Raw genomic sequence first — 72,089 nt, 5'->3', positions numbered from 1 at the left:
TTCCTTTCAGCTACCACTGGCTCTGCACCACCACGGGTTTTCACATTACAACAGAAAGTTTAAAACAGTGACATTTCTCCCCAACTCCTCATATTTGGCTAAACTTGTTGAGGATTGCTCCAGAAAACATGCTCCATTGCACGTGTCTTGTGGATGGATGTATGTCCCCTCATGTCCAGCCAACCCAGCACCATTCCCACATGTGCTGAGCCTGCATACTCTCTTCCCCGATGCTCCCTCTCCTTCCAGCTGAGGCTCAGGTGGGATGGGGTCTCTGCTGGGGTGGAAAAGTGTGACGGGAATTATCCAGAGGCACAAAGCTCCTTTGAGGTGAGGAGGGTTACTGCCTGGCCCCAGCAGAGTCTTAGACTGTTGCATGTCCCCTGTGCCTTCACACACAGGGAGTGCTTGGAGTCCTCTCAGATGGCATGTCCCCAGCCTCAACAAATATGTGGGTACTGTTTTGGGCTGGGACAGAGTTGTTTTTCCTCATAGTAGGCTGCATGGTTCTATGTTTTGGATGTGTGCTGAAAACAGTGTGGATCCCACAGGCATGTTTTAGTTACCTCTAGGCAGTGCTTGCACAGCAAGTAGACTGTTATGGAAGAAAACAGGGACTTCGGTTTTGGGATCTAGTGGTCACTGGGGCCCAGATTCTGCTTTGTCCAGGGTTTGTAAGATTTTTGGGTAAAAAATTGTGGTTTGCTCTTTCCATTACCTCTTCCTATTAATCTTAAATAAGATCTACCAAGCTTGTTGGCCACAGACCCATGGATATGTCTTGTGGTGAATGGAGGAAAGGAGGAAACATAGTGTTTTGAACACACAGTTAAGATAGGAAGATTCTCAACAGACAGGTCTAGAGTTATTTATTTTGGCAAGCAACGATGCTGCTGGCTTTAGAGAAGTATTTTCCTTAGGATGTGAAGTTTGGTCAGTGGCGCGTGCAGTACACAACGCTCCTCATTTATTTTGATCAAACACTAGAGAAGACAGGAGGAGTGCTTGGACTGAATTATATACATCTTGTTTCACTTGCCTACGAAGACTGGCAATGTCTTTGTCAAGCTTCTGAAAATAACAGAGAGTCAATGTTTGACAACAGCTCTGATTGCTGAAGAGATGTTGGTAATTACCTTATCAGTTTATCACATTTTATTACATTAAAAATCCTTTCCATTATTCAAGACACACCTGTGCACATCATCTTCAGAGATGTCTCAGGCTTGTTAAAGTTTTCTCAAGTATTCCAACAGCAGACATATTCTTGCCTTCATATTTTCGTTGTTTCTACTTCACAGCTGATGATTAATGTTCTTATTTAGCATCACATTCAAATTAGAATCTGGGCTGATGAATGTTGCTCTTTGTAGTTTGCCTTCCACTCACAAATTCTCAGCTTGATCCTAATGCCAGCTTTAAACCTGAGGCTGCTCATTTACACACGGATCTGTTTACCAGTGCTTAATGGTTGCAGCAATTAATTTTCATTGACTTCTCCTGGCTACTGTCCTGCTTCAGTGCAACTTTGGCATGAGAAGATGCTTCTGTGTTTAGAAGTAGACTGGTAACGTGAGGCTATCTCTTCCTCTAAAATAGAAAATCATGAATGTCTCACAATCTTATGTACTGAGATTGCAGTCAGGTTAACATCACTGAAAAGCTATGTGATTACTGAAACTTTCGGAGAAGCCAGCATCTGTGCAGGCCCATTTGTGTGTCTCCTAATGTGCCCTCAAAGAAATAGAAATGCAGAAAAAAGGAGGAAAAACCCCTTTCTGTCAAATAACAGGGAAACACTCACTGAACTTGACATGTAACCTGCTTTCTCAGGGGTGAAGTAGGCATGTCTGTGAGAAAGGCTGAAGCAGGGAAGGAAAATGCAACAGAGCAGTGGCTGAGAGGTGCGGGTCTTTGACTGGTGTCCCAAGGACAGCGCATGGGACTGGGTGCTGGCTCAGCTCTGCAGCGGCACGCTGGGCCCAGCCACCTGCATCTCCTCATCAGACCTGACAATCAGCATCTCCTCACTGCTCAAAACGACCAGCATCCCCTCATCAGACCTGACCACCAACATCTCTTCCACAGACCTGACCACCGGATCTCCCTACTGGGGCATGGCATTTTCCCTGGGCCATGGCACAGCCGCAGTCATCTGCCAGGGCCTCACCACAGCCAGGTGCCAGCCTGTTCCCTGCCAGATGAGCCTGCCTCCTGCCTTTTTCCAGGATACAGTGGGAGGCCTGTGTGCAGGCAAAGTGACTTGTGTCTGCTGGCAAGAGCATCCGACAACCCTTCACCACAGTCCCACTAGATGGAAAAGACATTTTTATGCCAGATGATCTAAGGAGGAAGCCACGGGCTTACAGGTGTCCTGGAGAACAAAAAAGGCAGATTGATAGCCTGTGAAGACTACTGACTTAAGCTATAGGCTTCTCCATCATGAATAAATGATTGAAGATGTTAGAAGGAAAGCGTAGGACATAAGGGACCTAAGCTGCTACTGAGTGACAATGCAGAGACAGATAAGCTTCTTGGGGTGCTAGTCTGTGTTGGAGGTGAAGATGAAGCAGAACTTTTGTGTAACTGAGAATTAAATAAAGAAACCTAATCATTTCACCAAGACACTTAAAAATTGCCATGGGTGTGGAGAAAAGGACATCAGTATTTAATTGTTCAGGGGCAAGGTGTCCTATTGCTCTCCTATGAGGTAACTTAGATGTTATAATATTAGTTACTAATTATAATTTGTAGTAACCTATGTATGTTTTATGATTCTAATAGAAACAAGAGAGATAAAATCGCTAAAATAATTAATCACTTTGCAGTATGTCTTTGTTCTTTATTTATTCTAACTTCAAGAATGTCTCTAAGAAGATGCTATCAGCTAATCTATTTCTTCAGCATCATCTGAAAGGCAGAGGTTTGAGCAGCAGAGGCAATTTATTTCCTTTTCCTTGCAGAGGTCCCAGACACTGCCCATGACACCATGCGGCAGGGAGATTGGTATAATGTGGAGGTTGCCATACTGAATTCAATTACATTTAAGTTGGTGATAATAAGCATGAAATTCAGCAGGAGACAGTACAGAGGGTTTCCTTGGCCATGGAGCTGAAGCTGAGTTGGGGAGAGGCTCAGCCTTCAGAGGACAGGCACATCTCAGGGAACCCTAAAGTCAGTTCACAGGCTTTTACTAAAACAAGGACTGCCCACAGCTCTGCTTTCTTCTAGGAAGGTCCAAAGGTTTTACTTTGGCTACAGTAGAAGTTTGAAAGCAAGTGTTAATGTACATTTTATTGAAATTAAGGGCAACCTATGCATAAATTTCTAATTTTCACATGTGTTCTTTTAACCTGGTCAATAATCTTACACTCATTTTGCACAAATATGCAAGCAAAGAACATATATAGGGAGATGAAGAGCTTGTAGGTAACCTCCAGGTCCAAGCACTAAAATGGTCTAACATTTTTGTTTTAATGCATCAGAACACAGAGCTTCTTGGAGTAGAATCCTTTGATGCTCTTTCCTCTGGGAAAGTAGGTAACCAAATGCATATCATATAGGACATCAAATGCAAATGCTTAGTGCCCCACCTGCTCTGTGGAATTGGCTGCCTGTGCAGCATTGTTTTTACATCATGTTCAGTGCCTGAGCTGGGGATGCCTGCAGAAATGTACTGTCACGTCCTACTGTATGTCATGGCTTTTCCTTGTGGCTATCCCTGCTACAGATAGCTCAGAGACCTCAGCACATGCCCTTGTGCAGCTGTGTACACTTAGGATGGTGAAAAGGAATGATAAGGGTCAAGCCAACAATTTCCAGTTGATATTGGGCAGGCAGAGCAATTCTCACCTTTCTACCACTTACACAAGCTGCCAGGATGCTGATGCCAGCCAGTCTGACAGTGGGTTCCCTGGAAGAGGAGAGTTCCAGGGTGGTTGTTCCCAGGGGAATGCTAGTACCACCCCCACGTCCCTCAGTGCCGCTGTTCCCTGCTGCAGCCTCTTTCACACCTGGACGGTGCTGCTTTCTCCTGGGTGCTCGCAGGGGTTGGGCACACACACAGCATCTCACAGCACATTACATCTTTGATATTAAAGGCCTGTCTATAGCTTCCAATGAATGAGATGAAACAAAACCTCAGAGGGCAAAGAGGAAAATGGAATGCAAGAGGATATTGACTGTAGTATGAGGAGCGGAGGCTGTATATTAGTAGATAATACCAGTGTGGTTTTCACTGAGTTTTTTTGTGACACAGGACATAAGCAGCTTTCCTATGGGCATTTAGTCCTCTCCTCTAAGAAAGGAAGTTGTCTTTGCTTTAAAACTTGCTGTTGTTTAAGTCAAATCTGACTTTGCTGAAGGCTGTGTCCCTACATCAAACTCAATGCTGTTGCCTGTGCCATAGGTTATGACAAAGTGTCTATACAATGATGATTTGATGATAACTGGATAGATGAGTAATGCACGTGATGCAAGGGAATTGCAGCAATCCATCTGTGCACCCTGTTCAAACAGTAATGAACATAGATATGTGCAGAGAGCTTGGGATCCTGGCTGTCTTACCATGAAATTAATGAAATGGTAAGTATAGAGAGTTTGATTTCCTCATGACCTATTCCAAATGCATTTGAATTCTTCACAGCCTTTTCTGTTATCTGTCTAGCTCTTTACACTTTTGCAACATATGCTCTTACATTTTCTTAGAAGGGAGAAAATAAAATGAAATCCTCTTTCCCCCAGGAACTCATGAGTACAATTTTGCTGCATTGGTTTATGATAAGTTGGCTTTGGGAAACAACTGACGGTATATTTCTCCTGCTGTATTTAGGTGAAAATCATCTGTGTCTCTTAAATGAAATGTTTTAAGCTTGTCTTAGGTACTAAAATTGTGTTATTTTTTTTGTAACTAAATGTCTCGTGATATCTATTTCAAAGGCTGATATTTCTAATGCACTAACACCCTTGAGCAGAAAAAAGCTATTCAATTTAAAGTGTAAATTAATCCACAGATGTTTTAAAGATCTAAGAAAAGGTCAATAAGAACACTGGGAGAATGATGAGGATGCTCCATGCTAACGCTGTCCCAGACACTGTTTCAGCAGAGGAGAAAGGCGGCTTGACATCCACAGTCATTTAGTTAAACTAATAATCTTAGCCTTTCATACATAGCAGGAGTTTCCAGGCTGAAAGCAATCTCAAAGCTTGAAAAAGCAGTTAATTGTAGTAAAAGATCTCTGATAGAGTCTTTGGTTTTGAGCAATTTTCTGCTTTTCCTGCTTCTTCGGAGTCTGGGGCTGCTGCCCTTTGCTGGAATTCCTGACTACAGCTTTGATATTGTGATTTCACACACACCTTTCTTGTGAGGTCTGTGTTTATTTACATCTGAGTGAAACACTGCCAATACATTTTAATCTTAATTCTGACCTATGTCATCTGTCAGTTTTCAGTCTGCTGGTGTTCTTGGCCCCTTTGAAAGGTCTGTCTGAATGTTTAATACATTGTTTTTCCCCTTCAGATGTTGTCCAGACACTGACTTTACTTTTCTGAGGTTGGTTGTCTGAAGGGCCAAGGTGAGTCATGATTGTGGAGCCGTGGGCAGGCTGAGGCCTTTGCTGTTGGAGATAGGTGTTGCAGCTGGGAGCATCAGCTGAGGTGTGCTTTGTGGCTGCAGATAGAGGGATGGCTATCCCCCAACAGTCCTCCTTTGGTGGCCTTGGAAGCTCAGAGTAAAGACATCACCTTGATGTCTGAGCCTGATAGGACTGTGGTGGAATGGCATCCTCTGTGTGCCACACCAGATGACCACACTGTTACGCTTGGGGTCTGCTGTGTGGCTGAGAAGGGCAATTTACCTATAGTGTTGTCAGGTGGATCTGTGAAGAGACATTGACTTTAGGTCTCTGGTCTCTGTCATGGACAGGCAGCAACCAGCAGAGCCAAGCACTTGGAGGAAGTGGCACTTGATTAAACAGCTTTCTTGGACATCCCTAGCATCTAGAATCCTATCCCTTGAGATTCCTCCAATTGGGTCTTTCAAGAGGCCAAATTTAGCTCTCCTGAAGTCCAGGCTCTCAATCCTGCTTTCTGTCCATCTTCTTCCACACAGGATCTTGACGTCCAGCATCCCATGGTCACTGCAGCTGAGGCTGCCTCCAGTTCTCACATTCCCAACCAAACCTTCTTTATTTGTAAGTACAAGTTCGACAGCACACTCCTCTGTCAAAGGTCAGAGCCAGGCTCTTCTCAGTGGTGACCATTAGTAGGAAAGACTGAGATTCTCAGATGTGCTGGAAGAAGTGATTCCCCATCTTTTCTCAGCCCTCCAACACAGGACTGCCATCTGTCCTGCTGGGGCACTGGGATCAGGATTTGTACTCATCAGGGACAGCACAGATCAGGGTAAATAAAGCTGTGCAAGTGCTAAATGACATTAACAGCATCTGCCAGGGGAGAGACCTTGGCATCATTTTCTTTTTGCAGAAACAAATGGTTGAGGGTTTCTCTACAGTCTTGCTGTCCTGACAGGGGTGTGTAAGCTGAGGAAGAGTCGTGATCTTCCTCCCGGGTAGAACAGGCAAGTCTGGCAGCTGCTGGGACAGCTGAGCACTGTGAGGGCAGTTGAGAGAGAGGTTCTGCCACCCCATCCCTGGTCCTCAGTGGGAGGCTGTGACCCGAGAGCAGCTCCCTTCTTGGGGATGCAGGGATGCACAGGCTTCAGCCACACCATCCTGGGCATCAGAGAGGCAAACACTTTGAGGATCCTACTGCTGAAACAAGAACACCTCTCCTCATGGAGCAGAGCCTATTCTGTAAGATCTGCACAGTTTAATATCCCTGTCCAAGACTTCCTGAGGTTAGCACAACAAATTAACAACATGTGCAGCTGTTTACATGTTTGGGCCAATACATCTTGTTCCTAAGGGAGGGTGTGAAATGTGGAGGAGCTAAATGCAACAGAGTTCCTTTGGAGAAACATGTATAAAACATTAATTGCATCTGTCTACAAACAATAACAACTTCTAAAATCTGCTTTGAGTGTTTATAGTTTTACTGCTATTGGATGTTATTTTCTAATTTTCTTTATGGCATCAACAGAAAAGGGGAAAAGCAGTTTTCTAGCAGTCTATCTACAAGCTACAGAAAATACTTTGTTTAAAGCTTTTGCACCTCTATCTTATCTTTTCCTTTCTGAAGGATTTAATCATGAATTATACATTCCAGCACAACATGAAATATTTAAGTCGTGCTCTTCAATTTCAGTTCAACTTCCCAAACAGAGAAATGAGTTTGAGCACAGAAAAGACTGGGTATATAGATATGAATCCACTAGTGCTTTTAACAGCTTTCCCCTGCTTAGTGCCCAGATCAATAGGACTGAAGCCTCAGAAGGCTTCAGGTGGTCAACACTGCTCTGTGTGCCATTCGTTTAATTACAGGAGAAACTTGGCTTCAGCAGATGGATTGTGCAAATATGAATTCAGGCTTGATGCTCTGAAAATATGCCTGCAGGTTTCTAAAAGTTGGGAGGAAAATATGTAAGAAAAATGAAGTTCAAAAATTATTACTCACATGATGAAGCTATTCCCTTGTTTCAGGATTTCTTCAAGCCAGCAGGAAGGTCACAGCAATGTAACTGAATGGCAAACATTAAGGGAGGATACTATGTCCCTGTCCCGGTCTGCTCACTTACACCATGCTGCAGTTGTGCTGGCTTCTCCCTAGAGCTGTGCTAGAAAAGATCTGATACAAAGCAGACGTGAAGCAGGTCAAGGGTTGTAAGCATTCAGTTTAATTTTAATGAGTGTGCATAGAATTAGATTAAAAAACAAGAATTAGAAAGCAATCCTGATGTAGTTTTCAGTTGTAGGAAAGCAGATACTATATGGTTACATACAATATCATTTGCTCTGGTTGTTCATAGGGTGTCATGGTTATTGATTAGCTGGCTTGATGTCTAAGAAAAACAATGGAGGAAGCCATAAAGGTAACTGTTAATGGAATTACATAAATATTTGTGACATACAGTAATGGAATATATAGAAATGTTTTAATTCAATGTACCTTTGGAAAATAGAATTTGAGATCTAGGACAAAATAACAGTTTATCTTAACTAACCATAGCCCAGCATTTGCAACTGCATTAACAAACTTGCGTAGAAGTTGAAAAGCAAACTCCCTAAGACTTAGGGCAGAGAAGTGAATGCCATTAGTTGCTCTATTTTCTCCCCGTTGCAACATGTAACAAGCTTTCCAGAGCACGGCAGCGAGGTCACTGCAGCAAGTGCCACCCCACAGAGCCACTTTTTGCTGTGCATGAAGTGACACAGAACTTGTGGTCTTGCGGTCCTGGTCGATTGGATCATGCAGTCCCCTTCCCACTTCATTGACATTCCATCGTCTTCAGAAGCACGTGGAATTAACTATCTTCTGGTAGAACTGGAGCATGATGTCTGAAGCCACACAATTTATGCTACAAAAAATGAAACCCATATTTGTAATGGGTGAGTGTCAGTCAGTCTGCTCTGGCACACATAGAGCACAGCTTCCTGGTTACTGGAAATGCTGCATCCCCTGATTTGTGCTTTCAGACAAAACAAAACTCGACAGTCTTAGTAATAAAAAGCATTCATTCAGGCACCTTGAAACAAGCAATCTAGACTAATCCTCTCCCACCTGAGGATTCACCCTGAGGTGTGATTACACTATGTAAACGTTGCTGTGCTCACAGCCCTGAACCTGCAGAGAACCTGAAGTCCAAGCAGCAGGTAACCATGCACTCTAAGGAAGTGTCACAAAGTCCTCAAATTCTGCATGAAACCAAATTTTTGAGGGGAGTTGCTGTTTTTCTCCTCTTAATCTGCATGAGCTTCCAGCTTGCTGGGTGCTAGGGCCGGTGCTACTGCTGATTGTCCTGCTCGGGGGCTCCTCAGCCCCTGCTCCTCTCTCCATGGGGCAGCCTCGAGCTCACAATGCAGACCCAAGAAAGGCAGCCCACCACAGCTAGTGGTGTACTCAAAGGCGTAAGATTTAATACAAAGGATGGCCACAGCCTGAAAACACAAGCTGGCTTTCCCTGAAATGCTTGCATTGCTGCTGCTTTAAATTGTATTTTGTCACTTCTTAAATTCCCTTTGCAGTTTTGGTGATGGCATTTCCTAAGGTAAAACAAAGTCATATGAGAATTAAGGGATTCTAACACCATTCTGACCAGTCTTGCACTGTTGAAACTCGCAAACCCTAAATCTTCATAACATGGAGCAAGGAGAATAATTTTGCTCTGTGAAGAAGTTACCTTTCACATCTGCTTTGGGTAATATTACATGCAGCTTTCTTCTGTAACTGTAGATGTAACATACATGCAAGAACAGAGCTAATGTTCATGTTGATCTGCCAGTTTTCCTGCCCAGAAAGGTCCTCTTGGGAGCAGGAATGACACTTTCCTTCAGACAGTGAAAACCTCACACACTGACAGTCATCTCAAGAACAAAAGACCCACTCATAAACATCAGTCACAATAGAAAATTTGGTGAAATACATTTTCTACACACTCACCCTCTGTGAGGGGTAGGAAAGGATGATATGGTCTAAAATGCTATTGAGTAACAATCAGATTTCTCAATCATGAGCAACAATGCCAACAGAGCAGATCAGGGTACAGGACATCTGCACAGGGTAACTGTAGATGACCTGTTGGTGGATGAAACTGTAGGGAAGAGCTCAGGAGATCTATATTGTCACAAGTATTTTATAGCTCTCCTTCCATGGGTCAGTTGTAGGGATGTTGCAAGGAAACAGATCCCTGGCAGAAGGGTTGCCTGATGGGATGAACCCCATGCTTTTCTGCCAGGTAACATCAAAAGCATCACAACAGACAGATTCTTATGGGCTGATGATTTTCTTCAGTGAAGTTACCAAGCAAAAGGTCTTCTCTGAGACCCACACATCCCGTGAAAGTGAGGTCTATACCAGCTGAAGCAGCTGTCCCAGTGCAGACTGGATCACCTTGAGCTTTTCTAGAGGCTAATTTTAAAATTTACCAATGGTTTTTGCTTTTTGCTTTACCTAAAATTAATAGTGGTAAGGCCAGAAAGATTTTCATTGTATCCATTCTCCTGCAGCAGCCTTAAGGGAAGCTCACCCAAGGCCACGTAGCAAACATCTGTCAATTGGTACATATGTTTTGGAGGCCATAGCCCTTAATGTGAAATATCCAGTTAATGTGGCATCTAATTTCCTAACTACACTGCTTCAGTAGTTATTTACCCTTAGTTATAAATGTTAAAAAATATTAGAAAAAACAACACCTGCAAATTCTGGTTGAAGTCTGATTCGTTTCATCTTCTACCTCATAACATAAAACTTAATTGTCTTGTACTTTCTTACTTTGGCAAGGCTAAGCAGCAGTGTAGAATATCTAACTTCTCTGGGATGAAGGAATAAGCAGAGTCTTCTCCCTCCCTCAGAGCAAGTAAGGTTTTCCTGGGTTCACAGAACTCCTGTAGCTTTCTTCTGGATCCTGCACAGTTTATTCACTCACATTGCAAACATTACACCTTTTCACAGTAGTACCTCTGCATTGCACCAGAAGTGTTTTGAATTTCTTCTTTCTGTACCTACTGACTACTCTGCTGCCTGAACATTACCACTGATGTTTTCCTTTTTGCCTACAGGATGTTTAGTGCCTGACAGACATGGAAAACCTCAAAACTACACCTTCTGCATAGCTCTAGTCACAACAAGAAAACAGGTCTGAACTCTTCCTTCAACATCCTGTACTCTTACAAGAGTGTGCCTCTCTGAATCACAGTCACACTTCTCCCCTGGTTTTGCTCTGTTCCTTATATAGATTCCACCTAAAACCTGTAGGTTCCACTCCACACAGATTCCCACCCTAACCTGTTTTCTTGAACTTTCAGGGGAAGTTGTCCTTTTAAGGCTACCTTACAGAACGATTCCCACCTGCTGCAGCTCTGCTGGGGTTTAAAGAGAGAAAAGGAGGGTAAATGCCTCTCTCCTGTCTCTGCAGGAATAGCTTTAGCCATATGATGGGTATTTTTTTTTTTGGGAGGTTTTGCATGAAGATGCAAAGTAAAACCCCCAAAACTCTAGTTAAGACCTTGTTGGGTGCCTTCTGTACTGTGAGTGTACTGGCTGGGCAGGGCTTGGCTTGGCAAGACGCGTTGATGGATGGATGGAGCAGGGTGTGAGGCATGGCAGTGGTCAAAGCAGTGATGGTTTCATGGGAGGTGATGAGTATTGAGGCCTCCAGAGTGGAAGATTCCTCTGTCAGTGCTCAGAGGGGCTGGCTCTGCCCCACAGGGCTACCCTGTAGCTAAAAAAAAAAAAATCCCTGAAAACCAAACCACAAAACTTTCTCATATAACTGCATTAAAATGATATGAGAGTCTTAATCTGATCGCTAAGCTCCCTGAATCAAAATAACTTACAAAGCTTCTAAAATGCTAAACTCTATCAACCAAAAAGCTCCTCTACTAACTCTCCTCTGCATGGAAGTTGATGGCTTATTTCCAGATCCCCCTCACCTGTGGATTACTAAGTCCTTGCAAAGCATGTTAATGTGAGGCTTTCTAGAGAACCTAATTTATTCTCTATCTAAAGAACAAGGATGAATACACTAATAGATTTCTTAGGCTCAGCTATAATTGAGAAGACCAAACTTAGTGAGAAAGCTATGGAAAAGCAACTAATCATCATCAAAGGGCTTATTGTATAATTTACACTCATTCAGTACAAATTAATTCAGGCTTGTAAAGTCCTTAATAATTAACACACACTGGTCGTGATATTAATGCATTAATTTCATGTCTTCTCTAATATACAAAAGCTACAAAAAATAGTAGGAAACAAAATCAAATGCAGAAGATGGAAAGATATTTCCTAACCTCACTGCTTTTTGTGTAAATCTAAGCCTGAAGGTTTGGAGTAACAGAGGAATAATTTTTAGGGTTTGGTTTTTGGTGTTTTTTTTTTTTTTCCATGGCACAGAAATATCAACAGAAAAACCTGAAGAAAACAAAAGCTGAATAAAGGCATATTGATAGGTTTTTTTAACCTGGATTTTAATTTACAATGATCCATGCACTATTTTGGAAAGGAACTATTTGTGTTCTGAAGCTCAGTTCTTCAGTTAATCACCTGCTATGAAGTTTCTTTATTAATCTCTTTGAAAGAAATGTAGATATTTTGACAATAACAAATGCATCTGTCCATGGGAAAAGCCTTGTTCTTTACTAACAAATGTTAATGTAAGCCCTCTGCAGTATCTGAGCGGATGGTATTGGATAAAGGCCATCAGTCACACTTGATCTCAATAAGAAATGTTCTTTCCTCCATACTCCTGCTGTGTGAGGCTGAGTTTATTTTGATTTCAATTTCTCCCAGATGTGCTGTCAACTTGGCCTCATCCCAGCATGCTATCCTGTTGGAGGACTGTGTCTGACCCAATCATTGGGGGATGATGGCATCCACGGACCCTCTGGGTCATGGAGTAGGTGGTGAAAAACAGCATGAGAGCAGTGCCGTGGAGAAAATGGTCATCACCAGTAGCAGGAAAATATTGGAGATGTCAGATGAGTGACGAAAGAAGACTGTAAGTCCATGTCTGGAGCTCCACCATTTGTCCTCACTTCTTCTCCCTGTTGACTGTGATCATGAGGCTGCAGTGTGTTTGCTGGTCTGTACCCTGCATGGCAGCTCCTGCCAGGCTGTCCACCACAGCCCCTGCAGCGAGGCAGCTGCAGGGAGACACACAGCCACTATGAGTAGTGACAGTGGTGCCAGGCTCCTCTGGATGATGCTCCTCCAGTGTCTCATCAGCTCTTCCTTCTACTTTATGGCATTTCCCTGATTTAGTGTGTCATAAGTCATCAGAAGCACCAACAGCAACTGCATCTTATCAGATCAGGTGAGTCTCATTTCACCAGCTCCTTGCAGAGGGCAGATAGGATACTTCAAAACTGGAATGAGTTTTTCTTTTAAAAGTTTTCTGCATTCCTCTGAACTGTTGTAGAGCTGATGCCACTTCAGTTAACTCTCCAACAAGTGCCACTGCAATGCTCACACTTGCAACATGGTACTGAGAATAAGAAAATTTGCCCCCAAAACCTTGAGATAAGTAACCATCCTTTGGATTTATTCATTCATTTCCAGCACAGCCTGTCACATCTCCCTTTAGCTGGATCCCTACCTCCTTCATGTTTTATGTATCAGGTTCAGTCTTCTTCTTTGCTTGTCATTTCCCCCATGTAGCTGGTGACTGATGCCCAGAGAAAATTGCTGACCCTGCAGCAATTCCTTTTACAACTGTTTTATTAGGGTAACAGCTGCAGCCTTGGAGCACTATCCCGGCTGCTGCTGCTGCAGTGGAGGTCTGCTTTTACCCTGACTGCAAGAAGAACTGGATGAAATGTGGATTTCGGATATGTCATAGCCTGTGACCAAACAGAAGGAAAGATTGTGGATGTCAGTTTGTGATCCCTCTTCAGAAAGGCTGTCTAATCCCCCTGCAACTCATAGAGCTTGTGGATACCAACAAGCCAGGGTTGCTCTGGCTCATCACACTGACCACCTGGGAAAATGCACTTCTTACTTTTGGGAAAGCTGAAGGGAAGAGTGGCCTTTGCAGTATTAAACCAAAACCAAACTAAAACAGCCTTCAACAGCAGTAGTCAAAAGAAAAAGCACAAGCCATCTAAATAGTTACACCATTTAAAAGCTACCTCATCTACTGCTCTGGAAGAGGTTTAGCAAGAGTTGCTCATTTTGTGGTTATATTCTGTTGAGCATTGTTGATTTGGATGAGTCCTTGACTGCTTTGTCTCTTCCTTTCTGTGGCTTTTTTTTCAGTGACCACAGACTACTTAGTGTTTCTTGTTACACATCTGACTTCCCTTAATAATGAGGAGGCTTGGTTACAGCTGCCCTTCTCAAGTGCCATCGGCAAATGGATGACTCAATAGCACTGGTGATAGCTAAAGGAGAATGAAACCTGCCTTTTCCTCTAGCAGGGCAGGCTGACCTGCTTTGAACTTGAAAATCAGCTCTATCTTCAGAGGTTTTCTATTCCTTGACAGAAGTGAGTGTCACTTGAAGTAAGTGGCTTGGCCTTTATGTAGTTTTGCTTGAAAAGGACTTCAGAACAAAAGCATTAGCTCTGTTCTGTTTTCTCAAAGGTAAAAGATGTTGTTTGGTAAAGCTCCATGTTAGAGGGAATATAAGGTGTGTTTGTCAGGGGATTGTTTGTCTAAAAGTCAGTAACTTCCCTGAGTTTCTGAATCTGCACAATTCACCATATGCCATTGGCCTCTCAGCAGCCAGCTCTTGTCACCATATCCCATCTGATCTCTAATCCAGAAAAGATTTGTGAAAGGCTCTTGGAGGTGTGTACAGTACAAATTGATAGCACAGGATCACAGAGACAGGGAGGCAGGGAGAGAAAATGACTCTAATTCAGGGGGCTGTAGTGACCCACACTGGACCACGATCCTAGGGAAAGTTCTTTTCACTTCTGAGCTTGGCTCTGCTCCAGGTCTTCACCCTGCTTGTTCTTCTACAGGTTTCTAAACTCAGACAGACTTTTTCTTCTTTTCTTCTTTTTCTTCTTCGCCACTTTAATATGAGCGTATGAACAGCAGCATCATTATCCTTCAATGTATTTCATTTGTTAAAAACCTTATTTCTTACCAAGTTGTCTTCAGTGGCAGTCTACCTGATGCAGCAACAGCCAGGGACAAACTGCTGTCAATGCTGAAAAGCTGATATTGCAGAGATGCTTAAACACAGCACGGAGCTTTAAGTCCTTAAAGCACAAGAGCCAGTAAGGAGCCAAAACAGCTTTGATTTGAAAAACTATCCCTTCAGAAAGATCACCTTTCCTTCTGTGCTATTTTATTGCTCTCTGATCCCAAAAACAAACCTGAGGAAGCAAACCTGGCTCAGGATGTTCCCTCTGTTGTTACATTGACTGTCTTGAGGCTAGGAGTGTGGGAGAAGGACCCTCTTGTCTGGAGCTTACAGCTGCCTGGTGAGTAGCCTTGACAACACGCTGTGAACAAGCCTGGTTGCCTGTAACTTAGTCTCCAAATGGCTTGATATTGTGAACATAGGCTCATATCAGCTGTCATCCTCAACACAAGCAAAGAACAGGGACTCATCCTTTGGGAGGTTATAAAGAGGTATAATCATTTTCTGATCCCATTTGGCAATTGGCATTGCAAACCAGAGGGAGTGGCAGAAAGACAAACTTCTTTAATCATTCTTTACATTTCTGTTAGCCAAACTTCTGTATGCTTTTGAGATCTGCATGAGCTTACCTTGCATGTGTCTCTAGTGGTTTTTTCATTCCTTTAAGGATCACTGTAAACAAGAGAGCACAGAAATGGGGGTATACGGGAAAGTTTAAGATAGGAAATTAGGGAAGTAATTAAATTTAAAAAATGAAAAATCTAGATATTCTACAATCAATATTTTTTTATATGCAGATCTTACAACCAGATTTCTAGTAGTCCCTTCTGCTTACCCAGCTTTCAGGAAATCCAAATATCTTGTGAACTAGGAAAGCTGTAGTCATTCTTAGGAGACTGCCCTTGTGCTGCACCAGCCCATTCCACACTTAGAGCTACTGTTAAGTTTTCTCACGTAGAGTAATTGTTGTGATTTATGTCAGAAAATCTTTTAAAGAAGCTGAATTTGTTTTCTTTCCAGCATTTTTGCTCACAAAAATTGTACTTTGAGATGTATGCTGCAAATAGGTTTCCACTGAAATGTTCCCATCCTTGGGTAATGTTTATCAGTTTCCGTCAGTAGCTTTCTGGAATCCTTCTAAATCTGTGGATTCTGTGATTCGTGTCCCTTATGTAATTCAAACACTCCCACAAATGTGTGCTGAAGAGCATTGCCTCTGCAGTTGTTTTCAGGGTAATTGAAAATGGCTTTCATAGCCATGTGAAATGCTTGCTGCTGACAGAATTTTGTGGGCAGTGGACTCCAAAGTTTCATTAAATAAACTCCCTACTTAACAAGTGTTTGTACTTCATTCATGAATAATGTGGGGACAAAAATAGGGAGAAGAGGAACCCTTAAAATAGTAATTTCTCTTTGAAGAGTTTGCATAGCCAGCATAAACAGAAAAATCCAACAGGATCAACGAATATTAGAAGAGAACTCTTTCTAAAATTCAGTTTCCAAGCAGTCAGCTTACTTACATCTAAGAAGTTTAGAGCACTTTGGTTTGTACTGAGTACAGATTTGGTGAATGGCTGACGCCTCATCTGAGGGTTTGAGTGTTGTGATCCTGTCTCAGGATAGGAGGCTCTACATAGACTAGATGAGCTTTGGAAGCATCCTCCAGATTTCTACTCTCTGAACCTGCTGCCACAAGGCTCTTGCAGCTGCTGGTGCTGGTCATTTGGAGTGTGCCCTCTGCCTGGTCTAGACACACTTGCTCCCCTGTGCCTGTTCAGCTGGCAGGTTGAATGTGAGGAAATCCAAATGTATGGCAAGCTTGGGACTTCAAAGATTTGTTGAGATACTACAGTAGTATTTTTTTCACAGAATCTTTAAGAGTTGGAAGGGACCTCGGAAGATCATCTAGTCCAACCTCCCTGCCAGAACAGGATAACTTAGAGTAGGTCACACAGGAACTCACCCAGGTGCATTTTGAATGTCCCCAGAGAAGGAGACTCAACAATCCATCTGGGCAGCCCATTCCAGTGCTTTAAAGAAGCTGAATTTGTTTTCTTTCCAGCATTTTTGCTCACAAAAATTGTACTTTGAGATGTATGCTGCAAATTCCAGTGCTCCATCACCCTCAAAGTGAAGAAATTCTTCCTTGTAATTCTTTGCAACTTCTTATGTTCCAGCTTATACCCATTGCCCCTTGTCCTATCATTGGCCATCACCGAGAACAGCCTGGTTCCATCCTCCTGACACCCATCCTTTACATATTTGTAAACATTAATGAGGTCACTCCTCAGTCTCCTCTTCACCAAGCTGAAGAGCCCCAGATCCCTCAGCCTTTCATCATAAGGAAGATGCTCCACTCCCTTCATCATCTTGATGACCCTGTACTGAACTCTCTCCAGCAGCTCCCTGTCTTTCTTGAACTGAGGGGCCCAGAACTGGACACAAGATTCCAGATGTGATCTCATGAGGAAAGAGTAGACTGGGAGGAGAACCTCTCTCGACCTACTGTCCACAGCCCTTCTAGTACACCCCAGGATGCCATTGGCCTTCTTGGCCATGAGGGCACATTGCTGGCTCATGGTCATTCTGCTGTCCACCAGGACCCCCAGGTCCCTTTCCCCTACACTACTCTCTAACAGTTCATTCCCCAGCCTCTATTGGTACATGGGGTTATTCTTTCCCAGATGCAAGACTCCACTTGCCCTTGTTGAATTTCATTAGATTTTCTCCTGTTTAGTATCATCAGCAAACGTGCTGGCAGTGCCCTCAATTCCCTCATCAAGGTCATTAATATATATATTGAACAGTATTGGTTCCAGCACAAACCCCTGAGGGACTCGACTAGATACAGGCTTCCAACTAGACCTTGCCCTATTGATTACCACTCTCTGCCTTCTTCCCTTCAACCAGTTAACAATTCACTTCACTACCTGATCATCCAGCCCACACTGTCTCAGTTTTGCTGTGAGGATGCTGTGGGAGATGGTGTCAAATGCTTTACTGAAATCGAGATAAGCCACATCCACTGCACTATCACCATCTATCTGCCTAGTTACGTCCTCATAAAAGGCTATCAGGTTGGTCAAACATTGCTTCTCCTTGTTAAAGCCATGTTGAGTGTTCCTAGTGGCCCTCTTTTCCTTTAAATATCTGGGGCAAGGCTTCTTGGTATGTTCCTTTTCCTTCTTTCAGTGTCAGGAAGACTGAAGGAGCAAATTGTCCCCTTGGATTTTATGGCAATCGACAGAGGTTGACAAAAGGACCAGAAAATTAATGAGGAAAGTGAAGGCAAGACTTTTCAAAACAAAGCTTTTTCTGAACCAAATCCAGACTGTACTTTTAAAATTATTATTTTATGCAAAAGTGAGCTTTAGCTGACCTCCTTCTTCCTATCTTTAAGCCTATTAGGGATGTGTTGTGTGTCTGTTTCCCTGTGCATTTGTTTGGCTGGCTGTCAATACACTGCTGTTCAGATGGCTTTGAAGGCAGAAGCATTTTGTAAAGTTATACAATGGCCTAGTATTAGGCAAAATGAGGCTTATTATTGCCTGATGGAAATGTAGATTACATGAAAGCTACGGTAAAGTTTAGTTGAGTTCATTGCATTCATTAGGTCAATATTTCGATTTCCCACACACAAACTTTTCTGAGATATATGAAGATAAGGAATCTGGAGAAAAGATAGATATCTGAAGATTAGCTTGGTGTACAAGCAGTGTGTGTGAGTTTAAAATTCTTATTTGCAGGCATGTAGTATCTGGAACCTAGATTACTATTTTTGACAAAAAGGATAAATCTCAGGATTTTTTTTTGGCAGTTAATTTATTTTAAATTACTTGGCAATTTCACTGGTGATGTAGGATTATGAAATCCATTTGAATTTGAGGGAAGTGGAGAGCATAAGGAATCAATTTAATCTTCTCTGTTGAACGGAAACCTTGTCAAATCCCCTTAACAACAAGTTTTCACTAGCTCTGTGTCACATATTGGGTAATCCAATAAGGAATTCAAAATTACATATTTTGCTAGAAATAAGATGTATGGAAATTATTTCAGGTGGATTTCCAGCAGTTTTAGGGTACTAACAATAAAGTCTAATAAACTAAAAGGGGTTTGTTTTGTCACTGTGATGTGTGACAGTGTAGAGGAACCCATGATTTGAGTTCAGTGACCTGTTATGTTCACTGGGGCTGGATCTGGCAGGTACAGCTCAACCTCTGTCCACTGGCTCTTGCTCAGAAAGAGCTTGATGACAAAATGTGATGAATCTCAAACTGAGATGCTCTGAAGTAAAAAAGGTAGGAATGGAGCTGTTTTAGGAGTGAATTACAGTCACATTAATTTCATCAGACTTTTTCTCATTTATAAATTGCAGGGAGAGGCTCATAGACTGGAGCTCAGACTCCTGTTTTAAAACGGAGGCACAAGCCAGGGCTTGCTTTAGATTGCACTGGGGAAGTAGATAATGGGACAGTGTGGCCCGTGTCAGAAGTGTGGCATGAGGACTGACAAAAAAGTTTAATCTCACTCAGTCATGCTTTTGTAGTGATCCATTCAGGGAAAAGGTGAAAATCAAATCATATGTCTCCCAAAGATGCACAGTGTAATGCTAACGAGTGCTGCAACTGTGTTTTCAGTCAGAGAAAACTGCAGTAGGTTTGCCCATCATCAGCTGGCACTGCAAAGACAAACTCAGGGTTGGATGTGTCTTTTATATTTTTCATTGAATGTCCCACAGGCAAGTGGAAATATGTCAATATGTTAGGCCTAACAGATTTGTTATAAATTGCTTGTAAATCCATTGGCTTGAAAACAGCAGTTGTCTTTCACTGTTATGTCTCCTATGGCAAATTTATTCCTGTAAGTGGGTTATGGTATCCCTTCTACGTTTATATGGAAATTGTACTTCCTCCTCATATTTTTCCCTTGAATATTTCACATTTGGGAACCCAAACACAGATGTATTCGTTGGGCAGCACTGCACAGGAGCTTTCTGCACGTAAATGTTTTCATCCCAGGGCATTAATCTTGCACAATGCCCAGCTTTTGGAAGTCTATGGGGAATATATACCACCATGTTGGATTTTAGTTTCCTGACATAACAAAATAGATGTGGAAATCAAGAACAAAATGTTTCCAAGCTTTTAAATAAATTTGTGCTGCAGAGGAAAATAACCTGTTTGGTTTTTTTTATATATATATTGGTGTTGGATGCTTTTTTCCACCACTCTGAGAGTTTGCATCTTGTCTTTCATTTATACATCTGAAAATTGAAATGCAGAATTATTCATAATGGTGTTGCAGCTAAGATCATCTAACTGATGTGGTTGTGTGTATCAAAGGGGTTCACAATAACTTCTGCCTCTTGAATACTTGTTCCACGTTGCCTCTGCAGAAGTGCAAAGACTTATTGATCATGGACATATAAACACACTTTTCATTTGCGTACCATCATTTTAGCCAGTGGCAGTATAATTACTCAGTTAAACAAGTATGTGGAAAATAAATGGTATGTGCATACTTTCATACCTTTATATATTTTCTAAGGGAACTGACCTTTTGGTATTGTTGTAGAGGTTTCCAATCAAGCTTCTCCTACTGAGTCATGAAGACTGGACTGGACCCTCTTGCTTCCTAAACTCCTGGACCAATCTGGGTACATCTGGATCCAATCTCAACCCTGACTGTAGGCAGGAGTTCAGACTCTGTTCTGACACAGAGTCAAACTGGAACAACTCAGTTGGAGCCCCTTACAAACAGCTTCATGAACTAAGAAATCCTGGGTCATTATACTGTTACAATCCAAGATTCCCTTCCCTCTTTGAGAGCTTGGTCTAATAGTAGCATTTGAGTCTGGGGTTTTGATGCTTTCCCTGTCTCCAGTGGTTTCTGCTCTTATCTCAGAAGTTATAGTTTTATGCAGATTTATAATCCTCTTATCTTTTCCTCACTTGAGTGTTGTCAGGATCCCCCATATTTTGCTAACTTCAGGCAGGACAGCTTCTCCCAGTTTATCTCCTTGTTTAGCACCAGATACTCTCGGTGTTTTGTCATCCTGAAGTTTGTGGCCTCAGGTCTCAGTACTCAAAGTTGTTCAGCTTTAGCAAGTTTAAATTAATCCCAATTTTGCACAATTAATTCTAATATTTTACAATCAAGTTATTTTAATTTCCAAAAAGTATACAACATTTACAAAGCAGTACTTAGTTGCTACTTATTTAATCAGAGTGTATTCCTTCTTTCTATGTAGAATTTGAATATCCTCTTTCTGCTTTTTTTTCTGAAGGCAGAAGGTTTGAATTTAACTGTTAACTGCAAGACTCTTAACATTGCAGTAAGTGAAGGTTGTTTTGTGGCTGGCTGGCAGAAAGTGTGCAGGCAGCTGCCAACTGAATGCTGGTGGGCTGTGTTATAGAGGTTATATAGCTATGTAAGTCATGGTTTGCTTCCTGTGTTTTCAGGGGGAGAAATGACATAGTAGTACTAAACATATCTTATCCTCAGATCAGTCAGCTTCATGATGGGGCCGTGGGGTAGCAGCTTTCATCACAGCACGTTGCTGAAAGGAGATATTTCTGACCAGGGAGGGGCAAGAGATGTTCAGGACCAGAGGATAAAGCCCCATTAAACTTTTCTCATGCTGCTTTCTGTCATGCCAGTGCCAGTGTGGTGTATCTAGTACATGAAGATAGGCAAAGCATCCTCACAGATCTGGGAGAGTGGCTCCCCTGAACGGGGTGCTGGTCTTGCCTTTGCTGGAGCGTGAGGGGAGAACTCCTTTTGCCCCTCTGCCCTTTCTTGCATTGCTTTCTGCCCAGCAACCTTTCCTTGTAAGCCTGAGAGCCCCCTTGCCTGCAAGACTTTGATTCCTTTTCAAACACTAACTGAAATCAATGAAGGAGTTCACAAACTGTTAGGAGCATAGATTGCAGTAGAAAACAATGGAAAGTGTTTTGGATTCCATTTTTGGTCCAGCAAGGATCCAAAGTAAATTTCTGCCACTTGGCTTGTCACAAGGGCCCAGGGAGTTGTGGTTTTCTCCACAGCCAGCTTCCAGCAAGTTGTTCTGCTCCCCCATGACCATCACCTGTGCTCCCCTGATTATCACTTATGCTGTATGATGATCTTAAGATGACCTTTCTGTGCAACTATGACCAAGTTTCCTTGTGTGAGGGCAACCAGCTCAGGTCACGCAGTTTGAGTAGGTGGCTCCTTTCAGTATCCCTGTGGTATAAGAAGTGTGGCATCAGGGACAAGGCAGATGGTAGCTACAGAGGAGTCTGCTGTCACAGGAGGAATGTCAGCAATGCTCAGAGCTGTCTGGTTCTTGAGAGCTCACACCATGTGTGCAGGGTCTGGCCGAAAACAGGCATTGTCTCTGGAGCCTGGCCAACCACTCAGTCACTGCTGGGCAAGTGCACTGCTGGCAACAAGCTACTCTCTCTGCAGGACAAAGTAACCTTTCAAAGAGTAAAATCCACTGTGAGGGCAGGGAAAACCTCAGCAGTGATGCTAGGAGATGTCCTGGCTTTGTTGAGATAGTCTTGGGAAAGCAGAGGCTGACTTGTCCTTCCTGGTGTCCCAGTACTCAGCGGCTGTGCTCCCTGCTTCCAGCAGCATGCTGTTCAGAGGCAGCCTCATCTGCACATAGCTTTGAGGCGCCGGTGACCGGGCCACTTGCCAGGCAGGCGCTGCTCTGGGCGGTTGGCAAGCAGGCGGTGTGAGGGCAGGGCTGCTCCTGTTGCGCCCAGGCTGAGCAGCACTGACGCCTGAGGGCTGGGGAGAGCGTCAGCAGGTGGCGCTCGTGCTATGCAGCAGGTCTCATTTTTTGTAAAGAGAGGGAAAACATACTCTTGTGCATTTTGGCTTGCCCCCACTAGACAGCTTTTGGTTCGGCTGCTGGCGTGTACGGCTTAGCGGGCGGTGAGGGCAGTGAGGATGCTGGCAGGTGCAGGATGGGGAAATCCCTTTTTCCTGATACTGGCAGCACTCCTGGCTAGGACTGGGGGTTCTGGGTGTTGCAGCGTGGAGATGGGTGCCTCACACACCTGGACATGCAGCTAATTCCAACCTGAATGAATTTCCAAAGAACATCCTTGCTCATGCATTCCACTTGTGATTTACTCAGCAAGAAAATCCATTTGTGCTGAATGTCACTGGAAAGGTGAGTCTGTTTTGGTATGAGGTCAGTTCAGCTTCTAAACAAGTTACTGGGCGACTCATTAGTCTACTTGCATCCTCTGTGACTCTGTCCTTGTCTGTAGTTGCTGTATTTCACACACAATAGTCTCAGGGACTGGGCTTGTGCTTCAGCGGAGTGCAGCTTCAGGCCTGCTACTGGCATAACACAAACTTTCCCAAAGCCTATTTCAAATTCTTTGGAGCTGACATGTGGTTTTCCAGTCTTTGTAGGCAAAGTCAGTGAATGAGCTGCTGGGAAAGGCACAACTGATACTGACAGCACAGCAGTTTGAGAGCTGCATGGAAAAACAGGGTTTGTACAAATGTGGGGGCTGGCAGGAGCTCACAGAGGATGACAAAAGAGTTGGTTGATGTGACTAGGATCTATTGTGTATCCCTTGTGAAAAATCACAGTGACTGGGAGAGGACTGTGACTGGAAAACAGTAATATATCCCTACTCTAATGATTAGGGGAAGGGGAAAGAGTCTCCTCTTTCTTTCAGGTCTTCCTCACCTGACCTCAGTCCCAGGGAAGGTTATGGAGCTGATCATCCTGAGTGCTATTGTAAGGCACATACAGGACAATCAAGGGATCAGGCCCAGTCACCAGGACTTTATGAAGAGCGGGTCCTGTTTGGCCAACCTGATCTCCTTCTATGACAAGGTGACCTCCTTAGTAGATGAGGGAAAGGTTGTGGGTGTGGTCTTCCTGGACTTTAGTAAGACCTTTGACACAGTCTATGACTTCTGGGTGCAATGAGAACTGTCTGGGCTCACAGTGTGGCTAGCCAGTCCAGAGCTGATGCTGGGACTTATGGGGTTTCACATCTTTATTGCATCGTGGATGAGCAGACAAAGTGTACCACTGGGAAATCCATAGGCAATACTAAATTAGGGGAATGGGTGGCATAAAACCTAGCAGACCTTCAGTACAAAGCAGCCATGAGGAAACTTCTGGGGTGACACAAGTGTTTCAGTTCAAAAAAGAGAAGAGTTAAGTCCTGCCCCTGAGGAAGGACCAGTCTGTCCGTTGGTGCAGGCTGAGCAGTGACAGCTGCATGAGGTCTGGAGATACTAGTGGATGCCAAGGTAGATAGCCAAGGGACCATTCCACCACAAGCAGGAAAGCAGCTGCTGAGCAGCATGAGAAGGTGTGTGTCCAGCTAAGAAAGGGATGTTTTTATCTCCTCTACTCATAACAGGCAAAACCACCTGGGCAACCACGTCCAATTTCAGTTTGCTGGTTTAAGAGGGATGTGGAGATTCTGGAGTGTGTCCAGCAGAAGCTGCTGTGATGGTGAGGCACTCTGGATCTGTTGCCATGGGGGAGCCAGAGGCTTGTTGAGCCAGGCTATGAGAAGGTGAAGGGCTGGTCAGAGTACAGCCTGAGTCTGCTGTTGGCCCTAGGAAGTGTCTGGTAGTGCTGGGACAGGCACCCGAGAGGCAGTGGAGTCCCCATCCCTGGAGATTTTAGGCTGGACAAAGCCATGTCTTACCTGATAGAGAGCTGATGAGAGCCCTGGTGTAGGCAACTGGACACGCCAGCATCCCTTCTAACCAGAAGGGTCCTGTGAAATATCCAAAGGAAATGAGAAAAGAACTGGTAGATTTTTCAGGGAGTGAAAGACATCTGAAATGCCAGATTTCATATATTCAGTGCTTTGATCCTTTTTTTTCGGTTGTTTACTTTGTGTAATAAATAACTTATAGCATTTAAGTTACAAAACATTCTAATATATCAAGAGTGAGGATATGCAATATGTCCAAAAGCTATATTTTACTATGAGAATTTCTGTTCTGTCACTCCTGGTACAGACATCTAGAACAATTGCATTAAAGGTAGAGCCACTACTAAATAAGTTGTTTACAAACATTTGAAGCTTGTGGAAGACACTGATGTGATGACACAATTTAAATCATGTGCATACAATTTTTCAAGTGATGCACACTCATAAGCCAGTTGCTCCTTTACAGATGACAAGAGGGTGTGTTCTCTGCATAATTCAGGCTCTGCTGAAATATTCATGGCATTCCCGAGAACGTTCTACAAATAATGCCCATGAGAGACAATTGATAATCCTCTGGAAATAGGCTTTAGCTGAAAATTACAGGACTATTAGGAGACTGGAATCCTATGCATAAGCAGACATATCTGTCTTGCTCTTTGTAGATTAGTGCTATGCCTTGTAAGTCAACTAGTAATACCTTATTAAAATATTTACTAGTGTTTTGTGCGTATACTTCAGAGCATTTGTGTCTTTCAGATAACCAGTGTTCTTCCTCCAGGGCTCACAGAGTGCATGGCAGTGGAGGTTTTGCTGCCTTAACCTGGGTGTATTAAAATTCAAGCCCAGAAAAAAAAATGATATGACTTATACAAAAACCACTTGGCAGGTTAGTGGCAGAGATGGGGACAGGGGGCAACTCTCCTGATCCCATAAAACTTTAATCATAGAACCAGAATGCAGTATAAGGAATGAAGGATAATAAAATATTTCATGACAAGTTGACAGTACAGTCACTGACCAAAGCAATCCCTCTCCACACCTTGGAGGACATTAGCACAGGCACACAGCATGCTGGTCACTTGCAAGCCTTTTCTTCAGGTGCTGGGCTTTGAGATTCCCTTTTGTACCCAGAAGGATCCCTGCAGTCAGGAGACACATTGTGCTGCCCACACTGTGTCCTTTCCAACCTGAAATGTCAATGAAGACTGAAGATGAGCCTGAAGAGCACTGTCTGATCTTCAATAAATGTCCCCGGGAAGTGCGTCTTGGACATCAGTCTCCCAAAGAAGGCAGGCATGGTGGTGGCAAGACAAGCCATGAAGACCAGAGTGAGTGACATTTTTTTACTAGAAAGGTCTGGAGTTTACAGAGGGGGAGAACAGCTTATCTTCTCTCACTTATGACATACAGTGTCCAGTGTCTCCCTGTCCATGAATACAAAGCAGTCTGACCCTGTAATGGCAATTTCATGGCCATGTCCCAGGAATTTGCACAAAATGCCCTTCGCTGTTGAGCTGTATTTGTGTCCCTGAATTTATATTTGTGTTCAGGGTTTATTCCCATTTCAGAGCTTGACATTGTCAACCATGCTTTTATTTGTAAATAGAACAGCTAAAGTTCTGGAGCACAAGGATCATGTGGTTATTGCTTTTTACTTGGTTTTAGGCTACAGCTGTGCTGTAGTAAAAGTCACTCATTTCCATGAGACTCCACCATGGCTGAGCACAAGCTCTTCGGGGCCAATACAGGTGTCTGACTGAAGATTCTCTCAGAGGGCTGGAAGGCCCCTTGTGGCCAGGAGCTTGGCGAGCAGCGCAGGTGTCCTGTGGACAATGTCCAGCTGCATGGCTGGGGAGCTCTGCCTGCCAGCCTGTGGGCACCCTGATGCCTGGCAGCGGGACCTGATGAACTCAAATGCTGCCCAGGACCAAGATATGGGGAAATGTAGTGTTTGTCTCCTGGAATACGTCCTAGCAATTGTTCTGGAAAGTGATTCTTTCAAATGGATGATTGTCTGATTTTCTTGCAAACACTGATGGGTAATGAAGGTATTTAGTCAGAATACTCGTTTTCCTCTCTATTCCTGTTTCTCCCTCAAAAAAAAAAAAATCATCCAGAACTCCATGGAAAGAAATCAAATGAAGTTCTTGCCTGAAAGCATTTTTTTTTTCCTGGTGCATTTTAATGGTTGATCTGTAAGGATTCAATTTTGTCAGCAAGTTTCAATGGCATCTTAAAACTCATTTCCTTGGTATGAAACGAGCATTTTAAAATTACAGCTTATAGGTTAGAAATGGTTCTGTGTGTTGATCTTGTGATATCCTCACAGATACATGAGGATAATAATAGATTTTGTAGGTTCTGGCACTCACAGAGCACAGTAACAGTCACAGACTAGAGCAGAAGAGGTGCTGCCTGGATCTAATGCCACTGAAAAGTAAGTAATGGAGTAATTTACTGTTATTACAGCTTGAGACACATGAAATATCCATGAAGCTAGAAGGGAATAAACGTGTTCACCAGCTCCTCAATGTTGCCCTATGACTAGCATTGCAAGCATGCCAGAGACAGAGGGTTCAGATGCAGCCCTGAGAAGGTAAAGCCCCAAGTCCCTGGCTGTGCAGGGTTGCTGCAGCAGGTGGTTTGAAGCCAGGGTGTGCCCCTGCTCCTGCTAGACATGGGTCCAGGGGTGGGAGGCTGCCAAGCCTTCAGGTTCTTTCCTACTCCATCTGTACCAGGGATGGTAACAATGTCAGAAATAGTTTTAGGAAGAATTTTTAACATGCATAAAATCAAGACTGTTTTAGGAAGAATAAAATCAAGACAGTTTTAAGAGTAGAAATAAGAGACTCTCTGTGTTCATAATTTCATTCCCATGAGCACTGCTCTGCTTATAAATACCTCCTATGTGCATTGAATTGTTTATTGTTAATAGCTTTGGTGTTTAGAAGGTACAAATAACATCTCCACTGGGAAAAAGAAAATGTCTTTCCTGACATATAAAATATCTACTTTGTCTACTTTTGAACTAAGGAGGAGTATTTTAAGAACAATTAAATAGTTCTTAACATCTAATGGGAAATGATGGTTTGTCTTCCAATACCACCCTCTTGCTGGTGCCTTGGTCCAGAGCACAAGTTTAGGAAGGGTGAGGCCACATAGGCCATTGGTGCTTGTTGCACGGTCACCCGGCTGAGGGACAGCCAGCCATGTCCCTGGCACTGCCCAGGGAGGGTGGGCTGTGCCTGGCCTGAGCTCTGGAGAGTTCTGAGCCCTCCCCAAGCTGCTTTGGAGGCTGCCTCTGCTTGTGTGCAAAGGTAGCATCGTGTAAGAGTCTGTGCTTATGTTCTGGGAGGTGTATCTATACAATCTATACATGTTGTGGACTCCGTCTGAGAAGCATCACTTGACCTTGTTCAGTGAATGATTTACAGGTACTGGTGCCACCAAACCAGCGATATGGCAATGAACATGTATTTAGTAAACCAGTTTTCCACTGCTATCTGTTGGTGTATGTTGCAGTATTAAGTGAAGAAATTGCCTAGTAAATGAAATTATTTTTCCCCTCAAAATCTAATAAAGGAATTTATCAGGCATTAATTTACCTGGAAAGATAATCAGAGAGACCCTTTGACTGAAGCAGGCAGTCTGGACAGCATCTTTAAAATTAATGGTCTATAAACCAAGAAGCTAAGGGTCTGTGTAGTTTCAGTCTCTGTTAACATCTCTTTGTTGGTGGCCTGCAGCAAGAAGTAGCAGAATATTGATTTCCTCCATAAATGCCCTATAGTCCTTCCCAGTTCTCAGCTCCTCCCAGCAAATGAAAACTCCCATGGGAGGGAGGATTTTTCATGGCTCTAACAAGGTAGGGTGAAGCTGGGACCCACCCCTCCTCAGTCAGAGATGGTTCTGAGCTGGGGGTCATGGCTGGTGGAGCGTTATGCAGCATGAAGAAAGCAACAGGAATCAGCAAGTGTACAGGGACTAGCCTGGTAACCCAGGAGATACGGCTCCTCACTGCAAAAGTGAGCTGCCATAGCACTGATCCAACCTCAGCCTCTAGGTAGGAGGTGCCAGTCATTCTGCACAGCTGCCTGTCTACACAATGGTGCCAAGACCTCTCAAACCTCAAAGACTTACTAATTAAACAATGAGGAACCATCCTTCTGTGATCTGAAAAAAAATATGATTTCTATGTTACACAAAAACACACATTCTGCTCTCTTACAGCAAGATTAAGAAGCATCACACCTTCACTTTTAGCCTTTCCATGCTGGTGCTGCTCTCTGTAATCAGTCCTGTGGCTCAGAGACCCTTAGTGTTTGCCTTGCAGAAGTGGAGATTTTTCAAGGAGTGCAATGATGTCTTCATGAAGAAAAAGTTTTCTTCTTGAAATCTATTATATGTTGGACATATCAACATTTCTTGGATTGTAGGACCAGACCATCCAGGACTGTGAAAGGACTTTAGGAGTCTATGCCTCAGCCCCTGCTTGATGCAAGGCCAGCTCTGAACTCACATCAGTTGCTCTGGGCCTCACCCTGTCATCTCTCAAAAATCTCCAAGTACAAAGATCCCACAGCCTCTCCATGTGCCACTCTGCTGCTCAGAGGGATAAAAGGTTTCTCCTCACATCTGCTCAAGCTGTCCCAGCTTTGATGTGTGCCCTGGTCTCCTGTCCTGCTGCTGGGCTTTGTGTGAGGAGGTGATGGCCTCATTTCGTTGATAACCCCTCACAGTGCAGGATGATGCCTGTTGGCTCTTGCCTCTCCTGGGGCTGGTCCCCATGGGCTGACCCCCCTGCAGCCTTGGCTGGCTAGCCAGGCAATCGCCTCCATATTGATCCCTCCCATTTGGTGCCATCTGCAGACCTGATGGACTTGTACTGCCTCATCTTCTTCAGGTCATTTACAGAGGTTAAGAAGCCACATTTTACTTGTCCTCTCCTCACAAATGCCAATCCGTTCCTCCACGGGAGCATGGCAGAGAGACTATTGCTGCCAGTGCTGTCGCACATCCCTTTTCTTGGTGAAGAGATATCCTGTACCAAGCCCACATCTCACTGCATATGGCTTTACCAGAGTTTGCTTTAGGGGAAAACGCCTTTGTTGGTGCCTTCCATGCACCTGTTGCAGCAGTGAGCACTTCCTCAGAGGCCTTCCTTCCAGAGCGGACAGCCATGGCAGTGCCGTGCCAGCCCAGTGGGCCCTGTGGGATCCAGGGGGGTTCCTGGGCTACCCGGGCCTCCATGGCAGGATCTTGGGAGGCTGCAGGGCTGTAGGGATCACGCAGGTGGGAGGCAGCAGCTGGCAGTGACAGGTGTCCCAGTGAGTGCCCCTGACGCACGAGAGAGTGGTCAGATGGACAATACGCTGATGGGATTGCAATGGCACCGTGTATTTAGTGACTGTCCATGTAAAAAGAACAGTGGGTCTCCTGCTAAGGAGCAGTGCCATGTGCTTGGTTCCCACACAGCAAGGCCAACAGCTTCATCTGTCACATACTGCCTTTCCGTGGCTCGCGTGGCTGCCACAGTACCCAGGAACCAGTTCATTTCCACAAAATGGCATGCAAAGAGCTGGGCTATGCAACGTATACACCACAGAACTGAGGGTGTCTGACTGCTCTCTTGGCATCTGTGGAGTGCCTTCTGATGGGCCTGGAGAAAAGAGCTAAACCAGGGCTGATGTCTGCAGAATGGTGTCATTCTCCCTCTGGTGAAAGAGGCTGTGTGCTGCCGTGGGTGTTTACCATATGGCGAGAAGGCAAGTATCTCATGACGTTACATGAGCCTTGCTTTTACATTCAGAGTGGATCTCCCAATTTGTTCGTACTACAAAACTAAGGGATAAAAACATGACATTTTAAAATGCAGGATACTCTACAGAAATAGGACCAAAATAATATAGTGGAAAATGAAATAGAATACTATACAGAAGAGGAACAGCAAATACATAATCCACAGGCCAGAGGCAGCCCACCACAGAGCTTGATCTGGTTCACAGGCTTCCAGTACATAGCACTGGCCTGCATGCAGCCCTCTCCTGCTTTGGGGAATCGGCATGGTGATGCAGTGAGATGCTGCCCAGCACGTCTGGGTCTGCACAAGATGAGGAGTATATGTCCTTTGGATGCAGTCTAGCCATAGGGCTATATAGAACTTTTTATCTTGTTTGTCTGTCTACTCTGTGTGCTCGTACTCTGGAGCATGAGAAATGCATGCATGTGATGAGTGATGTGGCATTCTGCCCAGCTTTTTGTTCTCAGTATTGTCTGACATCAACAGAGGCTTTTACCAAGAGTATTTCTGAAAATGAATTACCATCCCATTTTTCTCTGTTAAAAATCAACAATTAAACATTCATTCTTCCTTCTCTAGAGATAGTTTCCTCTCCATACAGAAAAAAACAAGTCAGCAATGGGAAATTAGTTTACAGCAATTTTATTTTACAACTTTATTTTTCCACATCTGGAGTAAAATGTGTAAGAAGTAATGGACAGTTTAGCTTTTCATCAGCAAGGCCTGTTGATGCTGCTCTTGCTGACTGCTGCTCAGCACAGTCAGTGCTGAGCAGGGGGGAGCCTGTAGCCTCAAAGCATGGGGAGCACAGGGCAAGGTGCTTGGCAGCACGTTCCAGCTTTTCCTTTTGGAGTTATGCTTCCTCAGGGACTGTGTTTCACCTTTACTTAAAGGTTCATTTTTACTTAAAGCAATGTCAGCTCTGCAGAAATCAGTGGAGTTAAAACCAGTGAGAAACAGCTGTTCTCTGGCTGTTTTCTTAACTTTCAGTTTCACCTGGTCCAGCAAAAGCTATAGTACTGAGAGGATTATGCCACTTCCTGTATCACCCACAGCACTTTTATTCCTGATAAAACCTCTGACTCCACCTCTCACTGACTGACACACTTATGTGGACTTTCACCTTAACTGAAGTTTGTCAGCTTTCAGGAAAAATTATGAACAGAATTCTGAACACAGGAGTATGAGAAGAATCGAGCAACTGTCTCTCAGAAACTGTAATAATCAAAGATGTACAAGTCCTTTCCACCAGTAAAATCCAATGGACATTACCTAAAATCCTATAAAGCCCATGAAGTTGAAAATGTAGCTTCTGCAGCCTCTTTTCCCTCTATCATAAACATATCAGAATGGACATACCAAGTCTGTCTTTGCCAGTTCAAGTTGTTTTCATGTGGACTCCAGCTGTCCTGACTCAGCCTCTTCATATTCCTGCATTGAACTAATCCTCTATGTTCTTTAAATCTCACTGCTTCTAGAAAGCCTGAGAACTCAGCACACTGCTGTGAGAAAGGCAAAACAGAGAGTTTTTGACAGCCAAATAGTCATTTTTCTAAACCATTTTTTCCATTCATCCCTCTCCTGATTTTATACATCTTTCCTTTCTCTCTTCTCCTAATTGTGGTCTATTAGGACTGCAAATCTTTGTGAGTATTGACCTCTTGCTGTGTCATATCTGTCCAAAGCCCCTCACATAGAATGCCTTGAGAGTATAACTGGTTTTCAGGACAAACAGAATGAGAGTTCTCGCTAAGAAAGAAAGAAGGTGTCATTTCACAACCTGAAACATCATCTCTAGTCTGAAGATGTCACAGACTTGGTGACTGAAGTGGTAACATTGTTCTCTTTCATCATCTAACTGCAAAATCCTGTATTTTAAGCCTAATGACAGATGTGCCTCCTGGAATCTAAGATTCCTCCACAGGGCAGAGAGAAACGATGTTGAGCTAGTTTACTGGGTTAGTCTAATCTGGAGTTCTGTGTCCAGTTCTGGACTCCCCAGTTCAGTGTGAAAGGGAACTGCTTGAGAGAGGCCAGTGCAGGGCTACCAAGATGATCAGGGGACTGGAGCATCTCTGTGAGGAGGAAAGGCTGCAGGACGTGGGGCTGTTCAGACTGGAGAAGAGACTACTGAGAGGGGATCTCATTAACACAAGTATCTAAAAGGTGGATGTCAAGAGGATAAGGTGGTACTTTTTTCTGTTGTCTCATTGACAAGACAAGGGGGAATGGACAAAAGCTGGAACACAAGAAGTTGCACTTACACTTGAGGAAAAACTTCTTTACTTTAAGGGTGAGGGAGTGGCCCAGGCTGCCCAGGGAGGGTGTGGAGCTTCTCAGGAGGCTTCCAAACCTGGCTGGGTGCGTTCCTGTGCCCCCTGATTGAGTGGAACCTGCTTTAGCAGGGGGTTGGGCTGGATGATCTCTATAAATCTCTTGCAATCCTCATCATTCTGTGATTCTGTTTGTGAAACCAAGGGAAACACCTGTAGATGTGTCAACATTGTCTACTTCTGACCAGCACCCATAGAAGCAGTTCTAGTGTAGATGAGATCCCTGACTTACTGAGATCCCTGATCTCCCTTGCCCAAGGAGAGACTTTCTCTACAGTACTGCCTGTACTCTGGTAAGGGGGCTGGATTCAGAGTGCAGGGGTTCAGACACATGTGGGCTAAAGAGCTGTGACAGGCAGTCACAGCCCAAATGCACAGGCTCGGTGGCTCTGCCTGACCTCTCGTCTTGTGGAGGGAGTCACAAGCTGCTTGGGGACCACAGCCCCCAGAGCACCTCCTGCCCTGGCAGCGCTGCAGCTGCTGCAGGGTGCCAGTACCTGCATAAAGACCAAGCCCTGTTCTGCAACATACATATAGGCACCAGCCCCTCCCTGCCCAAAGACCACTGCAGTCAATGAGGATAACGGTGCTCTGTTGTGTTCCTTGCCGACAGCCCATGTCTCAGCATCCCAAAGTGTGTTGCAGAGCTGCAGCCATGCGCCATCAGCGGAGCAGGAGCTGGTGCTGCACTGGCTGCACTGCACATCACAGGGCTGGCAAAGCCTGCAACCGTGCATTGGCATATGTGTGTTTCTCTCAGGGGAAAAAGACGTCTCCTACCCTTTCATGCTGAATGTTAACTCCTTTTCTGATCACTGCAGAAAAAAACCAACCCAATCCATTGTCCATCCTCTCTGATGCAACTTTATCCACCAGGATTAAAAGTTTTTAAAATATCTTTTTCAATGCCCACCATTCCATTGTTTTCCTCAGGGTCACAAACCATTTTACATATGGCAAGAGGAACATACAGCTTGTTCTCTAAATCTACACTCTCTTTCTGCCTTTCTGGGAAATCTCAGGCAAGCTGTGTGTTTTGGAAACAACAGCAGATTTCCAGGAATATTCCAGTGAGTAAAGACTTTCTCACCAAAGCAGTATTTGAGTGCTGAGAGCTTGGATTAGAGGAAGCATGTGTTGGCTGGAGCTCATCCACTGGAAGTCCCTCAGGGTGCCACAGGCAGGGACCGGCACACCCGCTTCAGTACCCGCTGCCCACGGCTGCTCTCCTGCTGCAACCATGCTAGCTGAAGCTTGGGTTTAGGAAATACATTGCTGAGAAACCACCTTTTGAGAACTTTTTACCAGAAGCAATGGTCCGGTATGAAAAAGATTGGGAACTCTGCCCTAGACTGGTTATAGTTGTTCTGTTGGCTGGAGAGCAAAGCTGGAGAAGCTGGGCCCTTCAGGAAGGGTTTGCAATGGGCTGCATTGTATGTACAGTGGGAGATGGGATCTTCTACCTCTGCCTCTGCCCTGGGTGTCTGCTTAGCTACATCTCTTGCTGACAGGAGGTTCAGTCTGCTTTGCTTCTCTAATTAGAACCCTGAACAGGGAAGGCTGCTCTGAACTTACCCCTGGAAGTGTCAGCACTACATTGCTGCAGCTGCAGTCACAGGCTTGGGCTGGGGCTGTCTGTGGTCCCACACTCTTGCACACTGGTCCTCTTACACACATTATCCCTCTCCTTGGTGTATTTTCTCTTTTACTTGGTTCTTTTCTTCCTTTATTAACTAATCAGGCTCTCTCATTTCCAGCCCAGAGTATTACCCTTTTGAGGCCAAGCATCACAACCATCTGCCCTTGCAGGTGTCTCTCTTTGCAAGCTGTGCCCTGGGTCTTCCCTTTCCCTAGACAAGGCCACCCTGAGCCCAGCCCTTCATCCCCCACGGGCTCCTTGTTGGTCCCGGATGGTGCCCCATGTACTTAGCCATGAGGAGGATCTGCACTGGCAACTATTCCCTGCTTCCTACCACTGGTGCTTCCAAGCTCCCCCACCCCACAAAGAGGGCAGTGAAAGTCCCCCCACACTTGATTTGATCTCACCAGAAGCAAGAAACCAACTGGAAGCTCCTGCCATGTAAAGCACAGTGTTAAAACCTTTTAGAATAACACAATAGCTCAGTCTAGTGACAATCTTTTTGTTTAAAGATAGATGTTGCCATTAATCAGGTGTTTGCTTGCTTTGCTTGAATAAGCCAAGCTCATTCCAAGAACAAAAGGACTGCCACTGACATAGCCCAGCTTTTCAATTTCAAACCATCTGCAGATTACAGAATAAATGAAATATTCAGCATACACAAATACTGCACAGAATGATATGATACAGACCATTTCACTTTCTTTCATCCTTTTCCGACTTATTGACTTTTAAGTAATGGATAGACCTACACCAAAAGCTCCACTCAAATAAGAATAAACAAATACTTAAAGCACACTTTACACAGGGTATTCTGTATATAAAGGATACAGAATTATTCTCTGAAAAAGAGAGATATTCTTAAACTCCTCCACAAGACCAGAGCATGACATAGTGGTGGAGTCACATGTTTGAACACTTGGCACGTGTAAGGCACCATCTGTCTGTAGGTGGACATCAGTACTTGATGACAAAAGTCAAGACAGACTTTGCTGATAGGACTCCACAATCCTTTCCTGCTTGTTTTCCCCTTTTGCTACTCATCCACCTTGAAGATTATCAGTCTCTTTAATGTCATTTTTTTGGTGCTTCATCTTCTATAGCTCTACCTTCTCCTTGCTCTCCTCTTATAGGTCTGTTGGAGGATTCTTTTCCCCTCTTCAGGTTTTTGGGTGCAGCGTCCTTGGTCCAGCTTTTTACTCTTCAGCCCTGTGAAACTCCACCTGTGGCTAATTCATCCATGTTACCTGATGTCTCACAGACACACCTGCCGATCCAGGCCTGCCATTTCTGAATGGCTCTGGCACCTTCCCACGCTACAACATAGGGGATTTTTCTATCACATCTCTAGGAGACATTGGGCTTCCACACCACACAGGTTCTAGCTGAAGCTTTCCTTATCTCTTGCCTATGTTTGCAACAATTCTTTCTCCTGACATGTGCAGTCTTGGTCAGAAATCTGTTGCAAATATATCTATGTTACTCTGTGTCATCTCTCTCTTTAAATTGCTGCACTGGAACCTGTTTCTCTGTCATCTGAAGCACAAGCTGCTTGTCATCACGTAGAGGGCTCCTGGCACCCTGTCCCCTCTCTGTCCGTCACTCCCTTGCTAGTGAGATGTGAACTCCCATCTCAAATGGCTCATAATAGCAGTCTTCAGCATCACATTGCCAGCTTTTCAAGCAATCTCTCTTGCAATTCTCTGGTACTACCCCTTAGCTCAGGACGTGTATTTAGGAAAGCTCTGAGAGACAACTTCATTGTCTGTCTCTGTATCTGCTTGAATGCCTTTTCCTCCTCAGAGAGGCAGCAGGCTGGTGTCCCTCTTTCCCTGGAATCATCAAGTGCTTAGGCACGTGGCTTGCAGTGAGACTGCAGCACCCCATCACTCTGCTCTTCTGGTCAGGCACTGTATGTTCATTTAGAGCTGTGTTTGTGCAAGATCTGTCACCAGACCAGAACTGTGGGCAAAAATGCTGCAGGAGTCAATGGGAAGTACCTGCTGCAGGAAAATTGACATTCAACCAGAAGAAAGTGCACAGGCTGTTGGTCTGATGCCTGCTGTGCCCAGGGAAGGTGCATTACCCAGTGCCTTTGGGATATGGGTGAAGATCCAGATTGAGTCTGACCAGTGAGCTCACTCCTGCTGCTGCTTGCATGAAGATGCTGCTGCTACATGAGCTCTTCTGTTATACACATCTGGCTGGTTAGGTTCAGCCATTTACTGACTACAAGCACAACTCTTCTCCACTTTCACCTCTGTGGAAGCCTAACTTTCTCGGACATGTAATTTTAGAGTTATGTTAAAAATTCCAGGGGTCTATAAAGCCTGTGCAATGACACTCATGATTTTTTTAATGTGTCTTTAAGAGTCATGCATCAGGCACACTAATTCATGTCATGTGCACTCATTGCAGTTACTTCTCACGAGCTCAAATTGTCCATACTCCCTGTGCTATTTTCCAAAATGACATGGTTTGTACTCTTTGGACTAGTGATTACAACACACATCCCACAACCAGGCCAAACCATCGCTTGTGACATTTGTTCCCCAGCTCAGAAGTTTCCCACAACAATACAGTATCCAGTGTTAGGAAGGTCTCCCTTCACACACAGACCCCATCCCTGTTCCATAGCAAAGTCCCACCATTATCTACCCGAACCCTCTTTGACACTTTTCCAGTACTGGTCTTTACTGGAGGCAGGAGTGTCTGTGCCATCTTGTTGGGATTTCTCATATCCAGAGAAACAGCAACCCTACTGTCAGAGCTACACGAGCAACACCTCAGCACCTCGGGGGGTCAGCGGAAGACCACATCAAATAATTCCATGGATTTATTACCAAATTTTGAGTGGGAAACAAACCTCATCCAGCAGGGTGAGATAGTCTAGATTTAGACCAGATATAAGGAAGAAAGGTTTTATGATGAAGTTGGTGAAACACTGGCACAGGCTGCCCGGAGAGGTGGTAACGCCTGAGCCCTGGAAACGTGCAAGGTCAGGCTGGACAGGGCTCTGAGCAACCTGATTGAGTTGAAGATGTCCCCACTCATTTCAGAATGGGAATGGACTCGATGACTTTTAGGGGTCCCTTCCAACCCAAACCATCCTGTGATTCTGTGATTCTAGTATATGACCTTATGCCTGGTGTGTGTCCCCTTCTGCCCTGGCACAGAACAGTTCCCCCAGGCACGTTCCTGCTGCCGCAGCTGAGCTGATGTTTCTGCTTCCCTGGATATTGTCCCACAGGGTTCATTGCTACTAGCATTCAATATCAGCTCTCCAGCTGGTATCAAACTGCAAATGAGTCAGCCAAGCTCTTTCTAGGAACTCTCTTTCTTTCCTCTTACTTCTTAATGTGGTTGAACTGCAGTTTTGATTATGTTTTAATGTTTTTGAAATTACAATGGAAGACTGTTAAGCTGTCTGAAATTGAAGGGTGTTTTTGTGTTTAGAGTGTACCTTGGAATGTGTCTTTTTATTTTACCTTTGTCCTGCTTAGCACATAGTTGAATGACAGCTTTATCAGGCTCCCCTAATGCCTAGAAATGTGACGTACATATTGCAGAGTGCTTTTCTTGGAACTACTGTCCTACAGATTGCACATACCAAAGACATAGTAGTTCCTCTGGACTCCTGGTTCGTAATGTGCTGCTGTCTTGTCTTGTCTTGTCTTGTCTTGTCTTGTCTTGTCTTGTCTTGTCTTGTCTTCTCTTCTCTTCTCTTCTCTTCTCTTCTCTTCTCTTCTCTTCTCTTCTCTTCTCTTCCCTTCCCTTCCCTTCCCTTCCCTTCCCTTCCCCTGAGCCAGCAGACACCTGGCATTGTCAGGCCTTCAAGTTTTATTCCTTAGAGTTAGTCCTCTTCTCTTCTGTTTACAGCTTCTAATGGGTCACTGTCTGCTGCGATTTACCACATCTCCATAAAGGTTATGGAAATGCCATGTAGCTCCTCGAGCAACTCCATCCATCAGGACAGAGCAACAGTAATCACCTATTTATCTCCTGTTCAATAGGCTTGCTGCGGTGCTCATTACCTATTCATTAAACGGACGTACAGTGTCCCATTATGCACTAATGTTGATGAGAAACATGACAAAACAAATGCTGCTTTAAAATGACGAAATGTATCTGTGCAGCAAACTGCATGACTATGGCTACTGATGGATTCTTACTCATGGGGTCTCTGTGTTTGCTTACAAGTTAAAGCTTCATCCCCAAATCCTTGCTGCCCCCTGGGACTCTGCTCATTGCTGCACGGGCAAACGCACACTGTCAGTATGCACAGCTGCCTCGGCAGTGCTGTCTGCAAGGGTTGCATGTCCCTGAGGTGGGGACATTGCTGCTGGGCCCTAGCAGGCTTGCTCCCTCGCAGCCAGAGACTTTCACCTTCTGCTTGGAGGAAGGACTTGTGCTGCAGTGTGTTGCTGTGCAGGGGGGTGGCACAGCCTGGACACAGGACTAGTGTCTGTCACCAAGGCAATGATCTCGACTGAGGTGTGACACACAGGACAGGGCCAGGAGATGCTGTTTGGCCCCGCAGAGGCCTGTTTAAGCTCCTCTGGCTTCTGGACGGGAGCTGATGAAGATGTTATTCCTGCTACTTTCATGCATACAGAGTATTCTGCTTCATTTATGGATAATCCATACCCTTTTTAATTAGCCATTGTTAGTGGAGTACTGCCAGGAGATAGTCATGTCATTTGTTAACTAAGACTGGGACCTCCTTCCTTCTCATTCTGAACACAATGGCCCTGGGGGCTGGTCCTGGCTCATTACACATGGCCTGGCAAGGCTTCTCTCTCGTGGCAAAGCTCAGTTCTCAGGACCTCCACTCCTCAGGAGAGCACAGGTGGCCTCTGGGTACAGCCACTTCTCCACCGTGGTATCCCTCTGGGCTGCTGGCAAATCTCAGCCCCACTGCTGCCCCCCCATGGGCACAGGAGACAGCCCCCACCTCCCCATGGGGTCTCTGTTCCAGCACTCTCCTCCCTCACTGACCTTGGGGCCTGCATGGTTGTTTCTCTCTCATCCCACTCCATCATCACCTCCGACCTCCCTTTTCTGGTTTATCCTTTTGAAAAAGTGACCCCAGAGGGCCCCATTTGGCTCAGCTCCAGAGATGGGTTTAATTCAGAGCTGGGAAAAGTTTGGAGCAACTTCTTACATTGGCCACCACTGCAGCCCCTTCCCCATTACCAGAAACAGCTCCACACAAACCCAAGACCCAGAGCAGAGCCAAGAGCTGCTGTGTGCAGGTCAGTGCTTGCCAGGCACAACCCCAGCCAGTTGCTCTGGGGTCGCAGATGACTTGACTGGCACCTGTGACCATACTGATTCATACTGGGCCTCACTGCACCAGAGCACACCGTCTCAATGCACCCCTGAGACTGCCTTGGATGTTTCAGATTGCAAGCCTCTTCCTTGCTCTTACATTCAGGAGGTGTGGGTTTGTAGTGTTGCTAAGTCATTTGCTGTGAGACTTAAAACAATGTTAACATGTCCTGAGATGTCTTACAGCACCAAGAGGACAGGACTACTATTCTGATGATAAACAGGAATAACTGGGATAAACCTGCTTAACCCAAGGAAGCAAATGTCACGTGCAGCAAAGATGAGCTTTCATGCATGCTATATTGACTGCCTCTGCCTCAGGGTCCTGCCAGGGTCTTGCAGAGCATATGAGAGAGGCAGGATAGGTGTGAGGAGAGGAGTAAGGCTCTCTCCTGCTCACATCAAACATTTTAATCCTAAGCAATTCTTTAATGTCTTCATACAGAGGTACACTTGACTAGTAAGGCAGATCAGAAAGGTATTTTCTCCCTTTCCCTGCTAAGGACATGAGCCAAGCAGTTTGTCTGACTGGAGGGAAAGACTGTGTTAAGAATGGTTATGCCATGCAGAGCTGCTCAGAGTAGCTCAGGAAGAGATGGCACAGTGAGCTCATTTTCTGAAGAATGGCATAAGCTTTAAAGCAGGTTGTGCCAAATGTCCCACTGCATCATATTAATCTCTGCAATTCTAGGGATACTTTTATTTTGCAGGTGTGGAGAGGCATTTCCAAAGCCAAATGAGACTTCTAATCATGAAATAAAGATTGTTCTTGGCACACAGCTTGACGTATGAAGGCAAACTTTGGCGTGAGCTGCAGTGGTGCTGACTCCGGTCAGTGTCTCAGCAGCCTGTCCAGTCCAGAGCAAGACAAGAGATGGAGCTCCTCCAGCCTGTGTCAGCATCTTCTGGAGAGAATCCACGCTGCGATGTCCTTCATTGCAGCTGCAGATGCTGAGTACAACAGATGCTGCTATCACATTACTGCCCCAGAACATTACACATATATTTCTTTGCAAAAGCAGCTCATGTGCCTTGTCACTTCCGTGACTTCATGTGCCAGGAGACTGCCTGCAGCCCAGAGCAGCCAGCATGAAGCTCTCTGCTTTCATTGTCCCTGCGCTTCGTTTTGTGCTTTCACTCCAAGAGAGGAGGCAGCTTCTTCCATCTGCTGTGGTGGGTCTCGTTCAAACAAGACAGGTTGTCATAGCTCTGTGTCGAGGAGCCGTGGTGTCTGACCTCTCTCTGGACCTGCTTCAGCACTGGCAGCTTAGCAGGTGGTGACTCTGCCTGCCACCCAGCTACAACGGGGACTCTGCACTGACTCCAGTCAACCTGCAGCTGAGGAGGATCCTGTGGCCTCTGGGGAAAGCTGCCTGCTCTTGTCAGGGAAAGCCTGCCTGGGGCATTTTGAGGTGGAGCACATCAGGAACTCCATCCTGTGGGAAAGCATCAGCCATGGTGTCCATGGTCTGCAAGACTTGAGGCTGGACTGGGGCCAGGAGCAGGGACTTACTACAGCACTGCTTTTGTAAGGAGTAGCTTAGGGAAGCAGCGTGCTTTTAGTTGCCTCTGTCAGACCTGCCTTCAGCCAGTTTGTTCTACGGGATTAACATATTGAATTTTTCTGGAAGGTCACAGAAGAGAGAGATACACAGTGCTCTTGGTCAGACATTTTGCCTGCTGGAAACAAGTAACAATGCTCTGTTATGCTGTTTAATTTAAAATAACACTTTGGGCTGAAAATCCATGGCAGCCTTTGTAGGAAGGCAGAGAGCAGTTCTGAGCTGGCCATACTGCCCAGGGGCTCCCAGCTGCTGTTTGTGCAGTGCAGTGGGTTTGCAGCCGGCAGCACAGCTCTGTGTTCTCTCAGCACTGTGTGGAACAGGGAGTGCTGCAGCATCTGCTTCTCCAGGACTGTCTCCCGCAGTGCACTGCTTAAATTCTGTTTGTAGCAGGGCAGTGCCTCAAGGAGATGCACCCATTGCTGCAATGCTCTTTGGCTACTCTCCCAGCCCCTGCTTGCAAGGCCTTTGCTGAAAGAGAGCTGCAGCAGCAAGGGCTGCTGTTTCTTGCAGGAATGGCAAACGTGGCTACACTCTACCTAGATTTTCTTCCTAAAGGAGTAGTTTGGCCCTGAAAGACCTGGCTATGTCTGAGATTGCCTGGGTAATTGATGTCTAGAGTGGAAAGAAAAGGTCCAGGAGGATTCAACCTATCCTTGCCTTTCCATAAAGCCCTGTGTTCGAGGAGTTTGGCCATAACTTTTGGAAAAAGGGGTACATTGTGAGCTTATGGTAAAAAGACATCTCCAGCAAAAGAAACATAAGAGAAACAAAGTCCTTCTTCCCTCATCAGCCTCTATTGGTGATGTTTCAGGCACCTCGGAATCCCAGGGCCATCTTTTGTCTCCACAGAGCTGCCCTGGACATCCAGCCCTTTGCATAGAGAGCCCATAGTCGTGTCAGAGAGAGCAGAGAGGACTCAAAGCACCCATACAGGATGGGTACCATGGGGGTTCCAACAGTGTAGGAGGGGGTTCAAGCCTCCAAAGCCATGGCTTGTACCAAGTTTTTGCAGACCTGGGAGGAGCTGGTAGGAGAGGAGGTGATGTATAACCTCCCTTCTCCCCCTTCCAGGCTTTGGAAACAGTAATAGAGATCTTGTGCCTGTGACAATGCGCTTAGTCGAGCTCCTCCCACTGGCAGTAGATCTTTCCTCCCTAAACTTGTGCACTTATACGTGGAATGTGATCTGGACTTCGGTTTCCCTGGAAACCTCAGAGCAGAGGTCTTGGCATGAGACCATTTGGATGCCATCCCAGAATCTTAACACCAGGCAAAACCCTCACAATCAGACAACCAAAAAAGTATATCTTGACGTGAGATCGCAGAAGTGCTGTGATAAAAGCAGAGGGAGGACAAAGCCACTAATAGCTGTTAATTTTTTATAACGAAGTTGCCGTTTACCTTGGGATTAGTGACAGAATTTCCTTGTGCACATCTGTGGACTTGTAAGACTGAATTGTCAGATGCTTGTATGCTCTTTTAAACCAGCCTTTTGCATGTGCAGTGCAGTGCTGTCCCTGACAGAAACCAGTTTGTATGGCATCTGCCTTGGGCTGATCAGCCCCTGACTTGGTAGCAATACCCAACAGAAGGATCTTCCCATCAATGCACAATATTCCATCAACAAGGCAAGTGTTTTTTCCCAGTCTCCTCGTTGGAAGCCATGGCACAGCACAGGCACAGTATGAACTCACACACACTGTCACTGCACAGTGAGTCTCCTTGTGGCCACTCACAAAGATTTCTTCTGGTTCTTGGACTCAAAATGTGACTAAATAAGGGCGAGTGTTGAGTGCTCAATACCATGAAATCTTCTAGCTGCTGGCAGCATGTGGTATAATTAAAGGCAATGTGTTGCCAGGAGTATTAATAGACAAGTAATCAGCACTGTACCTGTGCACCCAAAGCACTCCTGTCACTGGAAAGGTAAGCACTGTCCGCTTTGCTTGAAATCCAAGTATGCACAGTGGTGTATTAAAATGATCCCTTGCTTATTGTGGTTTAGTTAAAGCAAGGTTAGTGAGGAAAACTCATTTTCAGAGATGTCAGTCATCTAAAAAAACCCCAGTTTGCACTGAGTGCCATTTGACTATAAAACATTCACTTATAGAGGAGGTGCAGGAATGAAAAGAGAATGTGTATATTATTCAAGAATTATTCCCCTCCAATTTTGTCTTTGTGTCTTATGTGGCTGCCCAGGGAGGTGGGGGAGTCCTCATCCCTGGTGCTATTGCAAAACCATGGAGCTGAAGTGCTGAGGGCCATGAGTTAGTGGTGGGCTGGGCACAGTGAGGGGAGGGCTTGGACTCCATGAGCTTAAAGGGCTTTTACAACCAAATCAATTCTATGATTCTGTGTGCTTTGTGTAAATGGTCTCTACAATTAAGGTTAAAGACTCTCAGTGGCATTTTCTTCTGAGAATTTATCTTACTGATTTCTCAATTATCTATAATTTTGATTTCTATAACAGTCCATCTCAGCCAAAAAGCAACATTTATTTACACTTTACTTTTGTTGCTTCAGAACTGTTGCCTGATATTTTTACTTGATCTTCCCTGTTCTGGTACAAAAGAAAGAGAAAGGAGATTATTTACTTTCTCCATGCCAGTTATTGCTTCCAGACCTCTAACCCATCCTTGGATTCATTCTTTCACAGTTTGAGAAGTCCTGTTCTGTTTACTCATTATTTAATTCTGTTCTCTGTTCCCCCTTTTAAATCACAGATTAATTTAGGCTGAAAAGGACATCTGGAGGCTTCTGGTATAACTGCCCACTCAAAGCAGGGATAATGACAAAGTAAGGTCAGGTTTCTGTACAGCCCAGTTTTACCTAACCTGTATTCCACCCTTCCAGCTCATGTGTCCCTGCTTTGGGATAGAGAGCTGTGGCAGGCTGTGCTGGAGGCATCGCTAAAATCAGGGTATTTGTCACTCACTGATTTCCCCTCATCCACAGAGCCAGCTATCTCACCTCAGAGAGTTCTCAGCTGGCTCAGGCATGATGTGCCTTTGGTAAACCCACATTGGCTGTCCTCAAGCCTCCAACACCCCCAGGCCAGGCTGCCAGTACAATTTACTCCCCCATCTCCCCAGGGCCTGAGAGGTTGCTGTCTGGGCTGTGGTCCCTGATTGTACCTCTTGCTTCACTCAAAGATGCTGATGACTGCTCAGGACTCTTTGATGGAGCCAGAAAGCAGGAGTGCAACAATAGCACAGTGTACTTCTTTGTGGAGGAAAAATGAGGGAGCATGGACATGGATCCCCGGGTATAATGCTGGGCCCGTTGGGGCAAGGCAGCCTGGGCTCTAGTTATATGGATTTGGTGCACAATCAAGACCAGAGTCAGAGCCATGGTTAAAGCAGTTGCTGTCACGTAGACAGCAGGCCACTTTCTGTTCCCTCCAGGTTGGACTGTTCTTGGATAAAGGTGGTAGACAACTTTGAGGAAAAACAAGATGTGAAAAATAAGAGAGCTTGCTTATCGCAGAAACCACAAGTAGGATGAACATAAAAATGTAACCTATCAGTTGCTGTTGCTGAGCTAGCTTGAAGCCTGCAGTGTATATAAGTTAGAGCCTGCTTTCAATAAAGTGAAGATTTCTGCTGTCACTCACATTGAGTAGGACTGGCTTTCTTCCCATCCAGTTGAGGATCGGACCCTAGGCTGAGAGCCGCAAAACTTCCCAACACTTCTTATAGCTTCTGTAAGGGAACTTTCCTTTCTGAAACTGATAGGCATTGAGTTGACATCTTCTTACTTCTATTACAACTCAAATTTGTCATTTCTGAATGTCAATGATCAGTTTTCGCAGCTCATATGGGTCTCTGCACAACTCAGATTGTTTCCTGCATGTCCATCACTTTAAGATCAGCACTGAATTTCACCTGGCACATCTGCTCAGAGAGGTGCTGGGATGTGGTTTGCTGAGTGACTACGTTTGCTCCATTTGTGCTCCATCACCTCCCTGGGGGACTGGTTTGGCATGTCAGTGCCTTCTGCACACCTGAACACACATGGTGCCCTCTAACCCTGCTGGGACTGGGGTCTCAGTGGTGTCAAGTCTACAGCTCAGAGAGGATATGATGTGACACCCCAGAGTCCCCTAATCCCACCAGGCAGGGGCTGTGGGAGCCTCCACTGCTGCTGAGGATTCAGTGACAGCATTGGGTGCACAGAGCTGTGGAGTAATGGCTCTGCTCCTGATATCTGCTTTAGCAAGGTGCCTCGAGTGCTCTTGCCAGGTTTTGGTGGCTGCAGCATTGCTCATGCTGACACCATAAGCACTACTATTAATGATAATAGTTATAAGCACCCAGAAACATAGTGTCCTGTAGAGCACTTGAAAATTGTGCTGCTACTCATGTCAGAGAGACCCAGTCTGACCTGGCTACCAGCAAACCTGAGAGGGATGCATCAGATAAGGGTAGAAGAAATTGATGTGCAGCTCTGTGAAAACCTGTGCATTATCTGGCCATGGCATGCTGCCTATTAACAACTCACACAAATTAACTGTGTTAGTCAACGAGAAACTCCTTTGTTTTTTTTAGACAGCAATGTTTTAGGAGGTTTACCTCACTTCAGAAATAACTGCTGGATTTTTAGCATGGAGTGAATATTAACTGTATTGTCAAGCAGAGCAGAGAGCATCATGTGGTGTAGGTTGGTTTGAACACTGACCGTTGCACAAGGAGAACTCACGTGTATTCTCTGCTTACAATTTTTCCACTCCTCTTTTTCCTTTTGACCAGTATTGAACGTCATTTAACAGAACAGGATGAATAAAGACTTGATATAAAAGCCCTGTGAGGCTGCCTGCTGAGTCCCTGCTGTGAGCTGGAGGGCGGTGATGCCTGCTAGCATTTGTGGGGTTCCCTAGGGACAGCAGCCTGAGGAGGAGCTGGACTGAGCTGTGCTGGGAGGATGCTGGGATGCTGAGGGCAGCCCCAGGTCAAGGCAGCTGCTCACACAGCCTGAATGGCTGCATGACACACATGCTTCCCATGCCAAACCCAGGGCGCTTCTGCCAAGCTGAAGTCAGACCCAGAGCAGTATAGGTGCAAACCCTAGGCTCTGTTTCTTTTTCTGTCAGGGCTTTAGCAACCAAGCAAAGGAAATGGATACCAATGGCAGAAAAAAAGAGATGGTATTATTTCACATTACTTGAGAGAGGATCTGCCCATTCCAGACATTTCAGGGCTATGTATTTCAGCTGTATCCCTATGGCAGATGCTTATCTGCACCATAACATGGATAGTTTTCCTTCCAGATCTGACCATTTATTAAAGTACTCTTTCTGCAGCTTTGCCATGCACCCATGTGCCCTTGCTCCACAGAGTGCTGAGAGTCCCTCAGCTGAGCAGGGATGTAACCTTTGTGCTCCAGAACTGCAGGTCTGTGGAGCCACACAGGCACACTGAGCCACTCCCCACCTGCAAGACAGTAGAAAACAATTTGTTTTCTTCTGTATGTCAGGGGACAAAAATGTCTCTGCCACAGGGCATTTACAGGACTGGCTTTTGGTTCACCAGTCACTCATTCTTCTTTGTTCTTGATTCTCTTTCCATTCTTTGTCTTGTTCATACAATGTTTCTTCTTTTCTTTCTACAGCACTGGTGAGAGAAAAATTTGTCACCAGTTGTTGCTTTTCCCTGCAGATGTGTCAATGTACATCTTTTACCAGCTGCAACATCAGGCTTTGTCATCCTATGGCATCCATGAAGCTTTTTGCTAGAGTCAAGACACTACTAATCATAATTATGGTCCTAATATAATAATGATGATGATAGTAATAAGTTAGATTCTGGGTAGGTTTTTTGTTATCCTATAGAAAGTAGAACATCACACAGGGGACACATGACATAGGGGACATATGGAACAAGGTGGGCATGTAGCACCCATGGCACATAGCACTAGTTGCATTTGTGTGTGTGTGTGTGAGCACTGGGGAATGCTCAGCCCATCGCATTGCTGCTGTATCTGAAGAACATTTCTGACACACCTGGAGGCCAGGGTCCTCCATCCTTTCAGCCTTTAAGCTCTGATGAGGAACTTAGAATCATAGAATAATAGAATGGTAGGTGTTGGAAGAGACCTTTAGAGATCATCTAGTCCAATCGCCCTGCAGAAGCAGGTTCACCTAGATCAGGTTGCCCAGAACTGGACACAGGACTCCAGATGAGGCCTCACCAGGGCAGAGGAGAAGGGGAGCAGAACCTCCCTTGACCGGCTGGCGACACTCTTCTTGATGCATCCCAGGATGCCATTGGCCTTCTTGGCCACGAGGACACATTGCTGGCTCATGTTTAGTTTATTATCAATCAGGACTCCCAGGTCTCTCTCCTGGAGCTGCTCTCCAGCAGGTTGACCCCCAGCCTGTACTGGTGCATGGGCTTGTTCCTTCCCAGATGCAGGACTCTGCACTTGTCCTTGTTGAACCTCATGAGGTTCCTCTCTGCCCAACTCTCAAGCCCGTCGAGATGCCACTGAATGGCAGCACAGCCTCTGGGGAATCAGCCAGTCCTCCCAGTTTGGTGCCATCAGGGAACTTGCTGAGGGTACACTCTGTCCCCTCTTCCAGGTCATTGATGAAGATGTTGAACAAGACTGGCCCCAGAACCCATCCCTGTGGAACTCCACTGGCCACAGGCCTCCAACTTGGCTTACAGAACCTCGAGTCTGTCTGAGCTGGCTGCAATAATGCATTTTGAGAACTGCTGGGCAATTTGTTCAGATGGTTTCCCTTCCCCTGCCTGTGGATCCTCCACACTCCTCATAGGTGGCTGCATGGATTCATGGTGGGTGCTGGATGTTTGAGGCCAAACTTAGGAAACATTTTTGGCTTTGAAGAACAGAAAGAAGGCAATAAAACAATCTGAAAACTCTGAAAATTCATTATTTTTACTCATTTTAGCTGATTTGATACTTGAAACTTCCTACAAACCTTTCATAAATTTTCACTTTCGGCAGCTTTCTCAGTTGTCACCTGGACATATTCCTCAGCTGATTCTTCCTTGTAGTGGGATGGGGAGAGAGCAGAAATTAAAGAAAAAAAGTGATTGTACTAAACAAGAGCAATGGCGAGTGTTCCACGATATTCACTTGCTGTTCTCAGGCAAATGGGCCTAGGACACACGACATCTCCTGAGTCTGCAGCCGCAGTGGTCAGGAGTGGTGGCTCCTGGGTGCTGGGGAGCTGGGGTCTGTTTTATCCATTTCTTCTCTCTGATCTCCACACTCCTATGCCAGAGGCAGTCTGATTTCTGGGAGACAGTGCTGCATAGTGCCACAGAAAATAAGAGCTACCAGGGAGGCAAAACGAGCACAGAAGGACCCAGAGCTCATGTGGGCAAGAACATGGACATTGCTCTCCTGGATGCCCAGGGCCAAGGAAACACCAGCTCATGGGCCATGTGCCAGCAGGCACTGGGTTGTACCTCCCTTTACACTCTCCTTAAAATGGTGTGAAGTGATTTGGTGAAAAAGGCACCAGGATAGGTCTTTGACACAAGCAGCAGTTCATCTTTTCCTACTGGCTTGTGAAGAACAGTCACCAATTTTACTCTGTCAAGGAAAGCAGAAAAATGCACTCATTCTTCTTAAGCAATTGTTAGACACATTGAGAAAGAAAACCCTTCCTCCCATTCTGAACTCCTGGGAAGAGTTTCCTCAGAGGTAAACAGTTTTGCACAGCCATTGTTACAGGCTCATTCTCCACTTTTTGTCTGTTGGCATGGAGGCTTTATGATCTGCTCTTTCTGTTGCACTGCCATTCTTGCACAATGGCTTTTAGCCAAGTTGGTTAATAATTTCTGTTAACTTCCTTTTAGCCTGAACAATTCTAGCTCCCTTGAATGCCTTGTTGTTTCTTATTAAGGTACCAGCTACTACTGAGGAAAGATGACTGATTGCCGTAGCTGTAGGCAGACCCCACGCTGATTAACAAGCCACTTGAAAATAATATTCTCTTTAGCCATTAGAATTATTAATAGTAGCTTTGCTTTCCTTTCTTGGGGCATTTCACACTCTAGGATTTAAAGATTCAGCCAATCAAGAGAACATAGCTTTTAGCTCACAATGGACTCAGTCTCTCTAGCTGGAAAGGGGCCACACACTCGTTTTCATTTCAAGATCTCATGGTGATCGGTATTTCAGTAGAAGCTGAAACCTGCAGCAAGACTGACTGCTAGGAGAAGAAGCTGCTGATGCCGTAACTGAAGGGATGGGCCACATTCAAACTGGGAGACTCTGTACTGCCTTTTGCAAGCTCTGTAACATTTCTTTTGCTTGCCATGCATAAATCCAAGGGAAGGCCTTTACCTGGTTGCTGCTCTTTCCTAGAGTTAATGGCATCTCTCTCTGTATCTGGATTGTCACGTGCAAATCCTTTTTCAATATACAAATATCACCTGGAAGAGCAACGTAGATTTAAATGCTTGGAGAGATCTCTCTCTCTCTCTCTCTCTCCAGTGAATAAAATTTTACTTTACATTTATGCCAGTAGCAGTTGTTTTGCTGCTCGTCTGCACTGAAAGCTGATGGAAATTTTGCATACATTATGCCCAAATTATGCTACACCTCATTTAAGGCCTTGTCAAGAGGGGCTGACACGCTGCAGCGTGGCAGTGCTCTCGCTGCTTTTCCAGCCCCCAGCAGTGCTGCAGATGATATCAGAGCACACAGACCATCACCCACAGGGCCCTGGGCAGGGTGGCAGCAGCTGTTTCTAATAAAAAAATTCATTCTGCTTGGATTATAGGTTCTTTAGCTTGTGAGACCAGGTATTAGGAATTAATGTTTGTACTTTGTTTGCAGGTTAACAGCCACCGGGACAGGGTAGGATCTCAGAGCTTTTCCTGGGCTCCCTTTTGACACCTAAGGGAGCAAAAGTCCTGCACACTTACAATGTTGTTGAGCAACAGAAAGCTGCAGCTCACACACAGGATGTTCTTTCCTTCTCTCTTTATAATTTTTATCTTTGATGTCCATCTGTCTGTCTATCACAGGGGTAAGGCTGCATTTTACCCTCTCTTGGTGATTCAGTTACTAGTGTTAAGAAGCAGGTTCCTTAAATGACAGCCCATCAACCCATGTGTTTAGGCTGTTGAACTATTGAAACTCCTTCATGTGTGAGAAAACATATTGACCTGGCAAAGGCACATTCTTGTAGTGTTGAGCAATATCCACATGAGGAATGTTTGCCCAGGACAGAATGGGACTGCTCATGTGCGATAAATGGAATCCAGGCCCAGTCTGTCCGAAAAGTCCTGTTTGCAGCAATTAAGCCAATTCTCTTCAGTCTCTAAAAATATTTCACTACACTCTGGTATTGAGACTCTTTCCAGGTAGCTCAGCAAGTAAAAATAATGTTTTATTTTATTATATTTTTCTACTAATTCCTGGGAATATTATTATGTACTTAAAATATTGATGTTTGGATTACATTTAGCTGCAAAGCTATTATCTATCTTTCTGGAAGTTTAGCAGTAAAAGAATGTCTGCCTGGCATTTAATAATCAGAGATACAACAATAAATCTTCCTTTAAAAAGAATGACTGTGTTCCATGTACTTACAAAAGGCATAAAAATAGAATAAGAGACAATGTGCTAGTTTTGGCCAGGACAGAGTTAAATTTCTTCATAGTAGCTGATACAGGCCTCTGTTTTGTATTACTGCTGAAAACAGTGTTGATCACAATGGAGTGTTTTAGTTACTACTGAGCAGTGCTTCCACAGCCTCAAGGAATTGTCTGCTCCTCACTCTTCCCCACCAGTGAGCAGCTGGGGGTGCACAAGGATTTGGGAGGGGGCACAACTGGGACAACTGACCACAACTGACCCAAGGTATGTCCCAGAGCACAGGACATGATTCCCAGATGGGTTGAATCTCCTTCTCTGGGGACATTCAAAACCAACCCAGATGAGTTCCTGTGTGACCTACTCTAGGTGGTCCTGCTCTGGCTGGGGGGGTTGGACTAGATGATCTTTTGAAATCTCCTCTAACCCTTAAGATTCTGTGATTCTATGAAATACTGGGGAAGGAGGAAGGAAGGGGAGACATGTGGAGTGATGGAGTTTGTCTTCCCAAGTCACCATCACTTGTGATGGAGCACTGCCATCCCGGGGATGGCTGAACGCCTGCCTGAGATGGGAAGCAGTGTATGAATTCCTTATTTTGCTTTGCTTTTGCACTCAGCTTTTGCTTTACCTGTTAAACTGTCTTTATCTTAACTCACAATTTTTCTCATTTTTACTCTTCTCATTCTCTCCTGTCCCACAGAGAGGGGTGAGCAAGTGACCGTGTGGGGCTTAGTTACTGACTGGGGTTAAACCACAACAGACAAGAAGAATATCTTCCCCTCCAAGACTCCTGCTGACAGCAGAGATCTCCTCAAGAGGGAGAATCTGAGAAGGAAGATCTAATTTTGTGCTGGGTTGGTTTCAGCTGTGTAGGGATCATCAGGTCCCAAGACTGTCTTGAAAAAAGGGAATCTGCCCTCTTCTCACCTCACTTCTACTAACAGCCTCAAAGGTTTTATCAGACAATCTTTCTTTATGCTACCTGAAAGCATTAATCTGAGAAAACACACAAAGTCTCCAAAGAAAGGAATTGTTAAAAAATTCTGCCCTCTGGCAGACAGCATCAGAGGATGAACAGAAGTTATCTCTCAATGCAGCAGAAAATACCTTGAAAAGATACTCCTAGATTAAGGTGTCTGTGTCTGCTGATGGCTTGATGTGGAGCACAAACTGCTGCAAATGAGTTCAACTCCTGGGGAAGGGATTAGAGGCTCAGTAAGCAGAGACTCAAGGCTTTGCTGCTGCTTGGTCTCACTGTTTTTTCTGTTTTTTGCATCTCTCAGACACTGAGACTTAGCTGTCCCTCTGTAACACAGTGCTCTCTGTCAGTCCCCTCTCAATACCTGACCCCACTAAGCACAGTTGTATTAAGAGCGATCAACGTTGCTTTGTCTTCCATCACAAACACAGCTGTTAGCTTGGCTGTTAAAATCTGGGGTTTAGCTTTGCTCATTTCTTCCATGCTATGTAATACATGAGACAGGCACAAATGCTTCATGCTAAAGATGTTAATGAGCTTCCAAATTCTGTGTTGGATAAATATGGAGTAATTATTGTAATCCCTACATGGAAAATTAAAGCAACATAAATGCTACCAAAACTGAGAAAGCTAGTGGTTTACAACTTTGATCTACTTACAAGCAAGCACTCTACAAAGTGGTTTAAAGGAAATGATGGTGATATGCACACTCTATGTAGTCATCATAAAAAGTAAATTATGCAACAAACTATTCATCATAAACCACTGTGAGTGAATGATAACTCCCTTCAGGAAAATAAGAAACGTGCTGAGTAACAGGCACTGTCTAGAAATAAGGAATAAAATGAACTGAAGTGAAGCAATCCACAACATCACTGGTGGAAGTATTAAAATATTATAGTTGTGGGCTCAGCATAAGTAGTAGTATCTCCGTCCCAATAAAATGTTCTAGCTGGATGTCTGGGACTACGTTTCCTTAACAAGTATGTCATGTCAAAGCTGGTGTTTTCTGATCCATGTGGGCAATTGCTAGTGTGTGAATGACTTGAACAACATTCAAGGTGTTAAAATAATTTAGAAGAAAAAGATAAATAAGGACATGGATTTAACACGCAGTATGCATATACTGAAGCTAAATCACAAAATCATAGAATCGTGTCAATTGGAAAAGACCTTTAAATTCATTGAGTCCAAGTGTTACTCCACTATTGTACAGCCACCACTAACCCATGTCACTCACCCCACAGCTACACAGCTTTGGAATCGCTCCAGGGATGGTGACTTGATCACTGCCCTGGGCAGCCTGTGCCAGGGCTGGACAACCCTTTCAGTGAATTATTTTTTTCCTAATCTCCAATCTAAACATCCTCTGGTGCAACTTGAGACATTTCTTCTCATCCTGTCTTGTAACCTGGGAGACCAACCCCCATGTCTCCACAACCTCCTGTCAAGGAGTTGCTGAGAGCAAGGAGGTCTCCCCTCAGCCTCCTCTTCTCCAGGCTGAACAACCCCAGCTCCCTCAGCTGTTCCCCATCACACTTGTGCTCCAGCCCCTTCCCCAGCTCCGCTGCCCGGCTCTGGACACGCTGCAGCCCCTCAGTGTCCCTCTGGCAGTGAGGGGCCCAACACTGAACACAGCACTCGAGCTGCAGCCTCACCAGGGCCCAGCACAAGACAATCACTGTCCTGGTCCTACTGCCACACCAGTGTTGATACAGGCCTCTCCTTCTCCAAAACCTGCACAGTCAGAAGCATTTTGCAATTCCTGGTCATACTTTTGCTTCAGCTGTGTTCTGCACCCCTCCCACCCTGCACCCCCAAGGCAGCCGCAGAGAGCTATGTGTTGTCTCCTCTGTCACTCCATTTGTGCAGTATTGCTTCTTCCCATCCATGGCCCATGGTGCCTCTGTTTCTAAGTTCTTTTATATAGGACTTTTTTGAAAACAGATACTTGTACATGTGTTGAGAACACACACCATCACAAGGCTATCAGCACTCTGGTTAAACCTTCATCCATTTCTGTAATATACAAATAATATAGAGTGATAAAGGACAACTAACGCAGAATTGCTGTAATAGCTTTCTGCTAGTCTGAGCTTATGGTTAGTGTACGCTGTGAAGGTCTCTCTAGCTGCTTCATATATCTCTAACAATGTTATTGAAAGGATGGGCTATAGAGCAATGCCATCACATCCTGTGTACATTACATTACTCTTCAGACAAGATTGCCTCTTGAAATTTCAATTAGTATACCAGGTCTTCAGGTAAAATAAAAAGAACTCATTGGAACGTCAACACATTTTGCCATGAAATTTTCTATAGCTTTTCACGGAAATCAGCATTCCACAGCTGGTTCATGCCTTTCTTTTAGCCTCTCCTCCATCAATCATGTGGAGCTGGTGATAAGTTCCCGTTGACAATCATATTGTGTTACAATGAGTGTGGCAGCCGCAATTTGGCACAACATGAGATACCAGTGGAGGAAACGGCACGGAGCATTTCCCCCAAACCGTGGCTCTCAGAACAAATCAATTACTGCTGCTCAGACATTAAACAACCTTGATTATTCTCAAGCAGATTTCAGATCAGAATTGCTCATACTGTGGCTTGTTCAGGGTTAGCAGGAAATCTTTATTTCAGAGCACTTGTAAGAAGAGACGTAACAGTCCCACCTGTATTGGTAAGCCCATCTATCACTTATTGCAGCCCAGATGTTATATGGAGACACTCAGAAAAAACAATGAAACAGATTAACGAGTGCTCTTTGTGACTCTTCTGTCACCATTTCAGTTCAAATGTAGAAATGGATTAAAAAGAAAAGCAGGAGCCACAGTGCAAAGAGCAGCACTATTCTCTATCAGCAGCGACACAGAGAAACATCTTGTCTTTTGCCTTCAGTTTTGGATGTTACTGCTAATGGCAAGAAACCCAGAGTAAAATTGACAGAGGGCAAAGTCCTGGCCTGGGTGGCCACAGTTGCACAAAAATACCCTGTGGCTGAAGGAAGGTTGCCCTGCCTTAGCCCTCACCTACTCCTGGCAGCATCTCTGCAGAGCAGACCTTTACCATAGCCCAGGGACTGGACCTATGGGAGACAGTTCCACTACCAGGTCCTCCTACCCATTCCTCATACCCATATCCCACATGGAGAGGCTTCATGGAAACATCGTCTCTTTTATCTGATAAACTAAAATTAGTTTTAGTTGATGACTAAAACTCCCTGTGGAGAAGCCATCTAATATTCATTCTTCTTCTCTGGTATCAGCTTTTGAATGCAAGGACTTTCACTCAGCTGCCAGTGCTGACACACGTTACCACCTAACAGACTGTGCAATTTGTCTCCCAAGCAGAAGGCTGTGTTGAGTTATGTGACCATAAAATATATGTACCTAAAAGCCAGAAAGGGGCTGTTGTAAAGGAAATAATGATGCTGTCTTAAGGGTGCACTTACAGGCTGGTACAGCTGTAACACCAATCATGAAAATTCTACATACAAGTTAATGTGGCTTCTTGTTGTTCACCACAATTTAAGGCTAAAAAGGTACTGGGAAGTGACCTATTTATAAAAAAATATTCTATGCCAAATAAAACAGCTATTTCCAGAAGGAGAGCTGTTTTACAGGAGTGGGATATGTGGGACTTGATCTGCAACTGCAGCTTTAGCTCCTGCACGGTGCTTCAGCACTGGTGTGTGCCACGGCAAGGCAGGGCCAGGCTGCTGTGGCACACAGGGCCTGCCACCCTGCCTTCAGTTTACTTGGCATTGCTCACAATGCAGCTCAGACCTAGACTAGAAAACATTAAAATGGGAAGAAATCTTTCCTAGTTTGCCATAGTTTTCATTATTTTAGCCTCATTCCTGGATACAGTAAGTGCTCTGTCTAAGCCACATCAGAACTAAATCGATGAGGATATGTGCCTGCCATTTTCCCTTTCCATCTTAGAGCTCTCATGGGAAACATACAGTCAGCCACAGACTCTGTCACGTATTCAGTTTGTTCTGGACATTTACAATGGCAAGGGATACAAAGGGAAAATAATTCAAGCAATTCAAGAACAGTGTAACAAAACGTGAAACAATAAGCACTGCAATGGGGAGAAGGCTTTGCAAGAAACATCTCAAAAGGATGTGAAAACAAAGAAAAGTATCTCCATCAGTGGAACAGAAAATATTTTACAAGTCAATGACTTTAATTGTACAAACAGTTTGAATGGAAGGATATGTTTAGCAATTTGAAAAGATACAAATTCTTGAAAGAAAGGGGTTTGCCAAGATTATGACATACATTAAACAGTTGACAGGACTGCCTAATGTGTTGTTGTATTTATAATGAGGATCCCATGTTATTCTGCAATTAATTTCACTGCAAATGTGATATATGCATTGCTAACACATCAAGAGGCAACATGAAGATATACATTACTCATAACACTATCATTAATTCCGCCAGTGTTGACAATCAACTTATGGAAATAAGATGCTAAATCCCAGCAGGATTCTGCTATACAGTTTGAACCCTTCATGTGAGAGATGAAGGTCCTATGCTGAAGTGCTGTGCTTCTGAAAAGTGGAAGTCGAAACGCTTGTGAACTGAATGGCCTCATTTGCCGTACAGCCAATTACACGTGGGTTTGTTCTGCTCTGTGCTAACCAGCATCCTTGGAAAACTTTTGTTAAAAAAAGAAAAAAAACACCTATTCAGCAACAGTCAGTACTCATGGGAACAGAGTGTATGACTCACCTGAAGTTAAAACTTAGTGACTTTTATTTCATGCAAATTTGGGTGATATGCCGCTTGTTGGGTGGACAAAATGGTATTTTGAAGGGCTGGAGTTCACTATGTTACTACCCAAAGGCACATGCAGAGAAGACAGAGGAAGGACCAAAGGCTCTGCCATGTGCAGCAGCTCTCCCTTATGTCTGCTGAGCATTCCCACTCCTCAGTGTGTGAAGCCAGGGATGGCTCAGCAGGTTCTTTATCAGAGCTGATTAGCTGCGAGGCTGTCCACTCCATAAAAGACAGTGGCGGAGAGGGGCCAACACAACAGCATTTGGATATTAAAAGATATTAAAAGATCTGTTGCGGGGAAATGATGGCCTGCTCCTTAGGCCCATGGTAAAAATGGCAACAAGCAGCAGCCTCCAACATGCAATGAAGATTCATGATGGGCACTAGAGGAAGGGCTCCCTCAGAACAAGGAAAACTGGCTGCTGAAAGAGGCCCTGAGCTTTCCTGCAGTTTTCCTGAAGGACAGACTGGACAGTTCTCTGTGGTATTATAAGCAAGTGAGCACTCACACTCTCCCTGCGCTCAGTTTTCAGTAGTTCCACATTTCTGTCTCAGTGTATCAGCATTTTTGGCAAAGAATTAGTTTCAGCAATAATTTGCTACCAGCTCTACATTTGCAACTGCAAGCAAATAACTGAGTACAACAGTATTAACAAGGTGAGAAGTGAAGCGTACCAGCATTTGGACTGTACACTCACAACTGAGCACTGAAAGCAACCTGAACTAAGGCTCGTGTGCACAACAGGGACCTGGAGGTAGCTCATGTGTGTAGAGGCAAGGCTGAAAGGGAATTGATGATCTTTGCCTGGGAACTCTGTTTATAGAGCTGCAAAAACTACATTTACCAGGAATTAGTGTCCTCAGTGTCATGCCTCTGAACCTAAGGTTCACTAAGGTTGACAATTGTAGTGAAATTAGGCTGCACTCGAAAGACTGTTTCTGAGTGCAGGGCAATGGAGAGGAGACAGTTCCTGGGAGGGCAGCTGGGCTGGCTCCTGGCCCCATCCTGCTGAGAGCCGATGGCTGTGATCACCCCCTTCCCATTACCCCCAGGAGCACTTCTGGGCATTTCTCAGCTGGGTTCTTATTTGCCTTCCCCCTGCAGCAGCCTGGTGTCTGGGTTGGGGGAGTGGGGCTCCCCAGGGGCAAGAGCTCCTCCACTGACTGTTTCTTGCCATCCCGACACTCAAAACTGTCCCAGACTCAGACCAGGAAGGTGGTGGTGCCTTGCACTGCTTTCTCTATCAAACTTCACATCTCTCAATTAGCAGATCTTGATTAGTAATCAAGGAGACCCGAATAGAAAGAAACAAGGACCTCTTTGCTGTTTGTCCTCACTGAAATCTCAGTCCTCTGTGCCCAGCAGTCCCTGGAGCCCCTCAGAATGTTGAAACATGGATGGGATGGGACCTGACCCCATCTGCACGCCGGGACCACACAGGTGGGGCTGCAGAAGGAGGATGCTCTGCCTTGGCTCTCATGATCAACTTCTCAGTTCACCTCAGGTGAAACAAAGCAGAGCAAATCAGTTCTGCAGGCAGTAATCAGGAACTGTCTATTAATATGCCTAATTTTCACTGACCTGAAAATGATGTTAATCTCATCCAAGGATGTAGTTCTTGTTTCACGCTTCTCAAATGAGTCTCATTTTCTGTGGAGGCTGTTTAGCAAAACAGCCTGAGATTTGTTGTCAGAAGCACTTTCCTACACAAACCAATGATGAGGCATCCCCACCTGCTCTCCCATCAGTTATGGGGTGTAACTGAAGCCCCTCCTTGACATGCCTCCATTGGGAAACAAATGCAATGCAAAATGTCATTAAGTGCCATTCTGTTGCTATGAACTGTAAGGCCTGCAGGCTCCCCATAAAGAGGCATTTCTGATCAGCAATGAGACCATCAGGGAAGGTGCTCATTTCTGAAGGGCTGTTATCTAGTTACACCAGGCTCACAGTTTCCTTGATGACTAAAATATAATTGAAACTGGTGCTCCTGTCAGCAAGACTGATGCTAAGATACTACCAAGCTTGAGAATTATTTTATTGATTTAAAAAAATAGCAACAACAAGAAAAGACCAGCTGAACTGGAGAGACAAGCAGTAATTCTTTGGGTTGTGTTTAAAGTTGTGCTTGGCTGTGGCTGAGGTTCCTTCTGTTTGAAATTCTGAATTAACAGTTCAGGTTTACTTCTGGTAATAAAGGTTTTTAAATAAGAATGATTTCTCAAACCATTCATAGTGCACATTCAGCTCAGCTTCCTGAGAAGCCTTTTGTACAAAAGCATACATAGAGGCATACCAAAGGTTTGCTTTCCTGGCAGATATGCTGTACAAAGTAGTCTTCAAAGCATCTCACAGCTGTGGGCTCATGCAAGCAACCTCAGCCTTCAGCTGAAAGAGCATAATAAGGGCAGGTACTGTTTGACTCTTGCATGTTTGGGAATGGAAGAGGATTCACTGAACATTTCCTCTCAAGAAAAGGTGGCCATTGTTCCTTTTGGAGACCTATTTATTTCTGAATTACTGTGCTGTAGGAAGCGACCCAGAATTTGCTTTAAGGTATCAGAAATGTATTTTCTTTTCAGTGAACGCTGTGTGAAATTTCAAGTTCTTTTTTTCTCCATTCACCTTGTGTAAAACTGTTGTTAGTGGCTGTCTGGCAGTGCTGTTTTAACATGTCCCACAGATAATAGAAGTTCCTTCCCAGGTATACTGAATTCCAGCATTTACTGGCTGTTTCTGGCAGAGTTTTCAAGAATATGATTCTGTTTTTTTCTCATAAAGAGTTAAGCAAGACCATATGGATATGCTTATGGCCTAAATTGAGCTAATCTTGACTCATTCACTACACTTCTCAGTATCAAGTGTTTTTTTCTTAAATTAGGTTCCTAAAACCTATCATTTTGGGGCAGAATGTCCCTATCTGAGCGTAGCCACCATGCTGTGAGGCAGGGCTGGCAAAGTGCGCCCGCGGCAGCTCTCAGGCTGCTCCTCCTTCTCCCCATGAGACAGTATCAGGATAGCTCTCAATCCATGACCCAATCTGGTGACATTCCTGATATCAGGCCAGCTGAAGGCCAGGGTCTTGTTGTGGGACACGTCAGCACAAGACAGGCTGGTGAAGAGCTCAGCAAATAAAGCTGTTTGCAGTTTTGCCCCACTTCCAGCCCCTGAGAAAGCCACAGTGGGAGCAGCCTCCTCGACAGCAGCTCCAGGACCCCGGGGATGGTGAGTGGGAGAACTGTGGTCTCACCACGATGGGTGCTTGGGACCCACTTAGGGCTGGTGCAGGAGAAGGTGCCGCAGACCTACCCTCACTCCCTGGGGCCATGCCAGTTGGAGACCAGGACTGGGCAAGTGTCAGGTACTGGCGTTATCTGCTTGTGCTGCTTCCTGGGGATGGTGTGGAGCCACAGGCTGAGTGATGCCCACTGTCAGCACCACCAGCCCAGCGATGCCCACTGTCAGCACCACCAGCCCAGCTGGACAGAGTTTGATGAACTCAGCCTTTCACATGTTACAGTCTTTGTGGGCTGAGAACAATCCCTGACAGAAATAATTCATCTGAGAACTTTTTAGAGACATATTTTCGGTTGCTTTCATTCTTTCTCAAAACAAACAATGATAAATAGGAAAAATTCGCTCTTTTGCACAGGATTCGTGTTCCTGTGCTCACAAGCCTTTGCCAGAGAGGCAGGACACCCATTTCAGAGTCAGTGCAGGCCTCAGGACTGGCAGAGTTTATCTTTCCCTGTGATATCCTCTTTTATCACAGCCAGAGCAATATAATCACTCAGCATGAAGATCTGTTCCTCAGTCTGTGCACAGTGCTCATCTCTGTCAGAAGATCTTGGCTGAGGAAGGTTGTTTTTGATTTTTACATGAATTGTATCAGCCAGAGCTTGAACATACTGACTCAGTGGGCTCATTTTTCATCATTCTAATTACTTTGCAGAAATTCTGATAACGATGGTTTCTTCTGAGCCAGAGGAGGGGAGCTGGAGAGGGAATGGTTCCTGTGTTCTGCACAAATCCTAAATTACTCTTTCTGGGAAAAGTGATGAAATAAAACCATCGGAATAAGCAAAGAGCAAATAATCCATAAGCAACAAATGCTTAACGCTTCACGGTCATCTTTATGTGCCTGCCGGTGGCACACGGTGTGGATTTTAGGTAGACGTGAGGAGCCACGTGCATGAATACCACACTAAGCACGGGAAATAGCCAGTTCAGTTTGAAACAATTGAAAACTCACAAAACCCAACCTTTTTTTTTTTCTCAGCATTGCCCTAATTCATCAAGTGCACTGAAATAAATAAACCCACTTCTCTTGGACTTGGAAACAGGCCCAGAACTCATGAGCGTTTGCCTGTCTGAACAATAAAATTACATTTACAGGCTTACAGTTTACCCAGAGAGCACTATGCAAGCTTGATCCAATGTATCTTGAGACAGACACTAAGCAGTCTTCAATATGTCTGCTTTCTGGTAGAGAAAAAATGTCAATTTTTGAATGAGAGAAATGACCAATAATACCCACTAGACAGAAATCATTTTCCAAAACACTAACTCCTTTTCTCCCTAGTCTCTGATGACACAGGACACAGGTGTATCAGAGCTAAAGCACTTACAGCAAGGTCAGTCCTTGCACTAGTAGATGCAGAAATTCCCTTGCAATGTAACTGCAGACTTGCAATGGGCAGAATGGCTGCAGAGAGCCAGGACAGCCCACTCTCTTTCACAGTATCAGCCTCATTATGGGTTGTCCAACACCAGAAGCTGCATTTGCCCTAATAGATTAGGATACAGGAGGGTGCTCACAGAAGTGAGGAATATTGTTGGATATTTTTGAAATGAGATATTTTGAATTCATAACCCTGAATATTCTTATCTGGGAACTGCTCCTGCTCCTGAAAGTCCTTTGAAGCCTGTTTTAGAGTAAGTTGAAGGACAGGTACATATTGCTTTCATAGAGGCAGAAAGAAAAACAGTACAAAATAGGAATAGCACTAATCTACTCCAAGCAGTCCTCATTCTGTAAGTACAGAAGTTACTGAAGACAGAGAAACTACCTAGCAAGGAAAGGATGCTAGGAATGTTTAAGGAAATTGACCTTATAAGCGAAAATTTGAGAGCAAGGACCAATATGGAGATCAATGATATAATATAAAGGTAACCATCAGCCAAAGTTGTTTTAAAAGCCTCCCAGTATTGACAAGAAAAGCATCTTTGGATGTTATTCCTGTGAGCCTTTTGTGCACTATTCCCACTGTATTATGAGGAAGCTGTTGCAGGATGTGTCTGCTTGCTTCCTCAGCTCTTTGTCAGCACCCAATAGACATCACCCTGACAAAAGTCCTGGGTCACCTGTGCTTCCTCAACTTCAAGCAAATGAAGAACAGCAACACAGGGGTTTGCCCAGGCTGTTGGTTTCCATGCAGGACTTTGTATATTCTTCACAGGGCAGTCAGAGCTGTCTTGGACAAAGCTTACCCGGCACTGCCCTTGGCCTGTCCACAGTCAAGCAAGCTCTATGTCCACCGGGCAAAAGACACAAAATCCCTTGGTCTCCTCACATTTAGCATGTGTACAGGGAGATGTTGTCCCTCAGCCACAGCTTTCACCTACCAAAAGCAACAAAGATACTCCTGTCATTCATGCCACAGGGTGGAGTTAAGATCATTATGGGAGTGCTGCACAGGTCACTTTGAAAGATGTTTTCCTGACAAAGACTGCTTAGAGAGAGGATATGAAAATTTGCTTCCACCAGAGCTGAGAGCAGGAGGAACTATCACAGTAGTTTCTTTTTCTGCAGATGAAAATGGTTTTACAGTGATTTGCAAATGTGGCATAATTAATTCTGCAAATGAGACTGGAGTTACAATATGTCCAATCTGGCAAATTATGGGACTCTTAGATCTCAACTGAATTGCAGTTCTTGCCTCCTTACAGTGTTAGAGCATGTGTCTGGGGTCGTGTTGACATCCTCACCTCATTGTGGGAAGACTTACTGAAATACAGATCTCAGGCTTCATCTCTCATCTCACTAATCAGAAGCTTTTGACAGTGGGATGAAGCTGTCTCTGTGGGCTAATCACGTTGTTGTCTTGTTTGGCAAGGCTACAGGCAGCAGATGAGATCTAAAGAACTCAGGCGGATGAACACTTTGAACCAAATCCTCCTCCACGAGCACAGCCATCGTGTGCCCCAGGAGCCCTGCGGTGCCTGCACACAGCCCCGCTCCCCACGCCTTTGCTGGCTGCGAGCAGAATCAGAGTAGGGCTGAGGATGTCACAATGCCCTATACAATCATTTTTTTTCACCCTTAGGGCAGCAGGAGTCAATTAGACAACACCGATGGGAAGTTCTGACTTGAATCCAATTCCTCTTTATTCCTACCAAGGGACTGAGGTCACTGGTACCAGCAGGGTGCTCCCAGGGCCTCAGCTCTAACCCATCCCTGACCAGCTCTTCCCATAGCAGCATTGCTGGGATGAGGCAGGGTTGTGCTGATGCCCCGGGAGTTTGGAGGTCAATGTGTACAAGTGAGAGTGTCCAACCTGCTACTGACCCTCCTTATGGGGAAAAGCACAGAGCAAAAGTCAGTTAATTTGGGTGGCCTCCTTCTCCCTACCTCCTGGAAGTGTATCTGGACATAATGACAATGTGTACTGTCTCATTTTCTGGAATCAATAGGCCATTGAGCATGAACATATTAATCACTTGCTATTGAGGGGATCACCCTGAGAAAACACAGCATTCAGCAGCACAATGTAAGAGATCAATATTTCTCTTTCACAAAAAGTAATAAAAGCATATGAAGGATGACAAGTTCCTCACAAGAAAACAAAGGATGTGGTTTTAAAGACATTTGAATAACATTTGACCCCAAACCTCCTGTTACTGCCAAGCCAGAGAGTTCTTATGAGAAAGCATGGCCCAGGACCTGACCTGTGGAGAAGATGCTGCAGAGATTGCAGCAGCAGCCTCTACAGCACGCTGTGAAGAGAAGGGAAAGCTGTGTCCTGAAGACACAGCAAGGGCTGTCCGAGGACAGGATTGGGCAGCTCTTGCAGAGCAGCTGTACCACCCAGAGCTGGGGGTCTCCATGGCTGAGAGAGGCTTGGTGAGTCTCTGCTCCCTAGCAGAGTTTTTTGACACAACTAAAGTATGGGCAGAGAACTCCCAAATCAGTTCTGAACAGGCTTCACAGACTGCAGGACTCCAGCATGCTTGATTTTGCCCAGGAGAATCAAGCAAGCGGTTTGTTCTAAAAGGTTAAAGATTTCTTTCAAAATAGCATTTCTTTATTAGTGATCATAAAACAGAGTGAGGACAACGGAAGAACAGTGAGATAATCCTTGAAACAAAGTAAGGTGATGCCCCAGGGGGCTTCAGGGTCTGAGCGACCAAATTCGGTTTCCTGATCTCCTTCTGACATGTTTGAGGGACTGAAATGTTCATTCACAAAATTAAATGTACTTTAGCTGATGGTAACATCTGTCCAAGATATTCCCCTTGGCAAGTTGCCTTATTACATCTTGTGCTGAGAGGAACACAGAAAATCTGTGCCACATCTCTCTTGAGAAGGGGCACGTTTCCTTGGCAAATCTCCCCACTACCTCTGTGCAGGGGTCCTTGGCAGGGGGAGCTGTATCTCATCAGGCTGGTGTGCACAAAGCCACCCCCATGGCAGGGGCTGGTGCCTGCCCATGCAGGGCAGCTGCCCACCAGCTCCAGGGCCTCCATCACCTCCATCCTCTCCTCTTGACACTCCCCTGGGGCATGCCCAATGATGAACTGCAGTCCCCATGCTGAGCTGGGCTCCTCTACCCCATGCTTCAGAGCCAGCACTTCCTCTCTTCCAACTGAAGTCCCTCCCCACCAGCCTCACCCCTTCACCCAGCACTGTGTCTTGCTCTGCTCTGACAAGGGATTGTAAAAATGAAAAGGGCTTTTCCCCACTGTCTGCTCTCCTGCTTTTCTCCTGCAGCTCTCCTTTTCCTCCACGACGCAGAGAAATTTCTCATCTTCTTCTCCCTTTCACTTGCCCTTTTTGCTTTCAGTGCTCCTCTGCCATGCCTCTCTGCTCTTCACACTTGTCTGGCTTTTTGCATGAAAATAACATGCTTTAATCCCCCTTCTTTTAAAAATAATCCAGTCCCTGATCCCATTTGCCTTTCCAGCCATAGTTCATCGTGCTTTAATCTGGAAAACTATTTAACAGGCTTTACAGACAGCCTTTCATTCATTTCATACTAGACTCTCACCAAACAACATTTGTGGATTTGCCAGCCATCTATTCCTAGTTAGTTTGATTCCCCGAAAAGAGAACAGGAGGAAGAGTCCTCTTGTAAAGAAAGCTGTGAAATTACTAACTGTTCTCAGGTGAACCTGAGCTCACTCAGTCTGGCAGACACCTTCCCTTGCACCGGTCATGAAACTAAAAAGCAACCGATTAGATTAAGTTTTATTATTTATATTTAAAACACAATTTATACCTCTTATTCACAGTTTGGATGTTGCTGAAGTTGTTTCTGATTTCAGCTGGATGTGTGTTGTTCTCAAAAGAGCCTGATGAAGACAGCAGTTCCAAGGGAAAACCCAGACTCGGGTTACTCTCACAAGTCAAACGAAAAATAATTCTGCTTTAGAAGAAGAAAAAGAATCAGCAGGAGCCTCCCATTATGGGCTTGTTTAAGCTTTCACTGAGTACCAGAAGTGTTGAACTGTAGAAGCGAACGTGCCAACGTGCTGTGAGGGGATTAAGGACCAGATCTCTCCTCTCTCCACTTTCAACATCTCTCTCTGCCTCTCATATCTGCAAGAGCAGGGGCAAAAACATGTCACTGTTAAACTCTTCCAGGTGCATTATGCAGGACTTGAGGAGATCAGGGCTTCCTTCTCTTTGGATAAAGTACCAGAGCAAACCCAGTAGGACTTCTGTGTGGAACTGGCAGCTAACATCCTCTTCTGATGAGTCTCATAAGGCTCAGAGAATGAGAAATTTCCCAGGTGCCCATCTGATGTGTTCAGTACGACAGAGACAATGGTCAGATTTTTGCCAGACAGGATTTTTTTTTCCTGAAGCTCTCTATTGCCTCTGTTTGTGGACAGAGGCACTTAAAACTCTCAGCTGTTGTGAATATTTTCCTTGTTGAGCCGTACAGCATAGTTCTTATGTCCTTTCACTTGGAAGTTTGATTTTTTTTTTCAGTTGTTATAGTGCTTTAGCTCCCATAGTTTTGTTACTCAGTGTGTGCATCTCTGGGGCAGCAGCAAGCTCTGGGTACCAGCCTTCACAAAGCCCAAGGCCACTTCAGCTGCATGCTTCATGCCAGGAAAGTTAAGAGTGGTACAAGCATGTGTTAGCACAGGAAGATGGTCCAACCCACAGGGAGCAGCTGGTATAGCTGGGCATGACAAACATATATCCCATGTCGATGGGAACACACAGACCATCCCATAACAGACATGATAACGGGGAGCCCAACACTTTGGGTGCTCTTACTTTCACTGGTAATAAAACCAAACAGCATGACTCACCAAGGCAGAGCAGGGGACTTGCAACTCAAGACCTCCTTTCGGGAACTCAAAGGCCTTTGGGACCTGTGGCAATTGCTGGCCTTTGTGGAGAACTTTTATTCAGGAGGTACAGATAAGGTAATCAAAGATGTATCAGAGCTTTGGGCTCACTCCAAAACTTTCACAACATTCCTAAATAAATTAGAGCAAAAATGAATTTCCAGACCATGGGCTTACAAGATGTTTGGCATCTAGTACTGTGCTCCCAGAGAAGAGTCCAAAGCTTGGAAAGAGTGCATATAATTAAAATGCATAAACAACCATTACAGAGGTGTGAATACACTGCTGTAATTACACAGCTGTTTGTTCATTAAAGGAGGAATTTAATACAATTATAATATTTACAATTCTGCACTCTAAAAACCAAAACAAAATTAGAGTTTTTAGGAGTGATGCAAACAGTCCTGTTGCCTCTCTAAATTGGCCTTTAGATAACAGAGTGTACAGAAACTTTCACCAGGGGCAACATAAACAGGGTGTTACCAGAATTTTAACCATTCCCGTGGTTGAATCCTGAACTGAAAGCAGTGCCAGGGATGGAACAGTCCTTAATGACTTTTCAAATGGCAAATTTATCCAAGCAAAGTTTTTAAGATAAGAAATTAGAAGTGATAGGACTCTGAGACAAAGTCTCGTGAGATGGACACTTGAGCTTGCATCAGCCTGTCCTGTCTAAATCCTCTCCCAGAGGGGCTCAGGGTCACTTGGGATCCAGGATTTGTGCTGCTCAAGCTCTTAAGAGTCCTCTTGCCTGAGCTCAAAGAGAAGAATTTCACTCCCCTTTCCCCATAACACAAGCAGAACATCTCCCAAGACCACCTTTCACCAGGAGCTAAGACGAAGACTGCAAAGTGCAGGTCCAGAGAGGGAATGCAGGCTAAAGCAGATGAAAATGATGCAAACTATGAGCAGCACATTTGGGGCCTAGTGGCAAAGAGGACAGAGAGGCACTTCAAGTGTCACACACCCCTCAAATACTACTGAAATTCTGATGGAAGCAAGAGCAGTTTAGAGTAAGCAAAGCTGTCTCCTCTTCTAATTCATGCAAGATCTGACCACTACCTGCCAGTTTACAGATGGCAAAACACTTCATTGCCTGAAAACGAGTACAAAATGGAATCGCAATACGATCCCAAAGAGGTAAATGGGAGAAGGGCAGATGATGCCAGAGCTTGGTGGTGCTGAAGGGAGATGGAATGGTGCCATGGCCCATCCCAGCAGGACTAACATTTCAGAGTCACCAACCAAGCTCGTGGCTACTTGCAGAGCTCAGACTTGGAGGAGCCCTGTCTGGACTCAGAGCTGCTCATGAGCTGTGAGGATGGCTCCAACAGGTCGCAGCCTTTCAGCACAGCCACTCTCAGGGATAGCAGGAGAGAAATGTGCACTCAGGTTTGTAGAAGTGCTGGAGCCTCTTCAGAAATGAGTTGGCTAACCCTGTGTCACTGCACACGAGGGTGTTTGGAGCAGCATTCCATCTCCTTGGCCAGCCTGGGATTTGGGCAGAAACCCAAATCCCAGCCAAAGCCTGAGGGTGATTACCACACTGGGACAAGAGTTGTGTGATCATGCTTTGCTTACTGTGCAGAACTTCCTTCAGCCTCAGAGTTTTCATTCATTCAGAATAGACACTTTTCATGCCTATAAAACTCAGTCTCACAACCTTGTCTTTAAACAGATATTGGAACCTTTTCAACTTCCCAAGGAAACATTTTATTTTTCCTTTTTTTAGAAAAAAATATCAATGCTATATTTCACCTGAATTCACATACAATTTCAGAACTTGTATTTATGTAGTTAATGAATTATTTTACAAAAAAAAAAAAATAGCCCAGATATTGCCAGGAGGTGTGAGAATGGTTTAAAAAAACCCCAAAAACCAAAATCCACTATTTTTTATACAGTACTGTTGATTAAATCTTTACACTCACTGATGACTTACAGGATTTTGTGGTGAAAGAACAGGAAAGTTTTCTACACAGAACAGAGGCTATCTGGTGTTTGTGCACCATCAGGGTTATTTATTTTGTACCTCAGTTTAAGGGTAGAAAACAAGACGAGGAGCTATCAGCAATGCAGATATCAGACACTGCTCAGTGCCATCACTGCAGGGTGACCACTGGGCACAGCAGGGAGCTGGAGCTACACCACTGGGTAAGTCCTTCTGACAGAAGGGAGATAATAAAGACTCAGGCAGGGTTAGTGATCTTTGTAGGAGATGTTCCCATCTAATGCTTAAAAACTCTTTTGCATCAGTTGACTGAATTGCTCCACGCTGGCTTAAAGAGAGGAAAAGGGGTTTCCTTCTCTCCTGCTCTCATTTGCACAGTGAAAGACACCCAAAACTGCACTCCCTCCTTCCCTGTGTTCTGAGCTCAGAAGTAATTCAGGAGTTGCAAACAATAAGAAGCAGTGCTCAGACAGTGGGTATTGTTGAACATAATTGGCAAAGATGAAGGGACAGAGAAATGTGAATAAATCATCAGGATTTATCACCAGCCTTTTTGGGGGGTTTGTTTTGAAGTGTAAAGCTTGGTATAAAATGAACTACTACCTAAAGACTGCACAGTGAGATGAGGAAAAACTGGAACTATAGCTTGTGTAGTTATGGTATTTAACTTTAATGGTTGTTGCTAATGAAAAAAGTGAAATTAATTCCACACTAAAGGTTGCACTTGACTTAGATGAAGTGGATGTAGATAAAGTGTCTCTAGTACATTACTCAGTACATAGAAACAGGAAATCAATTAATCTTCACCAACATTTGTTCTTTCTAGTGTGAAACAGTTTTAATTATTGTGAGTGGTCAGTCACTGCTCACTCTGGAAGAGCCTTACAGATTTTTTTCCTTATAAATTTACATTGGTAAAGTGGCAGTGACAAATTTTGAAGCTTAATTACTTGGCCTATGTGATCAGTTAATGGAATATCTCCTAACCCAAGTTGTTTAATTTCTGTCCTGTTATTTTTCCACAATTAAGCAGTGGTCTTCTGACTTAGGCTAAGAGTCCAGGAAGCAGTGTCACTTCTCAGTACCACTGTCACTTAGTGAGAAAAGAATTTATACACAAAAAAAGTCACTTTGGTGCAGGTCGTAGTCATCTAACATTTGTTTCTACAGTCTTGAAAGTGTTTTAAATAAGTAAGAGACATGCACAGTTCAGGACAGGTCCTTCACAGCAGACAAAATAGGCTACTAGAGTGCCTGGACTTATCCCACTTGAGCTAGATGGAGAAGCCTTGTGCTAGGTATGTGCTGAGGGTCCCTGCCAGCTGCAGGAAACACACTGATTCTCTTCCAGACAGCAGTGAGCATATGGAGGAGGGGAAAAAAAACATAAGTAAGTGAAGCTTTTGGACTCTGGATTGAGAAAAAATAATTCACAGGCTCATGTCTGTTGGTCACTATTTGAAAACTTCACACCAGCCTGAGCAATTGCAGCAGGAGATTGATTTTCTCAGATCATTCCAAACATATTTGAGCTTTGCAGTCTCAAACAGACAACATTTTGGCACATAAGGAGAAGATAATTCCAATTCCTACTAGTTGCACTCCCACTTACAAAGACATAATTGTGGAGGAGACCTGAGGAGGAGAAAGAGCAGGTAACCTCACCTTACCTTTGCAGGCATGAGATTCTACTGAAGGCTCAGTGCTCCCTTGGGCGATGGAGCTGCTGAGTACATCAGGGCTAGTAACTGCCTGGCAGACATCCCCAGGGCTGCATAGGAATGACACCATCAGCTCCATAAGCAGAGGAGTTGGGCTTCATTTGAAATACATCTACATTTCACCAGCATTTATGGCTTTCACCTACCATGTCCCCACCTGAGCCAGAGTCTTACCACTGTGGGGGAGGGTAGGACTGACTCCCACTGGAAACATGAACCATTTCTTCAAAGCTGGTATATTTAGGTGACTTTTTAAGCACAAAGTGAGAGGTTTCACAGTTGCAGTGATGAAGATGGGAGCACTGCACATCTGCTCCAGATCAGGGAGAGAGAGACCTATCTGATGCTCATTTATGCCTTTCTAATGGCATTGCTTTTTTTTTTTTTTTGAACTTCAAACCCTGTCAGCTTTATCTTACTATAGATAACCGCTATAGTCTGGAAGGTCTGTGCTGTAAGATCAACACCTGCCTATGAACAGGAAAGAGCCATAAAATTCATAGCCAATTCATAAGCCCGTTTCTACAGTTGTGTCAGAAACATTAAACAAAATATGAAGTAGTTCAGCCTCCTACAGTCACAGGCATCCACCGGCTCACAGTCTGTCTTTACCAATGGAAAGCATGTGGTTATTTCTCAGTGCTGCTAGTTGTGAATCCAAGAAAGTGGTATCAGTTCCTCATGTGAGAGGAGGCTGTCAGAAGAGATAGGAGAAGCTGTAGCAATACAGGACAAAATGCATTAACCTTTCCAAGAGAGAACTTAGCAATGACATACATCACAAATTTTGAAGAATTTTTATGAAGAGTCAACTCCACAGTTTTCATCAGTGACTTGTTCTGAAGATGGTCTCTGCACATGCTACAGAGTTGAAAATTTCACAGAAGTAACAGGAAAGAAAGTCAGCAGTTAAACACCTTATGAAGAAAGATAGCTCAAGACAAGGAGATGAGGGCTGGAATTAAAACATTCAAACCTTGGGTAAAGGTTAATTAAAATATTAATAATGCAAGGTTTCAATTATTCATACATAAATAAAAAGATGTTTAATGATAGGCACACATTGAACATTAGTATGGTGGACATGACATTGAGAGAGAGAAGGAACAAAGGAGAGTAACAGTGAACGGAGGCACGCTTTGCAATGCTGTGGTACTGCCATAGGGAATGCACACCAAAAATAACAGGGCCTGTGCTCATATTTAATAAAATCACAGAACCACATTTTTATAGCTTCATATTTATTATGTTTCAAGTGGTCTCAATTTATTTAAAAAAGCATCAGATTACTGAGGAAAACATGTTATGAGGCACCTTCATTTCCTTTGGTAGCCACCATATTTGGTCTTCAAACACACAGTTCTGGTACAGTGCCAACTAAAAGAAATCCCATCATATTTTTACATCTGTGTTTTCTACAGATCATGAAATCTTCAAGCAGACCAGGTTGGAAGGGACTTTGAAAGATCATCTCATTCAGTCATTCATGAGAAAAGGAGCCTAGATGAGATTTTTTTAGCACCTTGTCCAGCACCTTGTCAAAAATCTCCAGTGATGGGGACTCCGACATGTTCCTGGAGAGGTTGTTGCAGTGAATGATCGTTCTCACTGTAAAAAACTTCTTACTTACATTAAGGTGAAACCTCTCCCAGTGCAATTTGTACCTCTTGTTTTCTTCATGTGGCTCCTTGTGAAGAGAGAGTCCCCAGCCTCTTTGGACCCACCCTTTATGTACTGAAATACTGTGATAAGGTTCTCTCTGAGCCCTCTCTAGGGAGAAAAGACCCACCTTCTTCAGTCTTTCCTCCTAGGGCAGGTTCTCCAGCCCTCTGGTGCTCTTCATGGCTCTCCTTTGGACCCTCCCAAGTCTGCCCACTTCTTTCTTGAATTGTGGGGACTAGAACTGGACCGGAACCGTGTATGGTCAATGACATTGAGTGTCAGGCAAGCAATATTGCTCTGCAACCCGAAGTCCACAGTGTCCTTGGCACAATGTTGCCAGGTTTGTCATGCCATAATTTGTGCCTGCTGTGATCTTCTGGAACATCTGCTCACAGTATGACTTGCAGCCTGCTGGGTCTGGACACATATCCTGTGCTTCTGACACAGCTTTCTCTGTATATGCCCTTACTGCAGCATATCTGTGCAAATGCTTTGCTTCTGTGCAGCCATAATTATATTCTCAGTTTCTCTCTTTAAGCTGCCTTTGACAAGTCATTTATATTTTGCCTGCTTTCATGAGCTTTTATAGTGAAAGAGTGCTGCCAGGCAATTCTCAACTACCCTGCTTGTCTCTTGTCTGTCTGATGATTGATTTCCAGTGGGAGTAAGTTTTGATATTTGAAAAGATACAGACTATTATTATTGAACATTTGAGTTGTGTAATGGAAGTATCTGTCTGACAAATTCTGAAGAGTATCTGAGCA

The sequence above is a fragment of the Colius striatus genome, chromosome 6 (assembly GCF_028858725.1).
Source record: "Colius striatus isolate bColStr4 chromosome 6, bColStr4.1.hap1, whole genome shotgun sequence".
Taxonomy (NCBI): domain Eukaryota; kingdom Metazoa; phylum Chordata; class Aves; order Coliiformes; family Coliidae; genus Colius; species Colius striatus.
This window is presented reverse-complemented; position numbering follows the sequence as displayed.